This window comes from Apium graveolens, chromosome 11 (assembly GCF_009905375.1).
Source record: "Apium graveolens cultivar Ventura chromosome 11, ASM990537v1, whole genome shotgun sequence".
NCBI classification, from domain to species: Eukaryota; Viridiplantae; Streptophyta; class Magnoliopsida; order Apiales; family Apiaceae; genus Apium; species Apium graveolens.
Window position 1 is genome coordinate 112,675,695 of NC_133657.1, and position 72,089 is coordinate 112,747,783.

The following is a 72,089-nucleotide window of genomic DNA, read 5'->3' on the forward strand; positions in this document are numbered from 1 at the left end:
AGACTATGATCAACGGATGCTTCATTATGAACTTCAACGGATGATGCACTTTATCTTTCAACGGATGCTGCATTGCTTCTTTCAATGGAAGCTGAATTATGACTTTCAACGGATGCAGCATTATGTGCATTATCCAAAGGCAGATTCTGGATTCTTCTTGAGATGCCTTCTTCATCATTCTCATCTTCACTATCATCACAATATATCTCAATGTTGTCAAATTTGAGCCCTTCATGATGTCCCTCATCTGTTAGTCCATCAATCTTTTTATCATCAAACACAATATGCACAGATTCCATGACAATGTTTGTTCTAAGATTGTAGACCCTATAAGATTTTCCAGCAGAATAACCAACAAATATTCCTTCATCAGCCTTTGCATCAAACTTCCCTTTGTGATCAGATTGATTCCTTAAGATGTAACATTTACAACCAAAGACATGCAGAAAGTTTAAAGTTGGTTTTCTTCTCTTGAATAGTTGATAGGGAGTCATGCCTTTTGCCTGATTGATTAGAGAAATATTCTGAGTGTAACATGCACAGTTAACAGCCTCAGCCCAAAAGTAAGTTGGGAGTTTTGACTCTTCAAGCATTGTCCTTGCAGCTTCAATTAGTGATCTATTCTTCCTTTCCACCACACCATTTTGTTGTGGAGTCCTTGGAGCTGAGTACTCATGTATGATCCCATTTTCTTCACAGAACAACTTCATGGTTGAATTCTTGAACTCAGTTCCATTGTCACTCCTAATATTCCTTACTTTGAAATCAGGATGATTGTTGACTTGCTTGATATGATTGATAATGATTTCACTAGCTTCATCCTTTGATCCAAGAAAATAGACCCATGAAAACTTAGAGAAATCATCAACAATCACTAGGCAATATCTTTTCCTTGAAATTGACAATACATTGATTGGTCTAAAAAGATCCATGTGTAGCAGTTGTAATGGTTCATCAATTGCAGATTCAAGCTTCTTACTGAATGATACTTTTTTTTGCTTTCCTTTCTAACAAGCATCACACAGTCCATCCCTTGTGAATTCCACTAGAGGCATTCCTCTAACTAAGTCCTTTTTGACTAGATCATTCATTGTCTTGAAATTCAAATGGGATAGCTTCTTGTGCCATAGCCAACTTTCAACTGCACTTGCTTTGCTGAAAAGACAAGTAATGGATTCTGCATCTGTAGAGTTGAAGTCAGCTAGGTACACATTTCCTTTTCTAACTCCAGTTAGAACCACTTTATTGTCCTTCTTACTTGTGACAATACAGGCTTCAGAATTGAAGGAGACAGTATTCCCTCTGTCACAAAGTTGACTGATGCTCAATAAGTTATGTTTGAGACCATCAACCAATGCAACTTCATCAATGATGACATTTTCTTTTGAAATCAAGCCATATCCCATAGTGAATCCTTTGCTGTCATCTCCAAAGGTTATGCTAGGGCCAGCTCTCTCCTTAAACTTTGTGAGCAGGGTGAAATCTCCTGTCATGTGTCTTGAACAACCACTGTCCAAGTACCATAGATTCCTTCTTTGTCCCTGCACACAACAAAATCAATCAAGTTGATTTTGGTACCCAAGTTTCCTTGGGTCCGGCCTTGTTAGTCTTTTTCCTAGACTTCATTCCTCCTGCATCTTTTGACTTAGGTAACTTTGGGTCAACCTTGGTCTCAGATGTGGTTGGTTGAAGTGTAGGGTTAGTCACAGAATCATTTAACACATTTGATTGAATTTGATAAGGCATAGGTTGTGCAAACATGTTATTCCACATAGGCATATTGTATGGCATTTGAGGCATACTAAATGCAGTAAAATAAGGATTATTAATATATGGCATGTTTGCAAAATGTGCATGGGGATTTTGGTGAGACATAACAGGCATATCATGCAGATGTGACATAGACATGTTAGGCATGGAGGGATTTGAAGGCATGGGAGCATTTTTAACAGATTTGTAATTATCAGATAGGTGATTAACACTTTTACAATGCACACAGCTTTTTCTAGGAGCATACCTATCAGGTGTGTAATTGTTATGTTTATTAATCCCTACCTTCCCATTTCTTTTAGATTTTCTTTTAGTTTCCTTCTTATCCTCAACCAACTTAAGCCTATCTTTCAGCTGATCTAAAGTCATGTGTCCTATATTCACCTTACTGACATCTCTGGATGTGCTAGCTCCTTCTTTGACAAAGTTCTTGAGAGTTGAATCATTCTTTTTATTGAGGTTTTTATTTTTAAAAGAACTTGCCTATTTTAGTTGATGAGCCTTCAACGGATGCTCCTTTTCTTCCTTCAACGGATAACTTTCATCATCCGTTGATTCCACATCTGTTGACAATCCATCAATTAATTCTAACTCCTTTTTGTTTTTCTTCCAGGCATCCTCACATAATGATTCAATTCCCTGAACCTTTACAATCTGAACACTAACATCCCTAGATGTTTTCCAGGCCTTGATTACCTCTTGCTCACTTTCTAACTGTTTAGAAAGAATTTTTACTTTCTTAACAGCTTCTGCTAGTTCACTTTCAACAGTCAAGCATTTAAGTTTTATCTTTTCAAGCTCAATTACCTGATCCTCTAACACAGCATTCCTATCACTTAAAAATACATTATTCTCCTTGATCCTAGTGTTTTCTTTCGCTAGTGATTTAAGGGAAACACGCAAATGATATAATTCATTGGACATATCATTTATGGCTTCATTGCATTCATGTTTAGAAAGCTGAGAGAGATCAGTAGTAATTACCTGGTTGCTTGATAAACTAGTTTCATTTTCATCAGAATTAGCCACCAGGGCTAGGTTGACATATTCCATATCATCATCTTCATTGACCCCATCTGCTGCCCAATCATCTTGAGTGAGAAAAGCTCTTTCCTTTTGTTTGAGTAAATCAAAATACTTCTTTTTGTAATCAACTTGCTCAAATTTCTTTTTATCAGAAGTTGGCTTTCTACACTCACTTGCAAAGTGTCCACTAATGCCACAGTTGTAACATTTGAACTTTAATTTATCCACCATGTTTTTGTTTGGCTTAGTGAACTTTGTATTTTTTCTGAACTTCATCTTTGCAAACCTCCTGGACAGAAAAGCCAGATGTTCATCAACATCATCAGAGTCATCCTGACTGGAATTGTCTTCATCCTCAGCTGCTTGCTCTTTACCCTTGCTTGATTCTGATTTGCTTGTGCCAATTTTGAGACTTTGCATTGTCTTCTCCTCATTCCTGGCTTCCATCTTCTCACTGTCAGCTACAAGAGCAACTGTTCCTCCTTTTCTCTTTCCCTTTTCCAACAGCTCATCCTGCTCCATTTCAAGTTCATAAGTCTTCAGAATTCCATATAATCTTTCAAGTGTGAAGTTCTTATAATCTTGGGAATTTCTTAAAGAGACAGTCATGGGCTTCCATTCCTTTGGCAGAGACCTAAGAAATTTTAAGTTGGAATCCTTGACTTGGTACACTCTACCATACAGCTTCAATCCATTTAACAGTTTCTGAAATCTGTTGAAGGTATCATTTAATGATTCACCTTCTTCAAAGTGAAAATATTCATACTGTTGAATAAGAAGCTGCATCTTGTTCTCTCTGACCTGCTCAGTACCTTCACAGATGATTTGTACAGTATCCCAAACTTCCTTTGCAGTTTGGCTATTGATGACATTGTCAAACATATCTAAGCCATTAAACAAAATGTTCATGGCTCTCTTGTCCTTGCGGATTTCTTCCATGTCTTCAATAGTCCATTTTGCTTTTGGCTTGGGAATGGACTGTCCAACAGCAACTGTTGCAGTAGCAGCTGTGGCTACTTTGTGAGGGATGTGAGGACCATTTTCAATACAGTTGATGTAGCTTTCATCTTGAGAAAGAAGATGTAAATGCATCTTCACTTTCCAGTGATGATAATTATCTTTTTCCAGGACTGGGATCTTTATACCAATATCCTTCCTACTCATGATGGTAGCAGGAGGATTCTTCTGTGCACTCATGATGTTAGCAAAATAGATCTTTAAACTCTTTGTATGTTAAGAGCTTGCTCTGATACCAATTGTTATTCCCAGTGGACTAACAATGAGATTTACAGAAGGGGGGTTGAATGTAAATCTCAAAACTTTTTCAAGTTTTGAGCAGTTTCTAAGGCTAAGTGTTTAAGTGAACAAATGTGTGTGAATTGCTTGAAGCTGATACAGACAGATATATATTCAAACACAAATGTAAAGAACACAACAACTTAAAAACTTTTCTGGTGGATTTGTTGTTCCATCAGAGATGTGTTATTTCAGAAAATCTGTGATTCAAAGAATTAAATCACAGCTGCTTCCTAGTACAAACTAGATGATTTTCTCTCTTGATATTTCTAAACAGCTCAGGAAAATTCTTATTTAATTACTAGCTGCTACTTGGTTTATATATCACCAAGTTTAGTGTCGGTTTTGTGTTTTTCATTTGAGTACACGACACGACACAAAGTATATGACATAAATAAATATTATAATTAAATATTAATATTTATAATAAATATATGTATATTTATAATAGATATATGTATATTTATTTTTAAAATAATTACCTAATTTAATAATATGTATATAAATGTGATCTAAATATATATATATATATAATATTTCGTAAAAACTTTACCTAAAAATCTTATATTTTTACACTTATATTTTATTTTAATTAATATTAATACTCAATTTTACACGAAAAACACGACATAAAACGAAAGTACACGAAAGTACACTAACCTTAAATATATCGATTTTGTATTTGACATTGAAATACACAAAATACTAAACACGAACATATACTACACAAAAGTATATACAACACTAACAGTTATACGTAGGGCTGTCAAACGGATAATTCGGATGTCAAACGGATAATTCGGATACAGATCAACAATTATCGGATTTGAATACGGATAATATCTGATTTATTTCGGATACAGATATTATCCGCTTTTTCTCAAATACGAATGCAGATATTTCAGATGGATATCGGATTTTTTTAATTTTTTTTGATGGCCTACCGTAATGACAATGACTTTAGAACATTTTTTACGATTAAAATTAAATGATAAATTTATATATATGTAAAGTATGTGTACAATCATGTAAAATTTGTATAAATGTATTATTTAATGCATATACGCACACTATAAACTAACAGAATAAATTTTAAATTATATATAATTATATAATTTAAATATCATATATGTATTTGATTTCGAATTCGAATATCGCGGATTTGGATACGAATAATATCCGCTTTATTTTGAATACGAATAATATTCGCTTTTTCTCGTATACAAATACGAATTTTTCATACGGATATCAGATCTTTCGAATTTTTTTGACATCACTGGTTATACGAACGAACTGATATGTCTAGCAGGGTCGAGGGAAAGATAAATTCATACGGTTTACCCACTTCGGAACTTGTCAAAACTTACCCTTCCGTAGTCTGTCTGAAACATCCGTAGCTTTAGACCGAAATAAGAAAGTCCAACCCCCGATTCTCTCCTTCATGTTTCAGCTATCGTAAGCATTAAAGCGATTCTCACATGATCTCTCCTTCCGCAAGCATTAACCAATCAGATGTCTTCTTGAGCTCTTGACTTGACACAATAATAATTACTCAATTCATCTCATACTTTTCTCATTAATCACATTCACATTAATCAAATCTTTACATCCCTCGCCCCTTCATCCCTCAAATCTTTACATCTCGCCCCATGTACATCCCCTCCTTGAGTCCTTCTACTAATAACACTTTTGATTTCATTAATCTCTCTCTCTCTCTCTCTCTTAAATGGAAGAACAACCATTCCTTACTCAACAGCAGCAACAGCAACTCAAACAAACCCTTCTTAATTACAATCAAGATTACACTTTTAACACCACTACTCTCAATACTAATCAAGATCTTGAAAACCCTGCTTCTGTTTCTTCTAATGATCGTAATTCTGATGATCATAATTCAAACTCCACCACAATTCCCCTGTTTTTAAATTCTTCGAATAATCGAAAAGCACTGCATCGTTGTAGAAGTTCCCCTGCAATGACTGTAATGCATGATACCAGGATTAATGTTGCAAAGCCTGTTCCAAGTTCAGCTTCTTTAGTTAAACAAGCTGCCCTTTTGCTTATAGTGTATTTGTTTCTGGGAGTTTTGATTTATGCGTTTAATCGTGATCATTTCTCGGGTATCGAAACTAATCCTTTTATTGATGCTATTTATTTCTGTATAGTTACTATGTGTACTATTGGTTATGGTGATATTGCGCCTTCTTCTGCTGCTGCTAAGATATTTGCTTGTTTATTTGTACTTGTGGGGTTTGGTTTTATTGATATTCTGTTATCCGGGGTTGTGAATTATGTTCTTGATTTGCAAGAAAACATGATTTTAACGGGCATTGAGGAGAATTCGGTAAAGGGGTTTTCGGTTAAGAATTATATTTATGATAAGGCTAAAGGGAGGATGAGAATTAGGTTGAAGGTTGGTTTGGCTATTGGAGTTGTTTTCTTGTGTATTGGATTTGGGAGTGTGGTTTTGTTTTATATGGAGGACTTGAGTGTCATTGATTCGCTTTATTTGTCTGTGATGTCGGTTACTACTGTTGGGTATGGTGATAGAGCTTTTAAGTCTCCACAAGGGAGGTTATTTGCATCGGTTTGGCTTTTGTTCTCGACATTGGCTGTGGCTAGAGCATTTTTGTATTTGGCAGAGGCAAGGATTGATAAGAGGCATAGGAGGATTGCAAAATGGGTTTTGCATAGGGAAATCACGGTTGAGGACCTGGTTGCTGCTGACCTCAATCGCAATGGCTTCATTAGGTATGTTTGCTATCCTTTTGCTTGTGTTCAAGTTGAGGACATGATATTTCTTTCTTCAAGTTACATTCTGTTTTAGTATTGTTACAAACAGCTTCAAGTTACAATCATCATCAGATGTGTTTACTATCTTTATATGTCTCTTTTAGCTAGTGCTCTCCAGTGGTTTTGAAGTAGAGTAAATAATATCTCTTTGTTTAAGTTACAATTTTTGGTGAATTGTTACACACAACTTAAAATTGACGATTAACATTGTATTAGGTGTATTTGGTAACTATGATTAGCATATTCTTGGGTTGAAAAGAACACACTATGGACTTTGAGCATTAATTGCATACCCAGTGTTAGGAGTTGCAGGCTTGCAGCAGTTCAGAGTTTTCTTTTTGATAGTTAAAAGTAAAGATGTTTGATGAACTTGGTCTACAAATTGCCATTACTATCTGCATCAGACTTTCCCAAAATGACATGGGTAGGGAATGAAAGAGCTATTGTAAATTGGATAAGGTTTTAATGCAGACGTCGAAGTTACTAGTTGGGTGGATGAAGAATGATTAATTAGTTCTCTCAATTTATATGATGTTATTTTTAAAGCTGATCAACAAGCATGCTACTTTTGGATTACGCTATATGAGGTGTTTGCTGAATTTTTTTATCGTGAAGAGAAGAACCTCTCTTTTTCATTTTGCCCTTTCATATATCTGTCTACACACAATGTTGATAATAATATTTTATATTAACACCATTTTTTGTCATTTTTCATTGCTATAATGCTAAGACTTTGTATTGTTTGGTTAGCTGTCTAGATCTCCATATTTATATAATGGGAGTTGTTGGCATTTGCTTCGTCCTGTATCTATGACTCTGTGTTTCTTGTTCCTTTTCAATTATTGCAATTATCATTATAGATTGTATTTGTAAATTAAGCATGGTAGATTGAGGCCGAACATGCCTCACACATAACACGGTTCTTCACATGTTCCGCGTTGAACAATTAACTAAAAGATTGTCACGTAACACGGTTCATTAATTTGAGTCTCAAGTCTCGTTTTTTCCCCTGTGCTTCTACTTCAAATTACTCTTGTCAGCTTTAATTTTTGATTTAGGAATATTGTTTCTTTTCGCCACAGCAAATCAGAATATGTTGTGTACAAACTTAAAGAGATGGGAAAGATTGGAGAGAAAGACATATTGCAAATATGCGATCAGTTCAACAAGCTTGATCGCAATAATTCTGGAAAGCTAACACTGCATGATCTGCTGGGGCATAGATTATAGCATTGGAGATTAAATTAGGGACGTACAGCACGGATATGGAGAAGGAATTAAAGAACCTCTTTTGCGAAGGAGGTTGTAAAACTTGTTACAGATAAATCTAGTTAGTTAGAGATGTAGATACTCAAAAAACTGGTATACATTAAATGTTAAAAATGGAGAAAAATGAAAATCACGAGCTTGGCTGTAGCTTTTTATATTTTGGAGATTGGTCTCACTTTCATATGAGAAAGAACAGTGAGATCCTTGTCATTTGTAAACAGATTCGTCCCTAAACTGGCACGATTGAAATCTAATGTATATTGATATATAAATTTACAAAATATTTTATTCGGTGTATATCTCACTGCATTTGTTCCTGCTATTTTTCTTTTAACAACTAGAAGCATATCATCTAATATTATTAGGCAACTAAACTATGAAAATGACAATTTGGAGTTGTGGCTTGATGCTACTGTATTATATTAGAATAAACAAGGGTTGAGGAGAAAGTTATAGCATTTAGCAAATTATTCCCTCGTTCGGTTTCTCCACCAAGTTATGAGCTATATTTTTGTCCATGATAATATATATTTATCAAAGCTTTGAGACTTGTTTGTGACATTGGCAGCTCTACACTTTAAATACAATGGTTATTTTGGTCCGGTTTGGTTTCTGACAGCAGCAGCTGCTGGAAGAACCATGGCAAATCCACCTTGCGATGAAGATGTCCTCATGGACCAAAACGGATATAGTGCCCGCTCACCCTGTGACGAAGATTTTCATATGAACATAACCAAATAATACGGAGATAACCATCAACCCTGACATCGGTGCTGGTTGCAGCCTCATCTATCTTGTCAAGCTGTCCAGAGCAAAGCACTACAAACGACACCCAAGTACGCTGAAATTAACACTGCAACGAAGGAAATTGCAGGGATTATCACCACAGCACTAGTATCTCGTTAAGTTGCTCTCCTTGTAACAACGAAGAGAGTGATTGGACTCTTTACAAGTGTTGGAACTCAAAAGTTACGAGACACTGAAGAAAAATTATGCTGAGCCCTAACAGAATTGGTAATCCTTGTTGGTACATCAATTAATTCAACCGATTTGAATATGTAAATTTTGTTTTATATTCCAACAACTGAATGTAAGATGGATTGAAATTACACAAGCTGGATTCATTTCTTAGTAAACAAAACCATAACAAAAAAAATTAAGTCGAATTATCAAATGATTTTTTAGTCTAGATTCTCTAGCAGTTTATTTTCCATCAACTTTTTTTTTCTGGAATGACATTTATCAAATACTAAGATTTCAGCAGTTTCTCAATTACACTCTCAGTTTTTATTTCAGTCCATCAGTTGAAGAGGTATTATTACTTCATTTATTTAGAAATAGTCACACAAAAAAACACATTTATCTAAAAATATTAAGATACTTGATGAATTCTAGGATGTACTTCTGTTGCAAGAAAATATTGCACTAACAAAAAGAGCAAGTAACTGAATTATAAAGTAATTAAACCATTACAAAGTGGGTTAAAAGTTAGAAGCCCAAGTGAATCTACAAGATTTGGAGGAACTAACAAAGTAACAATCAACCATAGTGATTCAATCATCGGAATATTCAACATAATAAGAATATCTGTGTCAAGTGTTGCTGCTTTAGGCATTAAAATTTTCCCCCCTTTGCTCCTAAATTGAATTTCATCCAATCCCAGCTAACCTCTGTTCCCATCTGTTACTTGAGGAACATCCCAGCTACAAAAATTTTGAAGAATTCCGTTTCGGTCATCTGCAAAGTTGTTGGTAGAATTATGCTGTTGTGATATCTGGCATGACAACATAGTTGCAAAATTTACACTTTAGAATGACCATCGTCTCTAAGTTACAACCAAGATAGCTCGGTGGGCTTGACATCCTATAAAGACTTTACTGCTTTTCACAAAAAACTTCTTCATGTCATTCTTTTCTTCCCGGTATTACAGCTCATTCAGTGATTAAACTTGTGCTAAATGAATATCACTCTGGCTTCCACCTCAATTGCCCCTTTTGTTTGAAAGTATATTCATCAAATCTCAATTCCCCTTTATATGCCTTCATTACCTCAAGAACCTCATCTCTATGTGCATTTACGAAGGTCTCAATGAATTTTTTATCAGTCATCACCAATATTGACAATAACATGTAACTCTCACTAGTTCTGTTCTGCGAGACTAAAACTTGCAGGACCGAACACCTTGGGATAACCCTCTTCTCTAAGCTATAGTTAAGAACGGCTGGGTGACTTGACAACCTAAATGGTGTCCCCTGTAATTTATTCAGAAAGAACTCCATTTTTTCAACAATTGTTCTCTCAGTAAAGCCCATGACAAACGGCATCTTCCTGAACATCAAACGGATCTCTTGATCAGAGAAACCAAAGCTTCTAAACAACTCACATTTAGATTCCCAAGCCGAGTTGGGGAGAAAACACAGCACATATATCGCATGACAAAAATACGAAGACTCAAGATCAAAACCCATGTCTTTAAGGTTCAGCGCATGTTTACGCAATTTGTCATGTGGAATACCTAATAGCTTACCGTGACATCTTAAAACTTTTAAAATCTGGGAATGGGGCACACCGAGTGAAAGAAGAAACTGAGTGTTTAACAGAAAATATTTTGGAAGGCTTTGAGTGAGGATATATGGATTGTGTTTAAGGACAGAAATTGTATTTGGGTAAGAGCTCGTGACAGATTTGAGCAGATAAAATGAGGGCTTTAGGTAATTGTCGAGACTTCTAATGAGAATTTTGGGGGTCTTTGTGACAACATCAACAACCTCTGCTTGAGATTGGGAGATAGAAAGCAAAAAATCAAGCTTGGGCTTAATGATATATTCGGGATGAAAGTATACGCGGTTCAGAAGAAATGATTCTGGTAATATTGGACATAGGGAATCCAAAGTTGCGAAAGAGGTTCAAAACTAAATCCGGTATTGGATGAGAGGAATCGAAATTGAGGCATTTAGAAGCACGAACAAGGGCCTTTCCGGACAACCCACATTTGTCTTTGAGAAATGAAATCATGTATTCTGAACAACCCATGTCTGTTTTGGTACTATAGGTATGAAAAAGTGGTGTAATTAAGTTGGGGGAGTTTGATGTTTGTAAATCAGGGTTTGTAAATTAGATTTAAAGATGTAAACAAGCAACTTCATATTCAAATGCAGTTGGATAGCCTATTGGAAAAATGAAACAGAGAGAGAAAGAGTAATAAAAACAGGGGGCTTAGCAGAGATTGAAACTCCTCTGGTTTGATGATAGAGGTGAAAAGCTTGACACTGCTTTCACCGACACTCATGCACTCTACTCCCTCAAATATTTGCTTTAGAACAAATATTTTCAGTTTGCATTTTGCCACCATAGTTGCAAACAATTACGAATTAAATTATAAATAAAGTTAATTTATTTAATAAATCAAATATTTTACTCCCTCTGTCCCTCCCATTTATTTACACTTTCTTTTTTTGGATGTCCCTTTCAATTGTTTACATTTCAAAACTTTCAAAAAATGGTAAGATTTTTATAATTTTTAAAATAACTGCATCCACTATTTTTCTTCACTATACCCACTTTATACATATAATATTAATCGGTCTCACTACTTTACTCACTTTTTTAACTTTCCTCCACTATTTTATCATTTTTCTTAAATTCCGCGCCCCACCCAAATGTAAACATTTGGGAGGGACGGAGGGAGGACTTCGTATTTTGTTATGAAATATATTATTACTAAATTGCATGATTTTAGATTTTACTAAATAAACGCATTTTTCAATTGCGCATGGGCCCATGACACACATTCCAAATATGCATGTCCTTACTTATTTTTTTAAAATATTTACTAAAAATATACATTACAGAAATGCATATTTCATTTTAAATTTATCTTTTTTACTTTCTCAATCTTTGTTTATTGAAATAAAAAAAAGAATGCGCATGTGTGATATTTATATCGCGTGATGCACATTCTAAGAATGCGTATGTATCTCTGGACACATGTATCAGGTCGGTATTTAGGTTATCAGTTTTGAATCTGAACATTTTTTTGTCAGTGGTTAGTTAGGCTAACACAAAAAAATATTTTTACTCAAAAAATATTCTAAATATTATTACTATCTTTTACTACCGGACGTCGAGACCTCTTTAATAAATTAACTAGTTACTTAATTCGTCCCATAATTTTTGATTCTTTTGATTTTTAATAATTGAATTTGTCAAATGTTAACCAAAAATTTCATATATTAAATGATTAAAAATATCATTAAAATCCTACAAAAAGAAAAAAATAATTATAAAAATTATACAACTAAAAAAATATATTATAAAGTTATAAATGAATTACATAAAATTCTGAAATTCTGCCAAAATTAGGGGATGGATATGGATAGAGTAATTAAAAGGCCCCCCAAAGGACGAGATATTCTAATATTCCATCGGGTTTGGAATCGGGTTGACCCACTCTGTAGCAAACTCCCAAAATCATATTCCTACCCAATTACCATTTCTAATTTACTATCCTCTCCCCTTCACACCCAAATTTTAATTAGGGTTTTACAGACCCCCCCCCCTATTTATTTGATTCAGATCAACCATAGCTGTGCACATTCAAATATCGATTCTATTTGAGGTCAGTTATTCATCAATTTTCTTGTAATTTATACCTTACTCATTCTTTTCTCCATTTTTTTTTATTAATTGTATTATACTCATGGTTATACAAAAATCTATTACAAATATGATAAAGATCTTATCTTTTTGTCTTTTAGGAGAACCCCATTTGTTAATATATGGTGAAATTGTTTGTTTGATGGTTTAGTTAGGTTTTTTAAATTGTTTGGTGGTGTTTTTGTTAGGGTTTAATTGTAATGTGGATACAATGAAGAAGGGAAAGCAAATTCTTGTTTGTCAGTCTGGCGGGGAGCTTTTGACCTCGGGTGATGGTTCGTTGTCGTACAAGGGCGGTGATGCTCATGCTATTGGTGTCGATAGTGAGATGTCTTTCGATGAATTGAAGTATGAGATTGCGGATATGTGGCAATACAATGCTTGTTATATTGTGATCAAGTATTTTCTTCCCGACAATAAAAAGCAACTTATTACGATCTCTAGTGATAAGGATGTACAACGAATGCTTGATTTTTATGAGGGGTGTTCAACTGTGGATGTTTTTGTTTTTACTGGAGATGATATCGTCGATGATGTGATGGATATGCCTGTCGATAGGTATTTAAGCTGTCTTTAACGAGTTATTTGCAATTTATCATGTGTAGAAACTATTTGTTGTGTATGACTATGTAGTGTACAAGTTTATGCTTATGGTGTCAGATGAATATGCCAATGCATAGCAAGTTAAGTCCGAGAGTACGTGTGTGTGTGTGTCTGTGTGTATGTGTGTGTTCTGTGTGAATTAACCAAAACAAATGTGGTTTGTGATCGACTCCTACTCTCTTGCAGATCCAACCCAATAACAATGCTTGAGCCTGTTACCCCCGTTGATCCTGGTAGCTCTTGTGAACTTGTCATTGCACTTGGTGAAGAAACTTTTATGGATCCAGAGCCTTTAATGGCTGATGATTCTAAAACTGTGAAGCTGCTAGAGCATGGGCAGTCCAAACATCTAAAATTATGGGAAAACTGCATCACTGGTGTTGAACAAAAATTTAATAGTGTAAATGATCTCCGTGATGCTTTACGCAAATACGCTATAGCACGTGGTTTTACATGCAAGTACAAATGCAATGACTGTAGGCGGGTTAGTGCTAAGTGTAAAGCTGAGGGCTGTCCTTGGAGAGTTTTTGCTTCGAGATTGGGTACCACAAAGATGTTTATAGTTCGGAAGTTTAATGATACCCATACTTGTGGAGCTGGTACCAGCAGAGGTGGTCGACCTCATGCCTCTAAGAAGTTGCTGGTAACCATTATGAAGGATATCTTAAGAGATTCTCCAACCAGCAAGCCAATGGAAATTGCTGAGGAGATCCAACAGCATTTTGGGATCGAACTGCAGTATTCACAGGCATGGCGTGGGATAGAAACTGCCAGGAAAGAGCTTCAGGGTACATTTAAAGATTCATACCATCGTTTGCCTTGGTTGTGTGAGAAGATTACAGAGACAAATCCTGGTAGTGTAGCCACTCTTAATACAAGAGAGGATATGAGCTTTTATCGTCTTTTTATTGCATTTAAAGCTTCGTTGACTGGTTTTCGTAATGGTTGTCGCCCTCTGCTCTTCCTTGATACCAAGACTGTGAAATCAAATTATAATTCTGAGCTTTTGATTGCTACGTCATTGGATGGAAATGATGGTATTTTCCCAGTTGCTTTTGCCATAGTAGATAAAGTCAATGATGATAACTGGAATTGGTTTTTAGAGCAAATGAATACTGCTATTGCAGTGTCCCAACCAATAACATTTGTTGCAGATAGAAAGATGGGGCTAAGATGGTCCCTTTCCCATGTATTTAAGAATTCTTCCCTAGCTTATTGTCTGCATTATCTTACAGAAGATTTGAAGATGGAATTGAAGGGATGTCTGAGTCAGGAAGTTATTCATACAATTCTTGCCTGCTTCTTCGATGCTGCCTACGCAGCTGCACCAGATACATACAGGGCATGTATGGAAAATATTAGAAATATTTCACCGGAGGCATATCAGTGGATCTTGCAAAGTGAGCCTAGATACTGGGCAAATGCCCTTTTTGAGGGTTCACGTTATAACAATCTCACGTGCAACATTACAAAATCGTTCTACGATTGGGTGTCAGACCTTCCTGTATTGCCAATTACAGATATTGTTGATGGCATTAGACGCAGGACGATGGAGCTGATGTATACACGTCGGGTCGATTCAGGTCAGTGGTTGGATAAACTAACTCCAATAGTCGGAAATAAACTACAAGGAGAAACTGCAAAAGCTCAAGAACTTCACGTGATAGAGTCTACCGCCAAGACATTTAAAGTTTCTGATGATCTGGGTGCAATCAGCATTTTAAACCTTGATCTCTGGGACTGTAGTTGTGGAATGTGGCAAGTCACTGGCATTCCATGCTTACATGCTGTTGCAGCAGTTGAATACTGTCATGGCAACATTTTTGACTACTGTTCCAAATACTTTACAACTGAAACTTTCCGGTTAATATATATAGATTCTATAAATCCGCTTCCAATAGCTAACATGCCTGTCCATAAAGATTCTTGTCCTGTATTAGTACACCCGCCCATGGTCCCCCCTCCACCACCAGGTATACCCAAGAGGAGAAGAATCCGATCAAAAGGGGTTGTTAAGAGGCCACTGCATTGTAGCAGGTGCAAGGGAAGTGGACACAATAGAGCAACCTGTCCATCACAGCCTATTTAGTAGTAAACTTCTCTATTTAGGGCAAGTCGTAGAGAGCCTGTGCTTAGATCTCGCAGGTGAATTTAGGTAAGAAATCAGGGTGGATATTTGTGGTTGATTTTCCTTTGTGTTCTGGTTTCTGTTCATAGAGTTTGGTATTTAATGTTTTCGAAAATATATTGTTTCTTTGTAGAAGTTCTGGAACAGTTAGATCTCGCAGGTGAATTTAGGTAAGAAATCAGGGTGGATATTTGTGGTTGATTTTCCATTGTGTTGTGGTTTCTGTTCATAGAGTTTGGTATTTAATGTTTTCGAAAGTATATTGTTTCTTTGTAGAAGTTCTGGAACAGGGGCTTGAATTGACCTGACAAAAAATGGTATACGGCACGTGAACACGGTACGAAACGACATGAATAATTAGTGTTTGGATTCAAAAATTTGGTACACGAACATGAAAATACACGAACATGAAAAAATACGAATATAATTAGTATCGGATTTGGGTTTCCAATATAGGTATACGACATAAAACAAAAATACACGGAATAAATAAATAATTAAATTTTTAAAAATATATAATATACATATATATACTAAATATCAAACATGACTTTACCTATTCTAAATAACATATATATAATTATATGATTTGAGAGAGCAGTGTTCTAGATAATAACAAAAGTCTTGCATATTTGCAAGTTTTGTCTTGTTCTTGTAACAAGTTTTATTTTGTTTGAATACAGTCGGTAAGCTTTGTTGTTTATCAATTATGGCGTCATCACAAGGTAATTTGGAGGAGATGTATGCTAGGTTATCTATAACAGAGGAGGAGGAGGGGGGGATGTTTGTGGGGGAGGGGGAGATTGTTCAGAATAAACAAACATTTGTTTTGGTTGGAAGATTTTTAAGTGATAAGAATATCAATTTCCAGGCGATGCGGAATGTATTGACGGCATTGTGGAGACCTAAGGAAGGGGTGGAAATTCATGATCTGGGAGGGCATAGGTATTCATTTGTCTTTTATCACGAGTTGGATATTCAGAAAGTAATTGATGGTGGACCTTGGACATTCGAGCAGAGCCCATTGTTGTTTCATAAATTAGGAGACAATGAGGACCCTCATCTGGTGCAGTTAAATAGTATGGATATATGGGTCCAGATATATGATGTTCCGATGGGCATGATATCTGAAAGAATTATTCAGGGTATCGGTAACTATGTGGGTAAATGGGTTAAAACAGAACCGATGATGAATGGGGCCTGGAAACTGTACGTGAGAGTTCGAGTTACAATGGATATTACCAAACCTCTGAAGCGTAGAATGAAGCTAACACGGGAGGGAGGTCGCTCGAACTGGATAAATTTTAAATACGAAAGACTGAGCATGTTCTGTTTTGTATGTGGAGTACTGGGACATTCTGAAAGAGAATGTGGAGTGGTGTATGCAAATTCTGGGAAGGTAATTGAAAAAGCTTATGGAGTGTGGTTACGTGCACCAAGTAAAAATGTTAAGAATTACAATATGGGGGCCAAATGGTTGAGGAATAGTCAGGTTGGAGATCAACAATGGAGTTCTGGTAATCAGAGTGGAGGAGGAGACCCAACCTCCGGTGGGCCGGAGGTAGAAGCGCAATTCATGGAGACAGACGGGGTTGTTACCGAGGTTCCAGGAAGAGAAAGTATTCTGACAGTTAAACAGCGTAATCAAGGGGATCCGGTTAGTCAACAAATTGATGGATCTTCGGGATTGAGTGGTAAGGGCGAGACTAATTTTCAAAATGAGATTGTGGTGATTGACCCGAAAAGAAGGAGAGTAGTAAATGAGAAGGATACTGAGAATAACGAAAATAATGTGGAGTTGTTAGATACGTTTGTTGGGCCAAAAAACGATTTAGAGGCGGGTTCTGGTCTCCAGGCCCGCCTAGAGCAATGAGTGTCTTAGCTTGGAATTGTCGTGGGCTGGGTAAACCACGAACAATTCGTTTCATAAAGGAAATTACCCAACAAAAAAAATCTAATATTATTTTCTTTTCAGAGACTTTAGCTATGGATAATAAAATAAAAAGTTTGTGTAGACAAATAAATTTTGCTGAGTATTGCTGTGTTGATGTTCAAGGTCACAGTGGGGGATTGGCTCTATTATGGAGGTTTGAAGGTGGATGTAAAGTGCTGGAGCGGAATAGACATTTTATAGACTTCGAAGTTGAAAATGCTCAAGTAGGGAGATGGCGCTACACAGGTTTCTATGGATGTCCTGAGCATGAAAGAAGACGAGAATCTTGGGGTTTACTAAGATATTTGGCAGATAAATCGAATCTCCCTTGGTGTATACTTGGAGATTTCAATGACATGATGTATGTGGATGAGAAGATAGGGGGAAGGGAGCATCCGCGTAGTATTCTAGAGGGATTTAAGTCCACAGTTCATGAATGTGGCCTTCGTGATTTAGGTTCTGTTGGATCTAAGTTCACTTGGGAGAAGTCTAGAGGGTGTTATAACTGGATTCAGGAGCGGCTGGACAGGTGTTTGGCCAATCAGAATTGGCAACAATTATTTCCTACAGCGGAGGTTCAAGTAATAGAAGTGGCCACATCGGATCATCTTCCGTTATACTTGCATTTAAATAAATGTGTGTATGTGCCAAAACAGAAGAGGTTTCGCTTTGAAAATGTGTGGTTAAAAGAGCATGAATGCAGGAATGTGGTTCGTAATGGGTGGGAGATGGGTACTGATTTAGATATTATGGGTAAAATTCGTCTGTGTGGAATCAAGTTGCAGGAATGGGGGGGTGGAGTAAGTAACGAGTATAAGATTAAATTGCAGAGCTGTAGAACGTTGTTACGGAAGCTGAGGTCAAGGAGAGATGTTCAGGGAATTCATAGGTATAATGCGACTAGATGGGAGTACTTAAAGTTGTTAGACCAGCAAGAAATATACTGGAAACAAAGGTCGAAGCAATTCTGGTTGCAGGAAGGAGATAAAAATACCCGTTTCTTTCATAATTACGCATCAAACAGAAGGAAGAATAATAGAGTGGACAGGCTTAAAGACGCTAGTGGGGATTGGAAAGAAACACCAGATGAAATCCGCAAAGTTATTGAGGAGTATTTCGGCCAGTTGTTTACAGCCTCAAATTTGGAAGGTAAGTTATCAGAATGGGAGTCCGTAAAGCAAGTATCGGAGGTGGATAATGAAAATCTGATTGCAGAAGTAACGCGGGAGGAGGTTAAACATGCGGTATTTAGTATGCATCCAGATAAATCCTCAGGGCCCGACGGGCTGAATCCTGCTTTTTTCCAAAATTTCTGGAATATTGTGGAAGGAGATGTCGTTAAATTCTGTCGTAACTTTGTGAACACAGGGGTACTACCGGAGGGAATTAATATTTCATTGGTGTGCTTGATTCCTAAGGTTAAGGATCCTAAATCAATGGGGGATCTTCGACCAATATCTTTGTGTAATGTGCTCATTAGAATCCTATCAAAGGTTATGACGAATAGGTTGAAGACCTGCTTGGAGACTATTATTTCTGATAAACAAAGCGCATTCATTGAAGGTCGCTCATTGACGGATAATGCGTTAATAGCTTTCGAAGTTAACCATTATATGAGGCGACGTACGCAAGGTAGCACGGGGCTTGCAGGCTTGAAATTAGATGTTTCTAAAGCTTATGATCGATTGGAATGGGCGTTCATCAGAAGTATGATGGAGAGGTTTGGGTTTCATCAGACTTGGATTAATCGAATTATGGCGTTTATTTCCTCAGTTGCATATTGTTTTCTGCATAATGGAGAGCAGTTTGGGTATGTCGTTCCGAGTCGTGGAGTAAGGCAAGGAGATCCAATATCTCCTTACATATATATTATGTGTGTAGAGGGTTTGAGTTCAATCATAAGGAGGAACGAAGAAGCTGGGTTACTTCATGGATGTCGTATTGCCACAGGAGCACCAGTGATATCACACTTATTGTTTGCAGACGATTGTTATTTGTTTTTCAAAGCGAATAAGGTGGAGGCAAATGTTATGAAGCGTATTCTAGATAGATATGCTGACATATCAGGGCAGATCATTAATTATAACAAGTCTGCAGTTACGTTCTCACCAAATACAAGGAGGGAGGATCGTACTGAGGTGTGTTTGCAACTTGGAGTGCAGGAGCAGGACAAACCTGGAAAGTACTTGGGTATGCCAATGTTCATAGGCAGAAAGAAAAGCTCAGTTTTTGCTTTTCTAGTAGACCGGGTAGAGAGTAAGTTACAGACATGGAATGCGCAGAACATATCAAAGGCTGGTAAGGTTACGCTCATCAAGACTACTGCTCAGTCCATTCCTAACTTCTGGATGAATCTATTGTTTATTCCTCAGGATGTGTGTGAGACAATAGAGCGAAAGATGAATGCTTATTGGTGGGGTGGTGGTCGAAATCAAAAAGGAATTAGATGGATGTCATGGGATCGTTTGTGTGATGTTAGGGAGGGGGGGGGGCCTGGGATTTAAAAAGTTAAGAGATTTTAATATCTCAATGCTGGCAAAGCAGGCTTGGAGATTGCTAAATGGAGTTAATCCGTTAGTAACTAATCTTATGAAGGCTCGGTATTACGCTGATACTAATTTCTTAGAGGCCACTTTGGGGAGTAATCCAAGTTTTATGTGGAGAAGTATATTGGCAGCACATGAAGTGGTGAAGCAGGGTGGCAGAAGGAGAATCGGAGATGGTAAAGCCACAAAGGTGTGGAAAGTACCTTGGCTGCCATGTCAAGACAATGGGCTGGTCACAAGCGAGTCATTTGCAGAGTTAGAGGAGGTGACAGTGAATGATTTAATGCAAGAGAACTCAAGGGCTTGGGATGAGGATATTTTGAGAGATTTGTTTAATGATAGAGATAGGCACTTGATCCAGAAAATTCAATTATCTAGGTACATCACAGCTGATTCATGGTACTGGATGCTAGATAGTGATGGTGTTTTCTCAGTAAGGAGTTGTTACAGGAAGCTGCGAGGAGAAATTGAGTATGTGGATCGAGGTTTCTGAAAAAAGCTGTGGAATCTTAAGTTACCAGGTAAAATTTTAAACTTTCTGTGGAGGGCATGTCGAAATGTGCTACCTACAGCAGAAGCTTTGGTAGTGAAGCATGTTAATGTTCAACAGGAGTGTTCATGGTGTCATGTGCATAATGAAGATGCGATACATATTCTGTTCAATTGTCGTTTTGCAAAGGAGCTATGGCAAAGTGTGGGCTTTCTGGAGTCCATTCCAAGTAGTGAAGGACGGACGGTTATGCAGGTTTTGAAACAGGTATTTAGCACGAGTAATTTGGAGAAGTGTGCAAGAGTGGCGTTGTTTTGCTGGAGTTTATGGTTTCGTCGTAATGCCTGGGTATGGGATAGGAGAAATATGTCGGTTTTTGGAGTTAAGGCTATGGCGACTAACTTAATGCAGGACTGGCAACGAGCACAGGCTGCGAAGAGTAGTGGCACAGTAAGCATGCATCAGCGAAAGTGGTGTAAACCACCACCAGGGTGGATTAAAATTAATGTAGACGCTGCTTGTCGAGGGGATTCTGAATTTATTGGGACAGGTTGTATTGTTCGTGATGAAAATGGCCATTTTTTGAGAGCTAGAACTGGTAGAGTTCGAGGGTGTATGCAGGCTAGAGAGGCGGAGGCTGTGAGCTTCAAAGAGGCATTAACGTGGACTAAGAGTTGGAGGACATATAGGTGCATATTTGAGATGGATGCAAAGACAGTTGTGGATGCAATTCATGGAACACAGAAATACTCAAATTTTCATACTATTATTTTGGAATGTACTGAATTACTTAAACACTTTGAGGAAGTGTTAGTGTGTTTTTATCATAGATCTGCGAATAGAGTAGCTCATGTGTTAGCACAGGCTGCCTATTCTATGCCAGATTTTATGGAGTGGTACAATGCTGCTCCGGAATTTATTTGTAACCTTATTGCTGAAGAAAGTTAATATATGCAAGTTCGATTGTTTCAAAAAAAAAACATATATATAATTATAAATACTAAAATATATTTTATTGTTCCTTAACTAAGTGAGTGATTATTTTACAATTTAATTATCTATTGCATTTTGATTATCTATTGCATTTTGATTATCTATTGCATTTTGTAACAATTAATATTTTTCGTATATAATCCGTGTATTTTAGTTACTAAAGTGGGTAAACACGAATATATTAGTTTCAGGGTAGTGTACCAAATTAAATTGGTACACGAGTGAAAATCCGGGCCGGGTTTAAGATTTGGTATACGAAAATACGAAAATACACGGAACGTTTGTGCTGCCAGGTTTAGGCTTGAATACAGCTTCCTTTGTTTTTCCCTGGTATTTTCTCTATGCTTTAATTCAAAGAAAAAAAATAATCTCAATCGTTTGGAACCTTGAAATGTATTTAAGCTAGATCTGTCCTTCTCCAATTCCAGGCTAATATGGCAGACTTGCCTTCTGCCTCTAACTTTGAGGAAGAAAATTATCTCCGTTTCTCCCTGTTTAAAGCTGTTCAAGAAGAAGAAATTTTAGTCAAGCAGAAGTCTCGTATTGACTGGTTAGGAAAGGGAGATAACAACAATAAATTATTCTTTAACTCCTGCAAAGCTAGATGGAATATCAACAAATTATTGGCCCTGGAAGATGACTCAGGCTGCATTCATAGCTCCCATGATAAAGTCTCCAATATTGCAGTTAATTACTATGAGAATCTCTTGGGCTCAGAACATGAGGTGGCTGCTTTCCCTGACAACCTCCAGTTACCTACTCTTTCAGAGTCGCAAAGGTCATTTCTAGTGACCCCCTTCAAGCCTGAGGACGTCCTAAAAACCCTGAAAAGTATGAGTAAAAACAAATGTGCTGGTCCGGATGGTTTCTCTGTAGAATTCTTTTTATCTGCTTGGAGCATTATTGGTAATGATGTCATCAAAGGTATCATTTATTACTTTGATAGTTTAGAATTGCCTAGAATTGTAAATGCTACTGCGCTAGCATTAATTCCAAAGCATATCTCTCGGCTGCTATCTACTGTATTTGGAAAGAAAGGAACTCCAGGATTCATTCTGCTGCCCACGCTCTCAACTCTAATAAGTGCGCAAGACTTGTCTCAACATGATTCGGGAAAAATTGACTGGTTCTCTAGACATGTACCTATGGAAAAATTGGCTTCCGTTTAGTTGCTTTCAGTAAGTCTCTAGGTTTATTCTGTTCTTGAACTGCTAGGCCTGTCTAGTATTTCTTTTTCAAATTTTTCCAGGGCTTCTTCCTTTTTGTTGTCTCCTAGAGTTTTCATAAAATTTTATTTAGCAAAATAAAAAAGAAGCTACATGGTGAATGTTGATGCATCCTGATGCCAAGAAATCTTACAGTTCTCTTTGTAAAATCCCATGAATAATGTGTACACTGAGATAAAGAAATTAAATAAAACATCGAGAAAATTCTATTTTACACCCCTTAAATTTGGCAAAAAATTAATTTTATATTTTGCCAAATTTTGTCAATTTTTTAGTTTAAATTCTTGTCTTCAACAATATATTTAATCTATTCTTGAAGAGAATATATGAGATTTAGTGTAGAAAACAACAATGAGGGCTAAATAATTAGGGAAAAATGGTGTATATTGAATCGAATTTCAAAGTAGGGTAATTTCCGAAAATAGAGCTAAATTTAAAGGATGTAAAGTGTAATTATGTCAAACATTATTGCTTTAGACTACTAGAAAACATTCCATAAAACAATTTATGTAAAAGGAATTTGACAAAATATAACTTCTTTTACGTACTTGTAAAATATTTGTACGAATCAAATTAGAAATGAAGGGAAATATTTGTAAAATATTTGTACGAAGGAGAAAAAGTACGTAATAATAATTTATGTAAAAGTACGACTAACAAGTACGCCTAATATTTGACAAAATTTGTACTAAAGTGAAATTATTATTTTTTTAAAAAGTTAATCGACTAACAAGAAAAATCAAATTAGAAACGACGGGAAATATATATATATATATATATATATATATGAATACATAGTGTACATGGAGAGAGAAATGGATTAAATTTTGTATTCTAATATTCGTTTGTATTTGAGTAATATATATATAGGTAGGACTCCATGAAAAACCATTTTATATAGAAAATTGTGGAGAAGCATTATTTTAAAAATATATAATTTATTTCATTTTTCATCGTATATAGTTACAAATTTTTATTACCAAGTTAAAAATCGAAGTTACCCGATATTTTATTTAAAAAATCATTGAAAATTAATGAAAACGTTTGAATTGGTTTTATTGTAAAATCACACTAGAATCACATTTATTAAAAATTATTCGACTGTAAAATCAAATTTAAAATACATTATTTTTTAAATTTTAATTTTTAATTTTTTTATTATATTCAAATATAATTATTATTCTAGGTTAGCATCGAGTTATAATTTTTTAAAATAAAATTTTACAATTTGTGATGAGATTTTATAATAGAATCAATAGTTTTTCACGATCTCCATATAAGATGGTTCTCCGTGAAATAAAGACCCGTATATATATTTAATTCTTTTGAACCATATGACATATTTAGTTTTTATTCAAAAATAAAACAATACAAAAGATTTGGGATACAAATATAAAAATTATTATGTTTCGCAACCAACATTAAAACAATCTAATGTTCTAAAGTGAACCTAAATTAACAAATATTTGTGTAAATACATGTTAGACCAAATATGTAAAGTGATACACTCCCCGTCCATTTCAATTGTATACGGATTTTTTCAATTTTCGATACGTATTTTAAGTTAAATAGAAAATACACTTTCATATTTCATTTTTAAAATTCTTTTTTTTAAATAAAATTTCAACTATCAAATTTTTATTCAGAAGAAAAAATAAATTAAAATAACTTATACAAGTATGATCTAAAAAAATATTAAAATATGTGCCGGCTCACTGTCACCATCATATACTTCCTGGGATGGAGGGAGCAGTAATTTTTGAAAGTTAAATTTTTGCCTCGGTGGGTGAATTACGGGGGCAGATTTGCACTCCCCGTGATATTCTACTTTTAAAAACTATCACTTGCAGTTGGGGTTTTAGTTGAGATTCACTTTGTGTTCGTGTTTATAAACCACTTGATTTTGATTTAAGTTAAAAAAAGAATCGAATATTTAAGTGTAAAGGAATGAAATTGTTAATAATAGGTATTTAGGATCAGCTTCGAGTTTAACAGGTCGTATTGAGTCACTTTTGGATTTTTTTTATTTACTCAATAAATTGGATTACGAATCTAGAAAAATTCAAATACGGGCTCCCAATATTCTCATAATTTATTAGAGGCACAAAAGATAAATTAATGCCCCAAATACGGGCTCCCATAATCTACTATACACTCTTCTATCCATAAATAAATTTTCGATAAATGCTCCTAAGAATACAAAAATCTCGATAAATGACTAACCAAAAAAGATTAAGAAAAAAATTGGTTCATAATACATGAGCCCCATCAATAAGAATCAGAATTTTAGGGGGTGTTTGGTATGAGATATTAAACAAAGGGAAAGAAAAAGAATTGAGCTCATTCCCTTTGTTGATATTTATTCAGTAAAAACAATCATTCCCTTATCTTTTTTAGCGGTAGATTTACCCCAAATTCCTCAAACTCCATTATTCACCTCTCACTATGTAATTGCAATTATAATTTAAATTTTGGATCCAAAAAATAGATCAGTATGCAAAATTAATTTTAAAATTAAATTTGATTTATAATTTAGTTTTCAGAAATTAAAAATAATTTTTATATAAATTTATATGTAAATTTATTAAAAAATTAACGGCACTATTAAATAATTAAATATATTTGTTTATTATAATACTACTATATTATACTGTTATAATATAAATATATTTGACTATATCGAGATTGCTTAATATTAAAAAATCAAAAATAAATGTAATTGTATAAGTTTTCATTCCATTTCCTAACGCTGTGTTCCAGAAATATTTTTTGGAGAGAAAATAAAAAAGAAATGTAAAGAATACATTTATTCAGCTTGTTCTCGAACAACTTTTATGAAAGAAAGGAAAAGAAAGCTGCAGATTTGGGAAGAAGTTTTCTTTATTTTTGTCTCCAAAATCTTCTTCCCACTATTCGAAAGAATAGGAGAGAAAGTAAAATTGGTTATTTTGTATTCTTTTCTTTTCTACCCTAAATTCGGGAACACAGCGTAAATCTGAACCAAAAACGTAAAACAATTCTATTACTTTTTTTTTTTCAATTTCATTTAGTTTCCCGAACATAAACCAAACGCCCCCTAAATCTATCCGATAATATTTAAATCAACAATTTAATTGTGAAATGGAAACCCATTTCCTTATAATGGGTAAATCATCATAATCCTTAAAATTCCATTTCATTCTTCCATTCGCGTACAATCCATGATCATTTCCGCCGTTCATCCAAGCACCCCCAAGTCCCAAGGTATATTTCTAAACTTGATAATTATAAATTTACGCAATCCATGTGCATTTATTCACTGAGCTTCAACTAAAACGCACTCCTCTCAAAATATAGAAATGCAAAATGGAAACACATGGCATTAAAAACCAATTCTTTCTAACTAAATTTATGAGTTTAGTACATTTTTATTGATGGAGATGTTATAAATACAGAGGAATCCATCAATATTTATGATTAGAGGACCAATCAAAATAATGTGAGTTAGTGCTTATTGTGTGTCCATTAGAAAACCTGTTAAAAACTTGGTGCAAGATCATAGAACTTAAGCACATAGCAAGATCATCATTCAAAGACATGTCATGTGCCTACATCCAGAATATACAGTTTTAATACCCCAGAAGTGGGGGGAGGAGGGGTTTCAAAAGTGTACAGTAGATTGCGATGCAGCAAACAAGAAAAAAGAAAAAGAAAATTACTTCAACATGAGACGCACTATCTAAATTGCATGGCGTAATGCACTATGCATTGGAAACTAGTTCAGGTCAAGATTTAAGTGAGTTGTTCGGAGGCCTGACCAACGGTATGTTATACTGCAAAGGGACAGTTTTTCCCAATCTGACCTATAAAATGATACAACGTATACCCTGTAGAGAGAGAATAAGCATGACATGATTAGTATAGAACGTCTTTAACAGCTTCCTTCCCATGCTTATGACACTTTCTTCTTTGAAGGCCCATGCCCAAAAGGACTATTTAAGCAAAACTACTCCAGTTACCATTATACTTTCTGCCATATGTAAACTAATAGACCAATTAACTTCTATAAGTAGGACTTCCCTGTATATAATATGAGGGTTGGTTTTCTTTTTTAAAATAACTGCATATCCCATTTTCGAGTGAAACGGCAACGGTTGACTAATTAAGTAGAAGCATCAGCACTCAAATCACTTTAAATTTCTGCTATGTTGAAAACAATCGGCTGCCATCCTGACTGAGAATGTATCATTATCCATCTCTTTCCGGTTATTATCAGATTCAAGATCTGGAGAACCTCCCCCAAAACATAATTTTTTAAGCATGTACTTTTTAGGATTAAAGCTGCTTCATACCTGCCATGCATAACGGTAACATAGAATTACACAATACAATATTTACATTTCAAGCTGTAGAAGCCAAAAAGATGGTAACAAATACCTGCATTTAGAAGCCATTATAGCTGAACAGCCAGCAGAGGAAGTTAGAAACTTTTTAATTTCATCCCATGTTCCTTCAGAATACTTACTTGGATTACCACCAAGAGGATTTATGCAATTCCATACTTTTTCATTTCTACCAACATATAGTTCCACTGCACCTATGCTTTTCTTCATAATCATTTGTTGTTCAAGTGCAATACCCAAGGCCCTATCAACATCTGTATTCTGGAATCTTGGATTCCCGTAACGAATACAGTCTTTTATGTTTGCTTCGGTAGGAATTAGCTTGTCAATCTTCAAGGAATCCAATGCAATTAAGATAACCCTAACAAGGCCTTGAATAAAATCAGGAGGTTGATGAAATTGAACACCATCCACGCTACTGGTCAAATTGTTTTTGAAAGAGGACATTGTTGGAACTTCAAAAACATGAGGATTCCTATAGTTAAACATATTAGAAGAAATTGGCTGACTTGCGTGCAAATTTCCTGCCCCATTGGGTCGTGAATAAGGCATAGCTAAATCTCGTGTCTGCAAAGGTTTAGACAACTCCAAAGATTTAGGTATCAAGTTGCCTCCACAGTTATTATAAAAAACTGGGGGATTTGAAGCATTGTTACTTTCTGAAATAGTCAACTTGCCTATATCAAGCACATTCTTAGCTGGCGAATAAGAAAACATAGAAGTATCAGGTTTCTTTGCCCCGGGACAAAAGTTCGGAACATAAAATTTATCAGCTGCAAGACTGGTCTGTGGTTGAGTGCATTGACTAGATTGTTTTTTTATAATACTTGTTTTGACAAGGTTATCTGACTGGTCAGAATTACTCAATTTTATATTAGCTGAAGAGCTACTGACGACAGGGTTGGAAGGCTCGCTTGCTCCAAAAAATTCGTGAGGAGCTTTTTTAAACTGTTTTACAGGTGCACTTTCTATCGTAACCTTGTTTTTCGGAATCCAAACTGGAATACTTGAAGTTTTTGTCGTCGGCTGGATCGGGCCTTTAAAAACAAACTTTGATTTGTTGTTAGCATCACCTTTTTCAGGCTTTGAACTCACAGGTTGGACTTCTTGGTGAGAATATTGAATTGAGCTCTGAAATACTGCAGGGTTCGATTTCGTGTCAGCAGTTACAAAGTTCGGCCCTTTAAGAACAAACTTTGGATTATTGTTAGCATCGCCATTTTCAGGCTTTGAACTCACAGGTTGGACTTCTTGGTGAGAATTTTGAACTGAGCTCTGAAATTTTGCAGGGTTCGATTTTTTGTCGGCACTAACAAAGTGAGATATGTCACCACTGTTAAGTGGAAGCCCACCTGAAATAAGGCTTGTCCAGGACCATAAAATTTTGGCTGCTGCAACTAGTGCAGCCGATGCATGTTCAGGTTGTGCTAGAAGGATATTATATCTCCGCATACGTAACTGATGAAGAGCATTTGAAAAGTCTCTATCCCCTGAAATTAGCAAGTAATTTGCAGGGGCGGGATTATCCACCGCCCAAAAGAGCATATCAACCAATATTTTCTTGTCACTAGCATCTTTAATACCTGACCAAATACATACATATATATAGCCATATATCAGATGACTATAGACTAATTAGATGAAATTAGAATCATAAACTAGAATTTAAACACTATACTGGACACATCTTCGTCTGAAAATGTCATGCTATTAATCATTAGTTGGTTAAAAAAGGATCATTCAGTGTAATGAAATAAACTGCGATATGGGTCAAAAGGACATGCTCTTCTTCTTAAGGTTCAGGTTGTTGGAGACTAATATCATCCGTGAGTGAATTAATCAAGGAACACATTAGAAAAGACCCAAAGTAGCTAGAATAGGGTAAATATCCGTAAATTTGTTATTTTATAAACTTCATATGATATCTAGGTCAGTATAATTCAATCTTAAGCCCCAGTCCCTATTGTCAGAGCTACAATTTAGCATTGTGGAATTGTGGACTCAAAGATGTCAAGTTCAACGAAGGACAGAGATTAAGCAGTTCAACAAGAAGAATTGTAAAATTTAATAATTCAAAATGGAGGATTTATAAGGAATAGGGATTTCTAGATGGTCACTGAGGATAATAACCCCAAAGCTTGCCCCTAAAAAGAAACCGACGAAAATATACCTAACTCTCACACTCAGAAAAAGCATCATCATCAGGAGCTAATCGGAAGAAAAAATCACATATCGAAAATAAATATTATCTGAGAGCTCATGAGCTTAAATGTGTTTGTCATGCTGACATTTTTTTTAATGCTTCTCAGGACAAAAAGGCAGAAGTTGAATAGTGATTTCTATAGGCTCTTGAGCTTGTCTTTGGAATAAGTTGGACTTGAACCATAACAAACATATTCTTAAGTTTATCATTAGTGCCAGCTACAGTTAACACCATAATATGAACAAGTGTCTGGATTAGTATTTCCATGTCTATATAGCATATGTACTGTGGTAGTTGTATGAGCATTAGTAAGGGTAATATTGTCCTTTCCTGTTTGTCAAGTTAGTTAGGGTTGAGTCTAGTCTTATAAATACCTGTATGAGTTCTCTCATTATGTGATATATGAAAATGGAATCAGTTTCCCCCAATCTCTCTCTATAACAACTTTCTCTCTCTAGGGTTTCTAGCTTAGAACTCTGATTTCTGTCTCATTTCTGCCTAAATCTATCTGAATCTATGCTATTCTCTCTCTGATCTGTTAATTCTCTTCTACTAGCTGTTGATCTCTTATTTCTGCACTTATAAACCAGAAAAAACCAAAAATATACCTAAAAACACATAAACAATCATGAAGAACCTGACAACAAGCTTTCTGCCATTTTTTTAGAATAGGAACTCGATGAATAGTGATATTTTTTTACAAAACCCTAAATCCCTAGACAGTAGAAACTCTAATACCAATCTTAATGAAGGACAAGAAGGAACTCTAAATTAATCAAATTAACAAAAAGAAATCACTGAAAAATCCTTGGACATAGATAATAAACTAATCATGATTTATGAACACAAAATCTATCATACTTCTCTTCAGTTCATTTTCTTCCTCTGAACCTATCTACTAATACTAAAACAAACACCGCTGACATCAGCAAACTGACACGTGGTGCTCTATAAACTTTTCCCTCCACCTTTCATTAATTACTACCTCAAATAAAATTTATCACCTCTCTCCTGTCATTAATTATTAAACTCCACTTTTTCTCATTCTTCCTACTTTTATAACTTTTTCTTCTTTAACTTTAATAATGACATATTACCAAATTTTAAAAAAACTATATGTATATATAAACATATTTATAAAAAATAAATTTAATAAAACTGTGCATAGCACAGGAACTAACCTAGTATATCACAAATACAAAACCACTAATAATATTTCTAAGAAACTGCAAGTCTTAACGGGTATAATCTGGATTTTGAAGGATTTTTTGGATTTTAAAAGTCCAAGTGTATGTAATTATGATTATGAAATGTTTATGGAAATCCCGTGGTATTAAATAAGGATTTAAAATTATCCTTTAAAATTGGAGGTGTTCAAATACTAATGTATTTTTTAGGTTTTATAAAATGCTGGATATTGAAAATTTTCTTAGTGTTTATACTTTTGAGAATACGCATAAATCTCTTTTTAAAGACTTGTAAGAGCCTATTTAAATCTACGAGACTCAACATCAAGTGGAAAACTCACATGGAAGTAAAATCAAGCAATCAACTTATAATCTTTTAAAAATCTAGACATGTGAAACTAACCTCGGAAATGCACGAAAACCAATACCGCACAATAACACTCACATTGAACAACCCAAAACAAGAACCATTAATGTTTTAACAAATTTCGATGGAATTCATTATGATCTTATAATTTTGCCAATCCAACACAAATTTATGATTTTACACTTTTGACAATCCAGCATTAATTTATTAGACTTTGACAAATTAGCCCAATCCTAGATCTACAAGACTCTACATCGACTCTACATCAGCTCAGACCCGGAAACAATTAATATCAACAACATTAATTTTGATTCCATACATAATTATTAATTCATCGAAAAAACAACTAAATTAAACTAAGGGCGATTTTCCATCAAATATGCCAAACTTTGTCTACAATTAAAATCAACAATTGTTCAAAATCTATTGCCGTTAAAATCTTTCAAAATCCAAATTGAATAGGCCCCGTAAACTAAACCACACAAATTAAAAAAGAACAAGAAGCAGGACGAATACCTGCGGGAACATGATTAAGAGCAATGCCAGTACTACTCAAAGCCTGCTGAATAGCGGGAGGAATCCGATTCGAGTCCCCGTAAGCCGAAATCGAAACAGGACCACAGTAATTCATCTTAACCAAAGCAGAACTAATATTCTGAGCAATCGAATGCGGATCAAAACGCTTAGGCACACTACAATTCTCAATGTCCCACCACACCGATGTTTTCGCCGTCACGTATGGCCCCTCCGCTTTCTCTCCCACAGCCGACGAGTCCATTGATTGTTATTAATATTAAACACTCGTCGTGGGTTGTTGTAGGAGAGTCAAATTAGAAAGGATGGGGACATGTAAGTATAGGCTGGTTCTGGCGGTTTGAGGTTTGGGGTTTTTGTATTTGAAAACATAACATAATAACATACACACACGCCTTGTTAGTTGTTAATAGGGGTTTTGGTTGGGTCTATTTATACAAGGGGCAACTCCGAGTCATGGGCGTTTGTGGGTGTTTTTGTCTTGCATAGGAATCACCTTTGATTGAATTTGTAACAAATTTCATTATTATTAGGGGCTTCATTGATTTGGATTTGATTATGTGTTTATTCCTTAAATTTCATTATTCTATATTTATTAATTTTCAAGATACTGAAATTGATTTTTCATGGTTGCACTCCGATTTTGTTCGAGTTAGATATCAAACTCGAACCAAATTATAAGGTACACTACGCCATAGATGACTATTACGTCATAGATGACCTAACTGAACATTTGAGTAAGGGTGTTAACTTAGATTATGTTGTTATAGATGTGAAATTTTCGCCATATCACAACACTTACACTACGCGGGTTACTAAAGTTATAGGACTCTGTTGCCATAGGTCATCGAGGTGTTAAGTAGAGCTAACATAATATAATGTGTTGTTATAGATTAAGAATAAAAGAAAATTTAAATTTAAATCAAAAATAAAATTTGTTTTTGTAAATATTTGATTTAGATAAATAATTCATGGATTCGTTTTGGAAAGTAATATTATGTCAAATAATTGACTTATGAACATTTTGTAATAACTAAAATAGTTTATTTAAATATAAAATTATTTACTAATTATTTCGATAAATTTAAATAATTTTGATTATAAAATTACTTCTTTAATTATTTATTCTCCACTAATTAAAGTCTCCAATAACTTTATATTTTTATAAACTAATAAGCAGTTTTATTGTAATAATTATAATGTGCAGAATTAAATAGATTAAAAATATTTAAATAAAAAAAAAGAAAATAGTGACAAATTAATTGGGGTAGGCTGAGTGACAAATATATAATTTTGATAAAATAATTCAATAATTTGCTTTTGAATGTAAAAGTATATCAAATAATTGATTTGTTTACATTTTATAACCATTAAAATAGTTTATTTAAATATAAATTAAAAAAATTAATAATTAGCTTAACTAATTTTATAAATTTCGATTAAAATGTCTAAATCTGTAAATTAAAGCATGTAATAGCTTTATATTTTCTGCAAATTATAGATTTATAATTATTATAAAAATTATAATGTTCATAATTGAAAATGATTAGAATATTTGAAAAAAAAATAATGGAAAATTAAATGGGTCGGGCTAGTTACATTTAGATTGGGTTTGGATGGCCAAATTTTCAGCAGAGCGGAAAATGAATTTTTCTGATAAAAACGAAAGGGGGAATTGTTTAGGATCAATTATATTTTCCCTCTCTTCCTCTTCCTCTCTCTCCCCTCTCTATCAGTCACACATTCGAGCGCCGCATATCAGGTTTTTGTTGATGCGCCGCATAAACTAATATAATCATCGACGTTGGGGCCAAGACGGAGCCGCTTCAAAGTGGGGCGAGTATCCGGGTCAGGACCCGGTGATTGAAAATCATCGTCGTTGTCAAATTTGGGGGAAATGTTAACCGGGTCTGTAGGGGGCTGCACAATAACTGGATTGGGTGTTGGATCGTTGAATTGGGTGAGAAAGTGTGTGAGTCTCTGAATGATGCTAGGAGATTTGCTTTGTTTCACTCTGATCTGTTGTTTCCCATCTCGTAAGAGCCCGTTATCGATTTGTTTTAATTATTCTGAATTCTTTGAATTGATTAGTAAAGTAGGGGGTTTTGATTAGATTTTGTTGATGTTTGTAAGGATAAAGTTATGCTTGTGCAAGTGAAGGCTATGAAGAATCCGAGAAGTGCTTTGTGCAAGACTGCTATAGTGGCTGCATCAGATATCTATAAATCTTACGGTGATAAGTTGCTTGATGACGCCTTTTCTGATGCACTTGATCAAATGGTATATACCCATTTATATCCGTAAACTATGAATAAGATTTACAATTTTTTGTTGTCTATTGCTGTTAATTCGATGTGTAGTTTGAAGGTTAATTGGTAAACTATGATTTGAATTTACGATTTTTGTTGGCTATTGTTGTTAATTCGATGGGTAGTTTGAAGGTTAATTGGTTTTTTAATTAATTGGTTTTCCATTAAATATCGATAATCTGTATAATCTGAAAGTGAAAGTAATTCATGTTCTGAATTATGTGTGTCAGTGAAATGTTTCTATTCTATTACTAACATTCCTGGTGTTATTTTTTTTTGCATTACACAGAGGAATCTTGCCAGCAGTCGATTTGTTTAGTTATAGTACTCTGGTTGGGGTAAGTTATTCTATAGCCTGAACAAGTGAACGTTCTATATGTGCAGATCATACTAATTATATGAATTCTTAATAAGGGACTATATAAAATATGGGGGCAAAAGCCAAAGAAAGTGCATTTTTTTTTCAGAATTATATGTTGCTTGCAAAAGTGTAACAGGTATTGTATCATTTGTTGAACAAAACATTTCATTAATCATGCTTATATATATATTTACTGACCAAATTAATGTATTCTATTTTCTTTGGCTAGGCAGACCATAAGAGGACAGGTAGTAAAAGTTAAATTCGATCATTCTGTAGCTAGTGATACACTACCTTGGGATTGCTTAGACTGTACATAGAAGCCTAATTTGCTCAAGTGATCTTGGTAAAATATGCTAAATTCCTAAATGGACACATCTGAGCTTGAACTGGATCACAATAGAAATTTATGTATGATGAATTAGACAAGAAACTAAGGAAAGGTTATCTTCAATGTTAATTTGTTATATTTTCTCTTTTACAGCTGCATTAATATATTTGTCAATGTGAAGGCACCGATTTGATACTTATGGCATGCTTATATATACATGTGAAGGCACCGATGTTACCTTTGTGTTTTTAACTCAAGTGCTTTTGCTAGTTTTTTTTCAAACTCCTAGCGATCCCAAAATGAGGTGTATTTAGTTTCTGTCCCTGGACAATCATAATCTTCTGATTTAAACACTGTAGAGTAGTGACGGTGATGACACTTATGCTTGGGCTTTCAAAGCTCTGTTTACTAGAGTCAATATATTATATGCAATTGTTTTAGTCACTAATATTATGACTGTTAATTTGGACGAGTTAACATCTTTCTTTGGTATTTGTGTACAACCATGGAGGTAAGCTCGTCTGCTTTCACCAGCCATATAATTGCATTAAAAATAGTATAGTATTTTATGATATTAGCTTATTGGTTTTACATTACTTATTATATGCTTCAGAGTGGAAAAAAAGCATGGTAGCTATTATATATTTTTTATGATCCTCTTAACAAAAAGATTTTCTAAGGTTACATTTTTCTTATTATTTCTGTTGTTAAATTCATATTAGTTGGAAATTGACCTCTGTAACTTCTTTTTATCATGTGTATAAGTATGTTGTGTCTCCAGGGAGCACTTATTTGTGGTGGATTAGATTCCACCAATAAAGTCAGGTGTGTAGATTGACATTACAAAATATTACTTCAATCTGTGTTTGCAATGCACCAAATAAAAAAATTCAGGTTGCATAAAAAAATAAAGTCATGTTGCATAAAGCGCCGAGAACCTTGGAATTACTATGCTTATTTTTTATATATATTTAAGAGAGAGTTCATTCTTAAATTGTAGAAATTACTATGCTTATTTGCATTTATTCTTATTTTGTTTAATCTGATCCTATCTTTAAATTTTAACATTACCCAGGCTAAGGCAGAGTCAAAGAGTCAAAGGTATTGAGATATGATGCTTGCAGATTCCGATGCAAAGATGATCAATGATTTTAACGCTGCCGATAACCTTAACAGAAACGGAAACATAGATGTGACATTCTTCGACTTAGATGCCATCCTAGATATTATGCTTACAAGCCTTGCTAAAATTATAGAATGTAAATTTTAAAAAATTATTATGTGGGCCCCACATGTGGGTCCTACCATTCTGAAAGAAATGCATAGATCTTTTGCAAAACAAAATGTATGTTACTATAGAGTCCAAAAGATGTTGCTATTGAGATCTATAGTAACAAAATATGTTATGTTGCAACATAGTAGTTGGTATGTTGCTATAGATACCTATACTAACTAGTTACGGGTCAACATAACTTTGATGTTGCCTTAGCCCTTTTTGGGCTTTAAGCAATTTTCGGGTCTATAGCAACACAGTTTGGGTGTTGCTTAAAGCAATCTATGGCGTAGTGGTAGTTGTTCTTGAAAAATTTATACAAACCCGTAATTCATCACCTAATTAAACCAAATAATTCGGTTCGGTTTTGATTGGTCCGGATTAACGAATTTTGACAGTTCGCGTCATAGTTTGATTAATAAATTTTTTCTTATTCAATTATTTCTTCTTTAAATGAAGATAATTAATTTCGATTCCGCAAATTTTTTAAGTGGTTAAACCGAAACCGTGAATGACATCTCAATTTCGATTCATGTTGACTAAAGACCATATTACTTTTCTGGGATGTTGCGGTTTAACCTGAATCATGATCACCCTCTACATATATCATATATTTATATATAGGGAGTTACTCAAATGAGAACCCACACTATTGTAAGAACTGAAATCTAATCTCAGCCATACATTTTTATCCCTAAATTAAATCACCACCATATATTTTAACCTTTTAATTTTTAATTCTCATTTATCCTCTCCTCTCACAACCCACACCGGCCTTCTCTAAAGCCGTCATCAACCCAACCTTTGAAGTCGCCGACACCTACCAAATCCACTCTCTCTCTCTCTCTCTCTATATATATATATATATATATATATCAACCGGAAATGGAATGACGCCATTTATATAGTCAGTATGTAGAGATCATCAGAAACTCCTTAAATTCATACTCTATTCCTCCGTCGTTACATCAACGAGCGTCGTAACTCCTCCTTTAGTGCAATCAATTTGTATTTTGTTGAAGAATCAACTCAAACCCCCGCACTTCTTCTCGACATTCGTCGCTAACAAAATTTCTGATCAGATTTGAGGATACTTGGTGATTTAGTGTAACACCCTCCAAACCCGGGGTATAAATCTGGGGGTTACTAGCTAATTTCCAAACCTGTAAAACTTGTATAACAATTAAGCAAAGATATATCTATGTTATATATATTTGAGATGTTATGTCTAATATGATTTGTGTTTAGTTTTCAGAACTTAACAACAGGACAAATCAGGACTTACTGAAATCAGGACTTAATGGAAGTCAGAACTTAATATCAGAACTTAAGGTCATATCAAAATTTAAGTGCGGGAAGACTTTCAGTTAAGGAAGGAAACTGATTTACATGAGAAGATCGAGACTAAAACAAATAAAGATATGCATGGAAAGAGTTAGAAGACTGGAAGACTTGTAGAAGATATCTGATTGATATATTTTAGGAGACAGAATTGTATTCCATATCAAATTAGAAGTTATCTTGTAACTGTGTACTATATAAACACAGACTTAGGGTTTACACTATAGGTGTTATCATTATCGAGAAGATTATACATTGTAACCTAGAAGCTCTTAGTGATATTTGTTCATCACTGAGACTCTGAGATAGAACACAGTTCTTATTGTAACAGAGTTTATTTAATATACTTGATCTTTGTTACATACTTATGTTAAATCGATTTGATTGTATAAACACTGTATTCAACCCCCTTCTACAGTGTTGTGTGACCTAACAAGTGGTATCAGAGCTTATCTGTTAACACACATACAGTAAAGATCCAAACAATCATGTCTGAAGAAACATAAACTCCAACTAAGCCCACCAAAACTCAAGAAACTCAAAACACCCAAACCCACAGTCGATATGAGACTATTAGGGTTCCTATACTGAGACCTTCTGAGTATCCCATATGGAAAGTGAAGATGACTATGTTTCCGGAAACTACAGATCCATAATACCTTGACAGAATTAATGAAGGACCACATAAGCCAACCAAGCTCTCTGTTGTAGTTGTTGATCAACCAACAAAGACCATACCAAAGGAGAAAAATGAGTATACAGCTGATGACATATCATCTATTGCCAAAGATGTAATGGTAAGGCATTCGCTGCACAGTGCCATTGATAATGTCATGTCAAACAGGGTAATTCATTGCAAGACTACAAAGGAGATATGGGATGCTTTGGAGACAAGATGCCTGGGAACTGATGCAATCAAGAAAAACAGGAGGACTATACTCACTCAAGAGTATGAGAACTTTGACTCAAAAGCTGATGAGTCATTAATTGATTTGTATGACAGGTTTGTCAAATTATTGAATGATCTGTCACTAGTGGACAAGGAATATAATCTTGAAGATTCAAATCTAAAATTCCTTTTAGCTCATCCTGAAAATTGGAATTTGAAATCTACTACCATAAGAGACAACTATGACCTTACTGAAACTACTCTTAATGAAATTTATGGTATGCTCAAGACTTATGAACTTGAGATGGATCAAAGGAGCAAGAGGCATGGAAGAAAGTCAAGGACAGTTGCTCTTAAAGCTGATGAGGAATCTCCTAAAGTTGTTGCCCCAAAGAGGGGCAAAGGAAAGGCTCTCATCATAAAGTCTGATTCAGAGTCATTATATTCTGATGATGATGATTCAGAAACTGAAAGTTTACCTGAAATGGATGCTGATGAAGAGATGATGAAATTATATGCTCTTATGGTGAATGGTATCACAAAGATAGCCTACAGGAAATTCAGAAAAGGCAAGAAGTTTTCCAGAAAAGTGGAAGTTCTGATTAGAAAGGATTCAGAAAGTCTGAAGGTAAAGGAAAGTCTGACAGAGGAGACAACTCAAATGTCAAATGCTACAATTGTGGTGAAAGAGGCCACATATCTCCTGACTGCAAGAAAGGAAAAAGTGACAAAGGCAAGGCACTTGTCACAAAGAAGAAAAGATGGACAAACACTTCAGATTCCGAACATGAGGTGAACTATGCCTTGATGGCACATGCTGATAGCTGTCCTGAAACTGATGAATTAAAGGTACCTCAAATAACTTATGCTTTTCATACTGATGATATTACTGAGTTGAGATTATATCTTAAAACCATGTTCATTAGTTATAGAGATCAGACTTTAACATGTGAAAGATTAACATCTGAAAATCTTGCTTTTAAAAAGAGAAATGACTATTTAGAAAAGGAGTTAGTTTTTCTTCATCAAACTAAGAAAGAAAGAGATGATGCTCTGTATGTTAGAGATGAAGTGCTAAAATTGAATGAATCTCTAAAAACTGATTTAGAAAAGGAAAGAGAGATTATCATAACTTGGACTAACTCTGGTAGAACAACTCAGAATTTACTAAGTAGTAGAAACTGGAAAGAGGGCTTAGGTTATAGAGATGATAAAAGTGAGAAAGGAACTGAACAAATTGAGCTAATTATTGTTAAACAGACTGCTAAGCCAAAGGTAAATCCTGTTACATTTGTAGCAAAAACTATAAAGTCTGATTTTGAAAAGATGAAAGAATCTAGGACAGAAGTAAAAGAAAAGTCAACTTTTGAAAAATTAGAACAAGATAAACCAGCTGAAGTAAACACAGGCTTAATGAAAAAGAAGCAGCTTAAGCATAAGCTGAAAGAGATTAGGAATGTCAACAAGGTAAAGGAAGCTAGGAAAAATAGGAATGCAAAGGAAGGTGTAAATAAAAGCAATAATTATATGCCTGTTTCTAATGCTCCTAGAAAGACATGTTATAACTGTGAAAACTCTAACCATCTTGCTTCTTTTTGCAGGAAAAATAAAGATATAAACTCTTTACCTCCTAAATCAGGAGTTAAGAGTCAGTCTGTTAGGTTTAAGCCACAAAGTCCTTGTTTTCATTGTGGTAGCTAATGGCATTCCATTTATACTTGTAAGAAATAACATAGTTTGTACTATGATTATTATCAAATAAAACCTTCTTTGAAGAAAGTTAGTATTATTCCTTCTAGTGTAAAGTCTGATGCAAAGTCTGATATAAATTCTGATAAACAGCATGTTAGCATAAACTCTGAAATTAAATCCACTGCAAATGCTAACAAACTTAAAAAGGCCAAAGGATCCAAGCAAGTATGGGTCCTTAAAACTAACCAATAGTGGTCTTTGTGATTGCAGGGCAACAGGAAAAACATCCTAGTTCTGGACAGTGGATGTTCAGGACATATGACTGGAAATAAAGCCTTGCTATCAGACTTAGTGGAGAAAGCTGGCCCAGGAGTTTCTTATGGAGATGGCAATATGGGAAAAACTCTGGGATATGGCAATATCAATCTTGGGAATGTCGTCATTGAAACAGTAGCTCTTGTCTCATGACTTAAACACAATCTGTTAAGTGTAAGTCAAATCTGTGACAGAGGTTATTATGTGGATTTCTTTGAAGAACACTGTGAAGTTGTAAGCAATTCTACAGGCAAAGTGGTTCTGAAAGGTTACAGGCATGGTAACATTTATGAAGCCAGACTTTCAACAAGTACTGATGGTTCTGCAATCTGTCTGTTGAGTAGAGCATCAATTGAAGAAAGCTGGAATTGGCACAAAAGACTCTCTCATTTAAATTTCAACAACATAAATGTGCTAGTAAAGAAAGATCTTGTGAGAGGACTACCAAAATCAGTATTTGCTCCCGATGGCCTTTGTGATTCATGGCAAAAGGCAAAACAAAGAAAATCTTCATTCAAGAGCAAAACTGAATCTTCAATTCTTGAGCCTTATCACCTACTGTATGTTGATCTATTTGGTCGAGTCAATGTCATGTCTATTGCAAAGAAGAAATATGCTATAATTATAGTGGATGAGTTCACAAGGTACACTTGGGTGTATTTCTTGCACAAGAAGAATGAAACTGCATCTACTTTAACTGATCATGTCAGACAACTGGATAAATTGGTCAAAGATTCTGTTAAAATAATAAGAAGTGATAATGACACTGAGTTCAAGAATTCAATCATAGAAGAGTTCTGCAAAGAACATGGAATCAAACAGGAATTTTTTGCACCTGGAACTCCACAACAAAATGGAGTTATAGAAAGAAAGAACATGACTCTCATTGAAGCTGCACGAAATATGCTTGATGAAGCAAAGCTACCAACCTACTTTTGGGCTGAAGCTGTGCAGACTGCTTATTTTACATAGAATGCAACACTCATAAACAAGCATGGAAAAACACCATATGAGATGGTGAAGAGAAAGAAGCCAAATCTGAAATACTTTCATGTATTTTGTTGCAAGTGTTTTGTTCTCAAGACTCATCCTGAACAGCTGTCAAAATTTGATTTAAAAGCTGATGAAGGATTTTTTATCGGATATCCACTTTCCACAAAAGCCTTCAGAGTCTACAATTTAAGAACAAGGGTTGTCATGGAATCTATCAATGTATCTTTTGATGATAAGAAGATTACTGGACTTGAAGATTTCAATGATCATGATCAGCTGAGATTTGAAATTGAAGATTTAAATTCTGATTCTGTAAATTCTAATGACTTAAACTTTGATCCCGTAAGTTCTGACGGGTTAAGTTCTTATGTCATTGAAACTGTGGTAACTACTGAAAGGGAAAATGCACCTGTCTAGGGGGAGCAAGCTGAAGATCCTACCATAACTCAAGACTCTCAAGAAGCATTAGAACCTGTCACTGGCTCTTCAAGTTCTGATGAGCCAAGTTCTGATAATTTTGGAAACTCTGATACTTCAAATCCTGAAGGATCCAACTCAAATTCTGAAGTCTCAGAGAGCATAACTACAGGGGGAGCATCAGAAAATGATGATGGAGATATAATGGATCATGGGGGAGGATCCAGTTATAGAAACCAACTTCCATCTGCAAGGAAGTGGATCAAATCACATACACCTGACTTAATAATTGGAGATCCTGAAGCAGGTGTCAGAACTAGAACTGCAACATCAAATTAATGTCTATATCATTCTTTTCTATCTCAGACTGAACCAAAGAAAGTGGAGAAAGCTCTTCAAGATGCTGATTTGGTGCAAGCAATGTAGGAAGAGTTGAATGAATTTGAAAGAAATAAAGTCTGGACCCTAGTGCCAAGACCAGAGAACAGATCCATTGTTGGCATAAAATGGGTGTTCAAAAAACAAAACTGACAGTGATGGTATAATTACAAGGAACAAAGCAAGGCTGGTTGCTAAAGGCTACTCTCAACAGGAGGGTATTGATTATGATGAAACATTTGCACCAGTTGTTAGATTGGAAACCATAAGAATCTTTTTGGCTTATGCTGCTCACAAAAAGTTTAAAGTCTTTCAAATGGCTGTGAAAAGTGCTTTTCTCAATGGAGAATTGGAAGAAGAGGTATATGTTGAACAACCTCCAGGATTTGAAGATCAAAAATTTCCAAATCATGTCTACAGATTAGACAAAGCACTTTATGGCCTTAAGCAAGCTCCAAGAGCACGATATGAGACTTTAGCTGAATTCCTTCTGGAAAGTGGATTTCACAGAGGTACAATTGATAAAATACTGTTCTACCTCAACCATGGAAAGGACTTGAAAGGAATATGTCCTAAGTCCAATCATGTATTAGGATTTAGGAATAACTTCCTGTGTAATCTGTTTTGATTTCATTGATATTAATAAAAGACTTGTTTTGTTTTTATTACGGGCTCTATCTATTTAAGTGTTTAAATAAGATATACCATAGTTTAGAGTAAAACTTTTTATGGATTATGATGAGATCATAATAGTGAGACCTAAAAGATGATAACTCTAAACTTAAATAGTTCCTGATCATAGGATTACTAACTGGTAATTAATAATCCGCAAAGATCGATACATACTATGCTTGCTTCATTATAAAGGATGTCTGTTCTCATGGACATTTGTGTGGTGACACTATAGCTAGTATGTAGGTGCTTATTATAGAATAAGTTCACTGAACATGACTCGCACAGCTGAACAACTGATGGAGTTCACTCACGTGTCAGCAGTTGTTCACATAGTGATAGTTGTACAAGTATCCTTAGACTTGAGGTCATCATAGTCATCTTGTGTACACTGAACTATGCTTTGGTTTAGTTCTTAGTCTCCAGGGATAATTATTAGGGCTCTACTGGGTATAGGAATTTGTACACGAAGATAGTGTATGATCAATAAAGGATCTACCCCTTCCAGTGAAGGAAGCGAATGTTCAAGGCTGATCCACTTATGCTAGTTCAGGAATCTCTGTCCAGAGTGAATGAAATTAGAAAGGAGTTTCTAATTTGCATAGAACTAAGCATAGTAAATGGTAAGCAAGTGATTAAATTAGATAGGCTTGACACGAGATCCATGCCTTGTATTTAATCGGGACATTGTAGGGTAGAAGGAGTTTATTGTACGGTAACTATTCACTGAATAGGTTCTTGGTATTCTAAGCAGTGAATTCATATTATCCGGATAGTCACGATATGCTGAGAAGTATCCCTCACGATGTAGAATAAATGTGATTAATTAATTAATCATATTTAATAAATTAGAGAATTTATATAAATAATGATAAAATAGTTTTATTATTATTTATTTCTACTACCGGCTTAATATTGAACCTACAGGGTCACACCATAAAAAGAGAATGATTTAATGGTGGAGGAATTAATTAATAATGGCTGATAATTATTTATTTATGAAATAAATAATTAATTGGTAAATTTAATAATTGATTAAATGAGATTTAATTGATTATAAATTAATTAAGAAAAGTTCTTAATATTATTAATTATGAATTTAATTTTTGGAAATTAAATCAAGAGAGAGAATTATTTCTAAAGTGTTTAGAAAAAGGATTAATAATTAAAAGGTGTTTTAATTATTAATGAGAATAATAAATGGGTTAACAATAATAATATTTTATGGGAAAATTTCAGCTGAAAATTTTGCCTATAAATATACTATTATAAACCCTATTTTTATTCTAACCCAAAACCCCACAATTTTATAAAACCTAATTTTCTCCACCTCCTCCTCCTCCTTAACGTCGTTTTCTTGGTGGATACCGGTGGAGTGCTTCACGTTTGAGGAGCAGCTGCTAAGGATCTCCGATCGTTGCTTTTGGATCGCATTTTAAAGGTTAGTAATCGATCCATATGTTTTTACCACGATTTATATGCTTTTATTTGGATTTTGTATGTGTAAAAGTGTTTTTTCATGCCTCCACTGCGATTAAAATCCAACAATGGTATCAGAGCCTAGGTTGTATGCATATAGATCTGTGGTAAAAATTTCAGAATTTTATGTGCTTGTATGAATTAATTATGATTTTTATAAGTTATATCATGGATTAATTTTTTCTGATGAGAAATCGTTTCTCAGAATAATTTTGAATGTTGATCTGGGTTCTACAAGTGTTGTAGATCATCTGGGTATTTTTTTCATAATTTTAGGGTGTATAGATTTTTTATTATGAATTTTTGAAGTTGTTGCAATTAAATTCGTAATTAAATAATCACATATATATATAAATTGTAAGTATGTATATATATATATATTTGCTGTTGCCTCTGTGATGTCTGACTGTTGGCACGGGAAGCAAAGCAAGGAACAGAGTACAGGTCAGGCGGCACGCTGATCGAGAAGGACTGTCAGGCGGCGGCTGCTGGAAGAGAAGGGAAAGGGGTGTCGCGCATTCCGGGAATGCGTTACACCCTGTGGCGCATTCACGGAATGCGTTACACCTTTTAATGGCTTAAAAGGGTTGTAACGCATCACCGGAATGCGTTACAGGGCTTGTAACGCGTTCCTGTAATGCGTTACAGCCCGTCTGTTATTTTTAAATTTGATTTCTGGGAGTTTCGTAACTCCGTTTTAGGCGTGCAATATATCGTTGGATTCGTTTTTCCGAGACGGATCTAATGGAGTGATCAAATTTTAGTTATATAAAAGTTTTGAACTGTTTATATTTCCATGAAGTGTTTTAAAGCTGTTTTTGACTGTTATAATTGCTTTTAAATGCTTCATGTGATACATAGAGTTGTATAATGCTTAGACTAATATGCTAGATGATGTAACATGTCTACCTTGATGTTTATTCATGTTTATATATGTGATATATGCTTAGTTTATCATGCGATGATAGATTTAGGTGAACTGAAATGAACATAAGGCGTTTGTTAGACAACCTAGTATAGTGAAATTGTTTCATAACCTTAATAATAATATTATGAATACAATCATGAGATTCTTGTGTTTATGAAACACGTAATTGAATATAAATTTTCAATATTGAGAGAAAGGATGATTCTATCAACAACAGATTTCTATCTGTAAGAAAGGGTTATTAAGTGACGCCTCTTGACAATGCTCCACCCGATCTGGGAATCATCTGATTATTGATTATTGATTTGAAATATTTGATTTAAAAGGAAGAATATCTTTATAATATAATTATGATTGTAACGTAATATAATCCCTCTAAAATTAAATAATATCAAGTAGTAATTGGCCAATGATACAACGGGCTTGTGTCGGTCATAACCTTCCAACATGATAGAAAGTAGTTCTTATTTTTGAATCATTGTCGGTTCGTGCTACAGCCGAGGGCTTTGATTTCGAAATAAGAAATACTTGTCTATTACATAGAGATGTGTACATTGAATAAGAATCTAAAGGTCGGTACGTGCCACAGCCGTGGGCCTTTGGGGACTGAATCAATTGTACGAAATGTTGGGTTAGACTTGACTTAGAATATTGAGTTTATCGTGCCACAGCCGTGACTCAATTATTCAAGAGGCTAAAGTTTGATTAGGGAATAACATAAGATATAATTGACAAGAGTTTTCTGCCTATTGAACATTACATGGCGGTTCGTGCTACAGCCGGGGTTGTGTAATGGAATGTAGGATCCCTATTCCCACTAGCATTATGAATGCTTAATTTTTCACGTAGGGGGTTGAATAAATTAGATAAACTAGTGGGAGCCACTTATGAATAAAGACCCAATTCATATAGTGTTTTAAAATGAAATCGAATATTTGCTAAGTGTTGTTATGTGTTTATCATTTACAGATTTATAATATACATTATGTCTTCTGCACTATCACTCAGGAGCATACTAGATGCTCACAAGTTGACTGGTCCTAATTATGCTGACTGGCTTCGAAACTTGAGAATTGTTCTCAGGATTGAGAAGCTGGAATACGTGATTGACTCACCTAAGCCTACTGAACCTGCTAGCGATGCGCATAATGATGAACATGTTGTGTATCGTAAGTGGATAGATGATGCAAATGTTGCTCAATGCATCATGCTAGCTTCCATGAACATTGAGCTACAGAAGCAACATGAGCATATGGATGCTCACACTATCCTCATGCATCTACAAGAGTTGTATGATATGGCGGGGAGGACAGCTCGATATGAGATATCGAAGGAGTTGTTCGGTTGTAGGATGTCTGAGGGATCATCTGTGAATGACCATGTACTTAAGATGATCAATTTGATTGAACGTCTTGGACAACTTGGTTTTGCCATGGATGGGGAGCTGAGCCAAGACCTGGTCTTGCAATCGCTTCCGAGTTCGTTCTCGCAGTTTGTTGTGAACTTTCACATGAATAAGTTGGATGTCAGCCTGCCTGAACTCCACAACATGTTGAAGACTGCGGAATCGAATTTCCCCCCTAAGAAGAGTTCTGTTCTTCTAATTGGTGAAGGTTCTAATCCTAAGAAAAGGAAGAGGAACTCTTCCAAGAAGAAGAAAGTAGGTGAAGAAAAGCCGGTTCCACCAAAAGCTGAAGACCCCAAGAGCAAAGTTGTTTGCTTTCACTGTAACAAGGTGGGGCACTGGAAGAGGAACTGCAAGGTTTACCTTGCAGAATTGAAAAAGATGAAGGGTAGTGAGACTACCGCTTCTGATTCAGGTATGTTCATGATAGAAGTGAATATGTCATTAAGCCAAATTTCTACTTGGGTATTAGATACCGTCTATGGTTCTGACATCTGCAATTCATTGCAGGGACTAAGGAGAAGTAGGACTCTTGAGGAAGAGGAGGTGATTCTACTGATGGGAAATGGAGCAAGAGTTGCTGCTAAAGATGTAGAATCATTTCATTTACATATGCCTACGAGCAAAACTATTGTTTTTAAAATAATTGTTATTTTGTTCCCTCGATTGTGAGAAATATTATTCCCATGGTAGACTTGGCTGGATTTTCATTTATTATTGAGAATAATGAATGTTCTATTCTTAGAGATAATATTCTTTATTGAAGTGGTACTTTAAATAATGGTCTGTATGAATGTGACATAATTTACTTCAGATTGAACAAACTAATAAAAGAAAACAAGATGATGAAAATCTGACCTATTTATGGCACTATAGGCTAGGTCATATTAATGAAAATAGACTTCGGACATTGCATAAGGAAGGGTTACTAGACCCCTTTGATTTTGAATCATATCCTACATGCGAGTCTTGTCTATTGGGTAAAATGACCAAATCTCCATTTAGTGGACATGGAGAGAGGGCTACAGATTTGCTAGGATTGGTACACACAGATGTATGTGGACCAATGTCTACGCAAGCCATGGAAGGATTTTCATACTTCATTACTTTCATGGATAATAGATCTAGATTCAGATATGTGTTTGTTGAAACACAAGTCTGAAGCCTTTGAAAAGTTCAAAGAGTATAAGTATGAAGTGGAGAAACAAACCAAATATAGTATTATAATTCTTCGATTAGATCGAGGTGGTGAATACTTGAATGGAGAGTTTCTGGATTATCTCAAAGTAAATGGTATAGTCTCCCAGTGGACGCCTCCAGATTGGTATCTGAAAGGAGAAATCGAACTTTGTTAGACATAGTTCGGTCCATGATGAGCTATGCAAATCTTCCAGTATTCCTATGGGGTTATGTATTGGAAACCTCAGCATATTTACTGAATAAGGTGACTTCCAAATCTGTTCCTCAAACTCCGTATGAGATATGGAAAGAAAGGAAACCGAGTCTTAAACATGTTAAGATTTGGGGATGTCCAGCTCATGTCAAATAAGTTGACCCAGATAAGCCGGAATATCGATCCGTAAAATGTAGTTTTGTGGGATATCCTAAAGAGACTTTAGGGTATTACTTTTACACCGATCATCGGGTATTTGTCTCCAGATATGCTACCTTCTTGGAAAAGGAGTTTATCCTTGAAGGAAACAGTGGGAGCAAAATTGAACTTAATAAAGTTCAAGAAGCACAAACTCTACGGATCATGTGGAAACACCTGTTCTGACTGAACAATCTTCTGTGGAACAGCCCATTCGTAGGTCAGGGAGAGTGTCTCGCCAACCTGAGAGGTAATATGGCCTTGTCATTGAGAATGACAATGAGTTGTCGATCATTGATGATGACGACCCTGTGACCTATAATGAGGCTATGAGTAGTGTTGACTCAGAGAAATGTCATAGTGCCATAAAATCCGGAATGAAATCTATGTATATGGGATACAAAAGAATGATTAGAGCAGATGGCCAGGTGGAGACCTATAAGGCCAGGCTTGTGGCAAAAGGATTCAAACAAAGGCAATGGATTGACTTTGATGAAACTTTTTACCTGTAGCCCTGTTAAAATCAGTTCGGATTTTGCTTGCGATTGCTGCTTACTACGACTATGAAATCTGACAAATGGCCAGATGGTTTTCTTTCCAAGGGAAATGAAAACCTAGTTTGTAAGCTGCTGCGAACCCTATGTGGTTTAAAGCAAGCTTCTCGAAAGATGGAACATTCATTTTGATGAGACAATCAAAGAGTTTGATTTTATCAAAAACGTAGATGAACCATGCGTCTACAAAAGGGTCAGTGGGAGCGCGATAACATTTCTTGTATTGTATTGAAATAGAGTTGACACACATAACAACATAGCAGACCCACTCACAAAGCGACTTTCTGAAAGTCACTTTGATTGTCATAAAGACAAGATGGGTATTAGATACCAGAGTGATTGGCTTTAGTACAAGTGGGAGATTGAAAGGAATATATCCTAAGTCCAATCATGTATTAGGATTTAGGAATAACTTCCTGTGTAATTTGTTTTGATTTCATTGATATTAATAAAAGACTTATTTTGTTTTTATTACGGGCTCTATCTATTTAAGTGTTTAAATAAGATATACCATAGTTTAGAGTAAAGCTTTTTATGGATTATGATGAGATCATAATAGTGAGACCTAAAAGATGATAACTCTAAACTTAAATAGTTCCTGATCATAAGATTACTAACTGGTAATTAATAATCCGCAAAGATCGGTACATACTATTCTTGCTTCATTATGAAGGATGTCTGTTCTCATAGACATTTGTGTGGTGACACTATAGCTAGTATGTAGGTGCTTATTATAGAATAAGTTCACTGAACATGACTCGCACAGCTGAACAACTGATGGAGTTCACTCACGTGTCAGCAGTTGTTCACATAGTGATAGTTGTACAAGTATCCTTAGACTTGAGGTCATCATAGTCATCTTGTGTACACTGAACTATGCTTTGGTTTAGTTCTTAGTCTCCAGGGACAATTATTAGGGCTCTACTGGGTATAGGAATTTGTACACGAAGATAGTGTATGATTAATAAAGGATCTACCCCTTCCAGTGAAGGAAGCGAATGTTCAAGGCTGATCCACTTATGCTAGTTCAAAAATCTCTGGCCAGAGTGAATGAAATTAGAAAGGAGTTTCTAATTTGCATAGAACTAAGCATAGTAAATGGTAAGCAAGTGATTAAATTAGATAGGCTTGACACGAGATCCATGCCTTGTATTTAATCGGGACATTGTAGGGTAGAAGGAGTTTATTGTACGGTAACTATTCACTGAATAGGTTCTTGGTATTCTAAGCAGTGAATTCATATTATCCGGATAGTCACGATATGCTGAGAAGTATCCCTCACGATGTAGAATAAATGTGATTAATTAATTAATCATATTTAATAAATTAGAGAATTTATATAAATAATGATAAAATAGTTTTATTATTATTTATTTCTACTACCGGCTTAATATTGAACCTACAGGGTCACACCATAAAAAGAGAATGATTTAATGGTGGAGGAATTAATTAATAATGGCTGATAATTATTTATTTATGAAATAAATAATTAATTGGTAAATTTAATAATTGATTAAATGAGATTTAATTGATTATAAATTAATTAAGAAAAGTTCTTAATATTATTAATTATGAATTTAATTTTTGGAAATTAAATCAAGAGAGAGAATTATTTCTAAAGTGTTTAGAAAAAGGATTAATAATTAAAAGGTGTTTTAATTATTAATGAGAATAATAAATGGGTTAACAATAATAATATTTTATGGGAAAATTTCAGCTGAAAATTTTGCCTATAAATATACTATTATAAACCCTATTTTTATTCTAACCCAAAACCCCAAAATTTTATAAAACCTAATTCTCTCCACCTCCTCCTCCTCCTCCTTAACGTCGTTTTCTTGGTGGATACCGGTGGAGTGCTTCACGTTTGAGGAGCAGCTGCTAAGGATCTCCGATCGTTGCTTTTGGATCGCATATTAAGGTTAGTAATCGATCCATATGTTTTTACCACGATTTATATGCTTTTATTTGGATTTTGTATGTGTAAAAGTGTTTTTCCATGCCTCCGCTGCGATTAAAATCCAACAGGACTTACTTTTGGTACAGATATATGTTGATGATATCATATTTGGTTCTACAAATGCCAAACTCTGTGAAGGATTTACAAAGCTAATGCAGTCAAGATATCAAATGAGTATGATGGGAGAACTTTGCTATTTTCTGGGACTTCAAGTCAAGAAAAATGAAGAAGGTACTTTTATCTGTCAATCCAAGTACACCAAAAATTTACTGAAGAAATTTGGAATGCAAGATTGTTCAACTACATCCACTCCCATGGCCACTGCAACCAAGTTAGATAAAGATACTGGTTCATCAGTAGATATTACTAACTATAGAGGTATGATTGGCTCTTTACTCTATTTAACTGCAAGTAGACCTGATATCATGTATGCTACCTGTCTTTATGCAAGATTTCAGGCTGATCCAAGAGAACCTCATCTTATAGCTGTGAAAAGAAATTTCAAGTACCTCAAGGGTACAGCTGATCTAGGATTGTGGTATCCTAGAGAATCAGACTTTAAGCTAATAGGTTACTCAGATGCAGATTTTGCAGGATGCAAAATAGAGAGGAAAAGCACTAGTGGAAGCTACCAATTTCTTGGAGGTAGATTGGTTTCTTGGTTTAGCAAGAAACAGAAATCAATTTCTACATCAACTGCAGAAGCAGAATATATTGCTGCAGGAAGTTGTTGTGCACAGATTCTTTGGATGAAGAATCAGTTATTGGACTATGGGTTAAAATTTTCTAAAATACCTATTTACTGTGATAATCAAAGTGCTATTGCTATGACAGGTAATCCAGTTCAACACTCAATGACAAAGCACATCAGCATTAGGTACCATTTCATAAGGGAACATGTGATAGAAGGTGCAGTGGAATTACATTTTGTTCCAACAGATCAACAACTAGCAGATATCTTCACAAAACCACTATATGAAGCTACTTTTACAAGACTGGTAAATGAACTTAGCATGGTTTCAAGTTCTTTCTCTAAATCTGCTTAGTTTTTTTCTCATGCATCAAACTTTATGATCAGTGTTTACAGATTATATTAACTTCATGTAATCTGTGCTTAAATTATAATACATTAAATGTTGATTGTGATCTAATGTGGATCTATATACTCTGATAGTGTTTTGAATGATCTGTGACTATTCAATCCAATGAGGATAACTGTGCTAGACGCTGACCTAATAGTCTTTAACATCCTAGAAATTCCATGTTTGAATTAGTTGTTTATGTGGAAATTCATGAACACAAGCAAATTCTGATTTTGAGCTTAGTCAAATTTACTTTGTGTATCTTATTACTAAGTCACAAACTAGATTCTTGCTTCTTATCTGTCAAATTCTGATGTCAGTAAATCTTAAGGATGAACCACATGCTTGATAAGCCTCACTTATCTGAAGAAAAGAAAAGAAAAGAAAATTGAAGTCAGGTACTCCTTTGAGATCTAGAGTAAAAATGTGAAAGGGAAGACCCAAGTGCATTGCTGGTATTAAGTTATATGCATTAGAAAAGCAAATAAATTTTTCTTGGTCACTTTTCACATTCCTAGATTACTGGAGAAATACTCTGATAATAGCATAAATTCCGATAGCAGTTGTGACTCATTTACACTGAGAAACCACTTTAAAAAGGAATTTTAAAAGATGCATAAAATGAGCACAAACAGTTGAGGTGGATTCTTGCATAAATTTATTCTATAGTAGACTTCATTATTAATGATAGATTATGTCTTATTTCTAAGATGTACTGAAGTTTATCAGACTTTAATCTTTATCTGATATTTTGCTAAAGCACACAGTTTCACTCCATATGAATGATGAAAATTACTGTGGTGATTAAGTTATTTTAGATAAACAGTCAAGTGTCATATACATAAATTTCGAGGACAAGTTCTGATGATTAAACTCTGAAAAAACAAGTCAGTATTTGTATGAAGAATCACAGAAACAAACATTCACTTTTTGAGTACAGAAGCCATTAACTGACGACTGTTAAAATCTGATAATAGTCAAGTTCTGATATTAAATCCTGATGTAAACTCTGATGCTTATGTGGCATTATTTATTTACTTGACTTATTTGTGGTAAATATAGTAACAGTCATATTTTATCAGAATATAATTAGGCGAGATAAAAACAGTCATAATCATTAAGTAAGTGGGAAGCGTGTTTTCCTTGAAATACTGCATGTGCACATTTATTACTACTTAATACCCGTGCCCACTAATAATGTTTTGACTAATGATATGCTGCCAGGTGTCTAAAGTATGTTCTGCTTCAATCATAACATTTGTCAAAAGGAGAGTATAAATATGGGAGTTAAAAGATTTTATAATGTTTTACCTACTTTTCTTTCTCTAATCTCTCTTATTCTCTCTCTCTAATATTCTCTGAAGCTTTTTCTTACAGGACTTTTATCAAACACCTTATGCACACTCAGTTTTCTCCCTTATTTCTTACAGAAATGGCACCGAAAGACATTATTTTCAATGGAGCTAAGTTTGTTCCTAACAACTACTTAGCTATTCTTAGCAAGGGTGAAGCTCCATCAGAACTTCACTTCATTTAGGACTTCCTTGCTAACTCTGAGATTGGGTATACTTTGACCCAACCAGAAGCAATCTCTGGAACTCAAGTGCTGGAGTTTTGGAGAAGTGGCATGTATGATGATGGTGGTGCTCATGGGTCCCCAAATATTATCTTTTCAACATGGGAGGATGAGCATGTGGTGACTTTGGCCACAGTTCGACAGGCACTCCATCTGCCAGTAAACTGCACATATTCAACAGTTGAGGAGCCAGCTCTTTAACAACTAATGGCCAATCTGGGCTATGAGAAAACTTTGGCAAAGCTGGGACAGTTGAAGAGACCCAACATAAGGAGGGAATGGAGTTTCTTCTTTGACTGCATCACCAGAACTTTTGCAAACAAATGTTCTAATTTTGATGCAATCACAATTCTCAATCAACAAATCGGGTATGCTCTCATTAATCAAACTCATTTTGATTATGCAAGTGCTATTTTAGGATTTATTGGGGATAGGATGACAGAAGATAGAAATACAGTTTATTTTGCTAGATTCCGTCAACTTATTTATAGCTTTTGTAACTCTGATGCACACCAATTAGCAAGTGAGTTAATTGAACCATTTTAGCTTTCTAAGAGAGCCTTTACTGACTTATTATCTACTGATAATAAGAAAACTGTTTTGAGACCCTCCAAATTCCACTATCAGTCAAACAGTTTTTGGTAAATTCTGTTTCAGCCACCTATGCTGCCATATATCCTGATGTCCAACCAACCCAACCCCCATCAGCACCTCCAACAACTACACAACCAACAACCTCTCAACCTCAACCAACTCAACCTACAATCAGAACTTACTTCCAACCATCAACTCAATCCTCACAACAACAACCATCAACACATACCATCAGATCTTCATCTTCCAAGCCTAAGAGGGCAAAGTCTGTTCCTTAACCTCCATAAAAGAGAAGAAAGATGATTCACAGGGATGAATCTGATAGTGAAGAGGAACAAGTATATGTTCATGCATCAGAACCTGTGTCTGTTGAAGCTGAAACTGTGGTTTTTCATAAAGAAATAAAAGCTGAAGGGTCAACCCAATAGATAAATGCTGAAGCTCAAAGTTCTGATACTTTGAAGAGGAAGAGAACTGCTAGTTCTTATGCTTAAGCACCTCCTTCATTATCAAGGAGATTATAGAAAATGAGGGCAAAAAGGCACATGGCTAAGCCTCCATCAGAAGATATTGAAGAAGCTGAGGAAGGGGATCAGGAATCTCTGATCTCACAGCCTATTGTACTTGAAGCTTTGCCATCTCCAATTCAAGCTCAAGACACTGCTCAAAATACTGTGCTCACCCATCCCGTCTCTTCAATAAAAGCAACAGATGATGCTGAAGAACAAGCAACAAGTTCTGAAATAGATATTCACAATCTGAATATTTCTACTGTTCTTTATCTGGAAGCTCCTACAACAGCTCAGACATCTCCAACTCATTCTCCAATCCTAAATGCTGAGATACCATCCACACCAATTCTTGATCAGGAACCTGAAGATCAGAATTTAGATGAGGTAGTTCCAGAATCTCCCATTGCCTCACATCCACTTGTTTTATCAGAGAATGATGAGTCTTCTTCCAGTACTGGAGACAGTGTTTCTGTTGATACTCCAGCTCCCATTCTTGGAAAGGAAGCATTGGTTAAGAAGTTTATTGAGCAAGCTGCACATGTTCCTTGGGAAGACACTCACAGGGGGGGGGTGAGTGGACCAAGAAGTGGAATGAAACTGATTTCATTCCAAGCTCTAAAGTTCTGACAGAGCACATTGCCAAGGCTGATGAGCTGATGACAAGTTCCGATTTCAAGACTCAACTTAAAATCACAGCTTTAACTACCAAAAGCCTTCAAGGTCTACACTCTAAAACTCAAGCAAAGGTTGATAAACTACAAGAATCAGCTAATAAGCTAGATATGCAGATCAAGCTTGACAAGACAAGGATTATCAGACCTACTATTGAGAAAGTTGAAGCAATTGAGAAAGTTCAGGAGAAGCAACAGGCCCAAATCACTGAGGTTCTGCAAAATCAAGCTTCTCAAAAAGCTCAATTGGATAAACTTCAATCTTCAGTTGAACTTCTTCTCTCTCTCCTACTACCTGATGATGCCAAAAGGGGGGAGAAGATAGTTAAGTCCAAATGCTCTAATGATCAAGTACTGAAGAAGAAAGATGAAGAAGCTGATGACCAGGGAAACCCTAGCAAGGGTAGAGGTCAAGTTCAAGGTAAAGAGCACAGCAGCAAGGTTTCTTCAAGCAAACTAATTACCGATGCAAGCAAATCTTTTATTCAAAAGAAGACAAGTTCTGAAGCTGCTAAAACTCAAAATCTGATAGCAAGTGCTGATAATCAAAATCTGATATCAAGTTCTGATGAGCAAAGTCTGATGACAAATCCTGATGCTCTAATACAAGGTGGAAGTCAAGATTCTCAAACGTTTATACAAACTCTGAAGCTCAAGGGAAAGCAGACTATTGTCTACTACAGGGATCCCAAGATTCAGACATTTGATGAGAAAATTGCTAGAAGATTATTTCTAAAACATAATCCTGGAATGGATTTAGAAAATCTCAAGGAGGAAGAAGCTAGATTTAAAGCTAAAAAGATAAATCTAAAGCCAAAAACTTCTGTTGCAAAGAAACCTTCAAGGCCTAAAGTAAAAGGCATTGTGATCAAGAGAAGTCAAATACTAAGGCATCAAAGCCCAAGACTAGATCACGGACTGAGATTGATCCCAAAGACAAAGGGAATGGAAAAGTTGATGAACCAACCAAGCCACCGGAGATGAAAATTCCTCAGATTCTGATGAAACCAGTGTGCAAAATGGTTCAAGTTACTGATGATACTCTTGCTGAAGATGAAGATGTTCAAACTATGAAAAGAAGGAAGATTTCTGAAGAATTAAAGACAACCTCTGACAAGGCTCAAGTTGTTCAGAGTGAAGAACTGCAAGCTACAACAGAAATAACAAGTTCTGATAGAATTATCAAGATATCAACCTCTGACAGAGCTCAAGTTGATTTAGACAAGATGGAAGTAGCTGATAAAAAGAAACTTCTGTGGAAAAATGTCAAACCTCAGATTCAAAGAAAAGCCAATTGCTTTCTACTTTCATGACTATTGGATTAAATGCTAGAGAACCAAGAGACATGGATGGGTAGGTTCTGATGAAGCAAAGATCAAGATAAGAGTTGAAGTTGCTACTAGAGATCCATTTCTATTGAGTGACAGACCTATTGAAGATATTACACAGAAATACCTTGATAAGGTTATCTCTGTTCAAGTGGCACTGGATGCTCATGACAAGCACAATGTCAAGGAAAATCTGATTCTATTTCTTGAAGATGGAAGGACATATCAGATGTCAGAATCAGATGTGCTAAACAAATCATTGAAAGAACTTCAATTCTTTCATTACCTTTTAGAGGTAAAGTCTGATATTACCTGGAGATGGTCAAATTTCATATTGAAGACCATAAGAGATAAAGCTAGAAATTCTGGTTCAAGGGTTACATAATTCATTCCTAATATTGTTGAAGATGATGGAAGTGAAATTCCAATGAAGAAGGATTCTGTTAAGCTTGAAGTGATACTGAAAGAGAAATGTCTATGCTACAATGAAGATTCTTCTCACCCAAGGGTATAAGACTAGATGATGGTTTAGAAAGAAACCATATCTCTGCTTTAAGGACTGCAATCTACCAGATTATAAGTCATAATGAAGAGATGAATCAAGTCAAGACTACAATAGCTCAAGTCCTGAGGATTAAAGAAGAAAAGCTGATATCAAACTTTGTCAAGAATGATTTTGGATTCAGATTGACTCAGTGAGATTGGTAAAAGCTACAGGGACTTAAGTTGTAGTTAGTTATCTAGTTAAACTCTTATTTGCATTTGTACTTAAAATGTTTTTGACATCATCAAATCTATTAACTTGTATATTTTGCATAATTTACAAGTTGGGGGAGATTTTTAGATATATTTGAGATGTCATGTCTAATATGATTTGTGTTTAGTTTTCAGAACTTAACAAGATGACAAATCAGGACTTACTGAAATCAGGACTTAATGGAAGTCAGATTTAATATCAGAACTTAAGGCCATATCAGAATTTAAGTGCGGGAAGACTTTCAGTTAAGGAAGGAAGCTGATTCACAGGAGAAGATCGAGACTAAAACACATAAAGATATGCATGGAAAGAGTTTGAAGACTGGAAGACTTGTAGAAGATATATGATTGATATATTTTAGGAGACAGAATTGTATTTCATATCAATTAGAAGTTATCTTGTAACTGTGTACTATATAAACACAGACTTAGGGTTTACTATAAAGTCTGAGAAATATTATGTAATTATTTCATCAATAAATAATTATTAGTTATTTTTATGTGATTTTTGGTGAATTATTTGATGATTGATATTAATAATTGGGTGTTTATTTCTGATAAAAATTTAGATATTTTAATTTCTAATTATCCAGAATAAAAAATATAGATAATTTTGGTATTTTTCTAGTAATTTTTGGATCATTATATGATTTTATAGGAATTTATAGAATTAATAATGATTATTCTTACTTAATTATAATATTACTTTTTAGAATCAGAAATCGTTCCACTTCAACCGTTTTTGCGTTTTTACCACCCAAAACTCTGAAAACTCCTTCCTAACCTAATCTGATAATTCTGAACACTTTTCGTGTTTTGACTTTTTCGATCCGGGGTACGGTTTGACCTGTACGGGTCCCGGTATGAAATTTTCGGTACGCAAATCATTTTATAACCCGATAAAAATTCGTATCCTCAGAAGGCGAGATATTACTACCTTGTTTTCGTATAAAATGTTTTGTAGGAACTTCCGTTTTGATAATTACCCAAGTTTGGTATTAAAATCGTATCATCTTTTAGTTACTTAGCGGCTAAGTAACCTATTTTCAGATCCGATATGTATATATAATTACCGAATTATTAAATGAATAAAATATGCAATGGTTCTGTTAGCGATGTGTTGCTATATTGTGAATTGTGTTTGATTGGTTAGACGCGAAGATTACTTTTATAATTAATTATCGAGCTATATGCATTTAATTCATTTTAAAGTGATTTTATTGAATATTTATTCTTAAAAATGCTAAAATTGTTTCTAAATTTATTTTTATTATTTTATAATTTTATTTATTATTTTTAGGGGTTTATGAAATTTGTAAATCAATATTTTATTAATTATTCAATTTTAAAAGATTTTCTGATTTCATTAAATCGTAAAATCAGTATTTAATTACAGAATGCTTCAAAAATCGCGAAAATTTTATTTTATCAAGTTTAGAATATTTTGAGAATTTTAAAATTATTTCGGAAATTTTCGGATTAGATCCACCTGCAAGTTTATTCGTTAAACTGTTAATTTCGGGTATGTTGAGTGTTTTAATATATATATATATATATATTTTAAAAAATTTCAAAATGTCTGTATTATTAGTTTCGAAATATTTATAAATATTTACAAACTATTTTGGATATTAATTCGCTCAGTGTTTGCACGCATGTACCGTGAAATTCACAACTCCGTAAAGCAAATCGGGTAATAACGAAAGAGAAATTAGAAAGAGAAAACAAAATAAAACCCTAATCTCCCCCCCATTTTCATTCGGCCGCCCCTCTGTTCATCGACCTCAGTTTCTCTCTTTCCAATCTCGTCTCTCTTCTCTCCTGTTTTCTCTTAATTCCACCTCCTCCCGTCCCCGTTTCTTTCCTCCTGTTCTTTCCCTTTTTCATCGTTTTTCCGGTGCTCTCTTTTCCTGCTATTCTGTTTCCGGTCCTAGTCGGAAGACCCGAGATTTGACGTTGGACTAGGAATGATCTAGTGATTAGACGTTGAGATCAATGAAGTTCCAATCGAAGAACCTGAGTATCGGGATCCTATCCAGAATGGAATAATAGTTTGACAATAAAGCTGAACGATCAAGTCGAACCAAAATCAACCAGTAATAGCGGTTAAAGCTTATTGAGGCAAGTATTCCCGAACTTTATTTTAAATATTGTAAGTATTCCTGAACTATCCTTTAAAATACTGCAAATATTTATTCGTTCCTATTCTAAGTTCAGAATAGTTAAATGTTTCACATTTCGCTGCAATTACTCATATTATGCATGTTCTTTTTATTCTTGTTCCTATAATTCGATTGCTCTCTTGAGGAAATACCCATTCTTTCGGGTTATTTGCGAATCTTGAATTGGGATATTTTGAATTCGAAATTATTTGACATCAAAACACTCTACGGGCTGGATAGTGATATTTTGGGGATTGAGTTTTACTTAATCTTGAGGACCGGGTTATGACTGGTGCCTTGAGATGGGCCGTAGTGCCTGGGTACCTGACTGGATCTATATATGGAAATATAGATCTGCACTGTATCCAGACTGATCAGCAGGATATAGATGCGAACTAGTGTCCAGTCTAATTTGTTGTTGATCGCCATTAACGACATTCTCTCTCGAAAGGTTTTATGATTCCAAAACCGGACAAAACCTTGATTCAGGAGATGAATCCGGGGATCGCTTGTCGCTTTTAGATTTATAATCGAAGGCTGGTGACAACCAACGTTTACTCGCTCAACTCACTCAAATAAATAGAATTGTTTAATTTTTTTTTAAGATTTTGTCCGGAAGTTTTTCTTTTGGTAGTAATACGTGAAACTCAAATTATATACTTGCTGCGCATTTTTGGCTCACTCTTGTTTTGTAAATTCTTATTTCTTCCAGAAACAGATAAGGAATACCCGAGATTTGACGTTGGACTAGGAATGATCTAGTGATTAGACGTTGAGATCAATGAAGTTCCAATCGAAGAACCTGAGTATCGGGATCGTATCCAGAATGGAATAGTAGTTTGACGATAAAGATGAACGATTAAGTCGAACCAAAATCAACCAGTAATAGCGGTTAAAGCTAATTGAGGCAAGTATTCCCGAACTTTCTTTTAAATACTGCAAGTATTCCTGAACTTTCCTTTAAAATACTGCAAATATTTATTCGTTCCTATTCTAAGTTCAGAATAGTTAAATGTTTTACATTTCGCTGCAATTACTCATATTATGCATGTTCTTTTTATTCTTGTTCCTATAATTCGATTGCTCTCTTGAGCAAATACCCATTCTTTCGGGTTATTTGCGAACCCTGAATTGGGATGTTTTGAATTCAAAATGATTTGACATCAAAACACTCTACGGACTGGATAGTGATATTTTGGGGATTGAGTTTTACTTAATCCTGAGGACCGGGTTATGACTGGTGCCTTGATATGGGCAGTAGTGCCTGGGTACCTGACTGGATCTATATATGGAAATATAGATTTTCACTGTATCCTGACTGATCAGCAGGATATAGATGCGAACTAGTGTCCAGTCTAATTTGTTGCTGATCGCCATTAACGACATTCTCTTTCGAAAGGTTTTATGATTCCAAAACCGGACAAAACCCTGATTCAGGAGATGAATCTGGGGATCGCTTGTCGCTTTTAGATTTATAATCGAAGGCTGGTGACAGCCAACGTTTACTCGCTCAACTCACTCAAATAAATAGAATTGTTTAAAAAAATTTTAAGATTTTTTCCGGAAGTTTTTCTTTTGGTAGTAATGCTTCAAACTCAAATTATATACTTGCTGGGCATTTTTGGCTCACTCTTACTTTGTAAATTCTTATTTCTGCTAGAAACCGATAAGGATAAAAGTGAATAGCTTTGATTGACAGCCGAAGTTAGAAAAAAAATCACCGCTGCGAGAGGTCGAAGATGTTAGAGGAATATGACAGGAGAATTAGTACAAAGGTATTCCCATTTGTATTTTAGTTGTTGTAAGTTGTAGAAGATTAGATTCTTGTTTCATACCATAACCTGTAAACGATCCGGATTCAAGGGGTTAATTGATTATTCTTTAATTTTATGTAAAGATTGTTTCATGACACCAAATCTTGACCCCGGATTTGGGTTGTTACAAGTTGGCATCAGAGCTACAGGTTATTGGTCACTGAAATAAGAATAGGTGAGCGTAAGATAGGAATGATAGGTCATATAGGATAGGAAAGACCCTAGGCATACTCAGGTTAACTTGAGTTGAGTGCGAATTAGGGTTAGCAGATCTGGTACGGAATGGGTAAGCCATGATTGTTGAGGGAAGTGTAAGGCGAATATCGCAACACTGTAGGTATAGTGAGTTCTCAGATCCTACAATAAAGAGGAATCGATGGATCGACAGAGACTGGGTATGTTACCCTACGTTTCATGTGGTTTTGAAGAATATGCGATCGATTCTTGTGAGAATTTGTGTAAGAGAAGCTACGATTTAACTTAGAATTAGGTAGTAGGACGAGCTTCACGCCGGAGGCAACCAGTTGATGGAAGCCGATGAAGAACCAACATTGCACGTTTTGAAGGCACCACCGTTGCGAGAAGAATCTTATCACTTATCGGGAGCTGCGCCAGGAATGATATCTACCTTAATGGTATAGGTAAGACTAGCAAGAAGGTGCGCCCTTATCTACAGACGGAACATCGAATCACATGTGTGGTTATGAGCATAACATCAAAGACGACGACAAGAATGTCAGAGACAGTATTAAATGTCAGTGTTGTGGAAGAATTGTGAATAAAATGATATACGACGGTAAATGAAGTTTCGGCGACTAATAAGTGCGAGCAGAATCCAAGGAAAAGTGGAAGAGGTACCAAGGTGGAGAGACCCTTATATGGGCATTCTTTTAATTAGACATTTCATTGGTAAATCAGGAAAATAACAAGTAACTTATATAGTAATGACGACCAAATATTTGATTTCCAAAAATTTTAAAATGAGATTTCGGAAGAAATTTTCTTAATCAACTTTCAGAAGATTTTTGGCATGAAATGAGTTTTATAAATTGGTTGTCGAATTACTATTTATGTTCTTGTTATTATAAACAGAAAATGACCTAAAAAGAAAAATGGAATTAGACTCAGTGTTGTTAATTCGAAGGGCCAAGTAGACCCACTAGCAGGAAGAAGGTTTAAAGTTTTCTGTGAAAAATGAAAGTAAACGTTGTTTAATAAATCAATAATTGAATCAATATATTAAAATATTATTTACTCAATTTACAAAATTATTAAAATTTAACGAGATTCATGATTCGAACGGACAGAGGACGATTGAAGGAAATGGAAGACTCTTCCATAAGAGTGGCGAAAAATAATAATATCCTGATCGTCGAAGTGGAGGCATTGCGCGATCAGTGGTTATTTTATGCTGCGTAAATGGAATCCGAAGCAGTGGTTATAAATTTCGCAAGGACGTAATTATGATCAAATCATTGAAGTATTTAATGTGTTGGCATTTATCGACGGTATTCCGAAATCGTAATGTGTCCGAAGCTGTGAATCTTCCATTTGAATACTTCCCAAGGGCATACGTAAATGAAGCATGGACGGTGACCAACGGTGATCTACAATGTTATTCTTTTACAAATACGATAGCATATGTTCTTCTTGATTCTTGAATATGTATGAGCTTCTTCTGTTGATAAATTATATGAGGTGAAAACAAAAGAAAAATTCCTGTATTTCTTCTAAATTATTTTTCTTCTCAAATTCTTGATTCCTGATTGAGACAACAGTGTTGTGAGGTGACGCTTTATCGAAATGATGAAGAGTCGGGTGGGACGCCACCTAGTCATGTGTTGTATGCCATATAGTATGAAAGACTGGCCATCTTGAGTACGAATATGGTTGTCTCATTCACATCTAAATCTTCGCTCATTCTTCTTCCTTCAATTTATTGACTTACAGATTCTTCCAACTGTTTGTTGCATTGTTATTCCTTATCCTTCTTTTCATTCAAAATCCTATTCACACACTCTCCTCTTGCGTAGAGTCTGTTCTCTGACAGTTTCAAAAGAAATGAAATAGTGTGATACGTGAAATTATACAACGAACATAGATACGACTGCAAATCGATAAATGGTGGACATCTGCGAGCAAGAAAAAATGGATGCACTAACAAATATGGACATCGCGAAGATATCAAGTCAGACAGTTGTTTTTGCTACAGGGATCTCATCAGTACGGTAGATTACGTTAACGCGATGCACTTCGAATTGGAAGATTTCGATGAGAAATGAATCGTTAGTGAACCGTAATAATTAGATCAATTACAAAATAAGGATGTAAAGTTGTGTGCGTCAGACGGAGCCAACGAGTATCGAGACGACGATCAAAGATCAAGGAAATTCTGAACAATGACTCAGACATGTATTTACTACGTGAAACATCCCTTCGTCGTGGGAAGATATTTGTCGTGATGATTCAAGATGGAAGAAATCTTAAATGTAATCGAACTTTGAACATGCTCTTCAAGAAATTGTGAAGTTCTCTAGCTTGCGTAAATAAGTGATGGTGAATTCAATGCTCATACCCGGGTCAGTGACGAAAGTTTGATGAGGAACCATAAGTGGAGATGAAGCAATGGTGACTCGACTGTGAAACCTTTTAAGAAATAACGATATAACGATTAAGTTTCTACCGGATTGCGACGATAGTAATGAAAACCGTGCGTGGTTATTAAAAGATAAACAGATTAGTTAATGAAATTAAATGTGTATCGTCCAAGATAGATGATTGTTGTGATTGGTGAAAGGATGCAGCATAATTCTTAAAAGTAACTATACACAATTGGTAATGACAAGAAATAAGTTAAAATAATCACGAAATAAAATCCTTGAAAAACAACGAGATAAATTCATTAATGATAATTCGTAATATTCTGAAAGAATTGAGAAATGCATGGTTATATTAATCATTGTGGGTTTTAGACCCAATCCCAATTAAAAAGATATGTGTTATGCCAGTCAGATGCTGATCAAAGGTGAATTATGGGAATTGATGATTTTGGTTGATGGAAGTGGGTGGATATGATTGTGGATGATTTGGTTGATTGATGATGTCGGCTTGAGTCCGACTGGTAGTCAATGGTGTAGGGGAAGTGCTGCCCAAATTTTCAGAAATGTCCTACGTTCAAGAATAAAAAAGTATATTATCATTTTCATCGGTACTCTAAATGATTGCGATCTCGGTTCTTGAGAAAGAATGTTATGATCAAACCGACTTTATGTAATTGGTCTTTGATTCCAGTTAGCTAGTCTTCACTTGGTTTAATTGATCAATTAAAAGAGTTAATTGATTAATTTTACCAACTAATGGTTAGTAAATGGAGGTCGATTCCAATTAGATTAAGTCAAACTCTAACATGATTTTCAGATCCTAAATCAAGGCAATTAGCAATTTGGAGGAAGTGATGGCATTAGCAGAAATTGAAAGTTTAGTAAAATTAGCGTGATGTTACCGCAGACATGTGCAAGATTTTACCTAGACGAATACACCCCTTGCAATAGACAAAAGGAATGGGAAGTTATTGGTTCATGCTAGTTAGAAGAATATTTTTTTTCAAGAACTAAAGATTCAAGATAAAGCAAAGAGATTTTATCATCTGTAATCACGTTCCAAGAAGGACTTGGGTGTATACCCATTTCGAATGACGAGTACATGGAAGCTACTGTAAATTAGTGGAGAGAACATTTGCAAGAACTGAAAATCCAAGATAGAGTAAAGAAATATTACCTTCTATAATAATACTCCATGAAGAACGTAAATGTACATCTTTATCGAATTTTGATTGAATAAAAGTTGCTGTGAAGTACTGGGAAACTCCCAAATACAATTATCCGTTGTAAGATAGAGATGGACGAAGTCTGCATGTGAACTCAGGGAAAAGAGATGTTGACCAATGAGGAAAAGTCAAATACATGATCCGTGATGCGTTAAGCAAGGATACGAAAATAGCTACCGATGAAATTCGATAATTCTGTTAGTAAGAATTTAAATATTATAAATAAAAGTCTTCATTCCAGTGTGAACTCCAGAAATGACCTATCCAATAGTAAACAAATTAATATTACTAAGAAAAAGAAATTCGTTATGTTTAAAATAGATAATGAATAATGAGAATGAAGAACTAATGAAGAAAAGAAGTGAAATCAAAAGAATGATAAAGAAATTTTATAAAATGATCCAGGATATAAGCAAGTTGGGAATGTCGGTTGTGCTAGAACTGTTAGGATAATGAGGTGAAACGACGATAGTTGGAGATAGGAATTCGTTCCAAAAATGCGTGTAAACAGGAATGATTAAACAAAGGTATTAATGGCAAACTGCTAGAGAAGAACGTTACAATGAATATCATGTTAGAATTCTTTAAAATTAAAGTGAAGTTTCGGATGTTCGAACGAATGCTTTACCAAGATTATCTCAGGGAATGAGGTAGGAATTTCTCGTCGGATTCTGCATAGAGTCAAGCTGGTGTCACAAGCCCTATATCGTATAACTCAATAGGGATGAAATAATGAGTGGAGGAAAACTTCAGAAATGTGAAATGAAAGAATAATGAAATAAAGAGTATTTTGTGCTGTGCACAAAAGTGGTCATGGAAAAAAGAGAATAGAGGTATGAAGTTACATGTCGATTATCAGAAATTGTAAGTTTGAAGATTAAGTGAACACAATGTACCAGGAGTATTTGGATAGTGTGATTATATTTATTGATAACATCCTCGCTAATTCAAGGACTAAGGAAGATCAAGTTGAACGCCTGAAGATATGACTGCGTAGAGTTGAAAAATTGCAACTGCATTCTCAACTTCAAAGGTATGAATTCTGGTTATGACAGATTATGAGCTACAGAAGTATGGTTAATTACCAACCAAGCAAGATCCATTTAGGAATATGTGTTTCAAATAGAAAGAAAAGAGTGAATACCATTAAGATTGTTGGGAAATGGTTAAAAGAATTGAAAAAGTTGGAAATTGAAGAATAGGTTTGGATCCGTCTTCTGGGTTATGCTGATACTTACTTTGTTGTTGAATATCAAAGGTGGTATTAATACAGATGATTGATGTTGACTTCAGTATGGGACATTGTGAGCATCAAAGTTCGTATTGATATCTAATTTGATATGACAACAAAATGAGTATTAGTACCAAGAAACCGGGTTTTGAATAAAGTTCTAATTCATTCCGTTCCAAATTGATATATTTCCTTTTAGATGGTAACAGATTCTCGCCCAATGAATATACTTGAGGGTAATTCAAAAGAAATTGAAGTATACCACAAAGTGGTGAGTTAAATGCAATTGTCGAGATTTTCCTTTACTTTTAGTTTTTGAATAAATGTAGAACATTCCGAAGTATCAGGCGTCATGAGCTCAGGATATCGGGCGCAGACGGATAGAAAATGCAAGAGACCGATTAAGGATTCTCGAATACGATTGGAAACGATCATAGGTCAGGCTAATCGAACAGAAGGAGACATGAAAAGTAGAATAGAACAGCCAGTGAAAATAGAAAGTTCATGAACACGAACTATTAGAATTAGCGAGAAAAGGAGATTAGTATGAATTAAGTTAGCCCTTTGAGACAATGAGATAGATAGAACGATTGTGAATGAGTTGGTCTTGTTGTCACAGGTATAACGAATCTATAAGACATTCATGTATGTATGACTATGAAAATTCATTTAGCTTCAAATGTATGAAGTAGAGATTGAGATAGGGGTTGCATGAGCAACTGATAGAGTTGATGACGGTAAAAGGCCGTTAAGTTGTGATTAAGGTGATGAGAACTGAGAAATTATAAGAAAGATACTTGACAAACATCATGGTCTGTTCCTTAGCATGATTCTGAGGATAAAATCCTTTTAAGGGGGGAATGATGTAATGTCTGAGAAATATTATGTAATTATTTCATCAATAAATAATTATTAGGTGATTTTTATGTGATTTTTGGTGAATTATTTGATGATTGATATTAATAATTGGGTGTTTATTTCTGATAAAAATTTAGATATTTTAATTTCTAATTATCCTGAATAAAATATAGATAATTTTGGTATTTTCAGGTAATTTTTTGATCATTATATGATTTTATAAGAATCTATAGAATTAATAATGATTATTCTTACTTAATTATAATATTACTTTTTAGAATCAGAAATCGTTCCACTTCAACCGTTTTTGCATTTTTACCACCCGAAACTCTTCCGAAAACTCCTTCCTAACCCAATCTGATAATTCTAAACACTTTTCGTGTTTTGATTTTTTCGATCCGGGGTACGATTTGACCTGTACGGGTCCCGGTGTGAAATTTTCGATACGTAAATTATTTTATAGCCCGATAAAAATTCGTATCCTCAGAAGGTGAGATATTACTACCTTGTTTTCGTATAAAATGTTTTGTAGGAAGTTCCGTTTTGATAAAAGTATAGGTGTTTGTATCATCTTTTATTTACTTAGTGGCTAAGTAACCTATTTTCAGATCCGATATGTGACGGCCTCAACCCCGGGGTCAGGAGTTGACGTCATCGACAACAACCAAAAGAATAACGATTCAATAATAGGATATAACTATGACCCCTTTTTCCAAGATCTTTGCCAGGTTTAGGTATGATTTATGTTACATCTATTACAACACCAACTTACTACAAACTATCCTGACATAACTAACCTAACGCAGCAACTCAACAGACCATCTGTGGTCCAGCACAACTGCCTCAGAGGAGCCTGACCCGAAAGGAACTGAAACTCTGGCCTGACTATCACGCTAGAATCTTCTAGGCATCTGCAATTCATATATAAAACATTCTGCAAGGGTGAGCAATCAATTGCTCAACAGTACCGCAATATGAATAACAAGTAAAAATGATTCAAAGTAAAGCAGTTATAGGAACAGAATTCATAACTCGCTTAGAAAACAAGTAAACATTTTTAAACTGGATACCAAAACTAGCATGCTCTGTAAAACAATAACATCAGTTGTGTGCTGTGTACAAATACCAGAGTTTAATCCTAGCATGCCATTTTCATTTCCAAATCCAATGTATAACTCACTTGTTCAGTTACGAGAATCACAAAGCCAAATCAGATACTTAAGGATATGTGAAGACAGTTGATCAGGCTATCAACACTGGACGGCTCTCACTGCCATCCTATATACCTGTTCCGGAACTCAGAGACTAGCTAGGACTCTGACCTGCTGGACTAATCGGTTATATAGTGCGCGCAACCGAATTAGCCTCTTACGCCACCTCAATAGGCCTACTCTGGCCCCAATGTATCCCATATCTGACCGTTTTATCCAGTTTTCAAAGCACTTGTACCTATCTCATTTTCAAAATCATTTATTTAACCAACACACATATAAAATCCATTCCGCAAATCATTCCATTCGAGATAGGTACCTTTCGAAGTTACTTTTCCCCAAAACAATTTAAAAACAGTAATTTATAACTACAGGGGATACGTAACTTAAAACGTTTCTGTTCCATTACGAGAATAAAATATTTAGCTATTCATATGCACTGAACCATAAAAGAATGGTCAGGGGTACTTGCCTTGCAGAGTGTTACGACTATCACTGACTGATTTTGATATACTTGAACGTTCGGCTCTCATGGAAAAATGACTGTCTCACTAGAAGACATCCCTGCTTTGCAGCAAACTATCTCAAGATAGTATCCTCAGGGTTCTTCGCTTGGGAACCTTGAGGCACTTACCGACTGATCACTAGATTATCTTTGTTCGATATCAATTTCTGAGTCCTTCGACTAGAACCTATAGAGCCGAAATACCCTACGTTAGACATCTAGGTATGCTTGACATATCCTCAATAACACATCTACCCATTCGATATCAATTCCCGACTCGTAATATACATAGCCTTATAGTACATGCAACAGCTAGGGTCCACATACCCAAAACGTGGTTTGGCATTTACTTTTGTAAAATACATATAAGCATCGTTTCAGTAAATCAGGGTCATCGAATATTTTGCAAAATATTTCATCACAACACGTAATTATGATTCATACAATATTTATAATTAGATAGTTATGCGTTCGATTAGAATTCCCGATAATACACAGGATACGTTCCCGCAATTTTCGAAATTCATTTTCTCGAAAATTGGACAGCATCTCCTCTGTTTATCGAACTACCCGTCGAAACACAACGACGTCAAACCAACAACAATCACAATCCAACAATCCAACAAATCACACAATCCAAATTTCACAATTTTCCAATCACCGCTTTAACCCAACTAATCCTTGTCATTATATATATTTTATATTTTTAATTCATATTTTATTTATTTATTTTAAAATATTAGGACTCAGAATAAATCATCACAGTCCACCGTCCGCTCGTAATGAGTCATCGCGGTACGGCGGCAAAATTCTCGGGGTACCCGGTAATTCGGATTCCAACCGAAAATTTCACCGATTAATTTTTAACTTTCGGAATATAATTCGAATAATTACGGGAATTTATTCGAAATATTATACCAAATAGTTCGAGTAAATACTTTACGTATCTACTTCGAATTTTCAGAAATTAATCGAATAAATCACCAAAAATAACACTCGAATTTCATCACTGCAATTCATCAGAGAATCAGAGAAAAAATCTACCATCACAAATAACACACGCACATGCGTGCATCAGTAGCACAGGAAACCCAACAAGAACAAAAAGGAAATGAAGCAGCACGATAACATGTAGCAGAGTAACAGGCGGCACATGCCACCCCTCCTCTCGGAAAAATCCGAGAGGCGGCAGCATCACAACCACAATACCACCCTGAATATTATATACACACATAGAACACACGTACAACCTTATAAACGATAAACTTTGCAAACACGCGCCACCACCGTACTTCCTTGCCGGAAAATGGAGGAAGGGCGGCGGCATAACACAGAACAAAAGGACTCAAGGAACAATAAAGCCGAATCAATAATTACCCGAAGCAGAAACGGCCAGAGGAAATGAATTTCCGGCAAACCGAACCTACCAAGGAATCAAAGAAACAGGGGTACACAAGAGGGAGAGAGAGACACAGAGTCTGTGTTATATTTATTTATTTTTATTAATCTTATCAAATAGTAACCAATCCCAGTAGTACACAAAGCCTATAAATTTCTGTAAGCTTAACACGTGTCCGTATTCTTCCTGAAAGCCTTTTATTTAATCCACGTTTCGATATCTACGAACCGAGATGAACGTAAAATGTTTCCCGAAAATCATGAAAATAGTCTTAAAATGCTAGAAATATCCCGAAGTAATTGAATACGTAATTTTCATAATTTTAAAACAATTCCTGAAATACAGTTTATACCCGCTTTTTAACAATTAAACGAATCAATGCGCGAGTGAAATTAATCCCAAAAATTTCCAAAATAATTTTAAAATTCTCGGAATATTCCAAACTTATATAAATATGAGTTTCATAATTTTTTAAAGAATTCAGGAATTAAATACAGATTTTACGAATAAATACAATCAGAAAATCACTCAGGGCTAAATAATTAATGAAATATTGATTTCTAAATTTTATAAAATCCCATAATTAATTATTGTAATTATAAAACCATGAATTTTTTTTAGAGACATTCCAAATATTTATGCAAATAAATTTACACTAAATTCACTTTTAAAACTGAAAACGATTCAATACAACTCAATAATTAATTACACAAACGACCCTATGCATCATAAATCACACATAAACAATAATAGAGCAACACATAGCAGTCAAAAGCAATACAAATATTTATTTAATTAAATATTTAATAATAACACCTTTAAAATAATATAAAAGTATACGAGTCGTTACACGATATGTAAATATAATTACCGAATTATTAAATGAATAAAATATGCAATGGTTCTTTTAGCGATGTGTTGCTATATTGTGAATTGTGTTTGATTGGTTAAACGCGAAGATTACTTTTATAATTAATTATTGAGCTGTATGCATTTAATTTATTTTAAAGTGATTTTAATGAATATTTATTCTTAAAAATGCTAAAATTGTTTCTAAAATTATTTTTATTGTTTTATAATTTTATTTATTATTTTTAGGGGTTTATGAAATTTGGAAATGAATATTTTATTAATTATTCAATTTTAAAAGATTTTCTGATTTCATTAAATCGTAAAATCAGTATTTAATTCCAGAATGCTTCAAAAATCGCGAAAATTTTATTTTATCAAGTTTAGAATATTTTGAGAAGTTTAAAATTTATTCAGAAATTTTCGGATTAGATCCACCTGCAAGTTTAAACTGTTAATTTCGGGTATGTTGAGTGTTTAAAATATATATATATATATATATTTAAAAAAATTTCAAAACTTGTGTATTATTAATTTCAAAATATTTATAAATATTTAGAAACTATTTTGGATATTAATTCGCTGAGTGTTTGCACGCATGTACCGTGAAATTCACAACTCCGTAACAGCAAATCGGGTAATAACGAAAGAGGAATAAGAAAGAGAAAACAAAATAAAACCCTAATCTCCCCCCCATTTTCATTCGGCCGCTCCTCTGTTCATCGACCTCAGTCTCTCTCTTTCCAATCTCGTCTCTCTTCTCTCCTGTTTTCTCTTAATTCCACCTCCTCCCGTCCCCGTTTCTTTCCTCCTGTTGTTTCCCTTTTTCATCATTTTTCCGGTGCTCTCTTTTCCTGCTATTCTGTTTTCGGTCCTAGTCGGAAGACCCGAGATTTGACGTTGGACTAGGAATGATCTAGTGATTAGACGTTGAGATCAATGAAGTTCCAATCGAAGAACCTGAGTATCGGGATCATATCCAGAATGGAATAGTAGTTTGACGATAAAGCCGAATGATCAAGTCGAACCAAAATCAACCAGTAATAGCGGTTAAAGCTTATTGAGGCAAGAATTCCCGAACTTTCTTTTAAATACTACAAGTATTCCTGAACTTTCCTTTGAAATACTGCAAATATTTATCCGTTCCTATTCTAAGTTCAGAATAGTTAAATGTTTTACATTTCACTGCAATTACTCATATTATGCATGTTCTTTTTATTCTTGTTCCTATAATTCGATTGCTCTCTTGAGCAAATACCCATTCTTTCGGGTTATTTGCGAACCCTGAATTGGGATATTTTGAATTCAAAATGATTTGACATCAAAACACTCTACGGGCTGGATAGTGATATTTTGGGGATTGAGTTTTACTTAATCCTGAGGACCGGGTTATGACTGGTGCCTCGAGATGGGCCATAGTGCCTG

General features: G+C 34.9%; 3 protein-coding genes, 1 long non-coding RNA gene and 1 pseudogene across 6 annotated transcripts; 3 read left to right on the forward strand and 2 right to left on the reverse strand.

Annotated features, from left to right (window-relative positions):
- The first annotated feature begins 5,446 nt into the window (after positions 1–5,446).
- Positions 5,447–9,289, forward strand: LOC141697987 (two-pore potassium channel 5-like). 3 transcript variants are annotated; one of them, XM_074502578.1, is made up of 2 exons: positions 5,447–6,843; positions 8,723–9,289. In XM_074502578.1, exons 1-2 carry the CDS (start codon positions 5,819–5,821, stop codon positions 8,733–8,735), a joined length of 1,038 nt encoding a protein of 345 aa, XP_074358679.1. In that variant the 5' UTR covers positions 5,447–5,818; the 3' UTR covers positions 8,736–9,289. The 3 variants fall into 3 exon arrangements, with proteins under 3 accessions (XP_074358679.1, XP_074358680.1, XP_074358678.1); XM_074502579.1 differs by lacking the exon at positions 8,723–9,289 and adding an exon at positions 7,102–7,959; XM_074502577.1 differs by lacking the exon at positions 8,723–9,289 and adding an exon at positions 7,968–8,451 and having other exon boundaries at positions 5,451–6,843.
- A 284-nt stretch (positions 9,290–9,573) lies between these two features.
- LOC141696751 (uncharacterized) lies at positions 9,574–11,482 on the reverse strand (annotated as a pseudogene).
- Positions 11,483–12,575: 1,093 nt separating this feature from the next.
- LOC141697517 (uncharacterized) lies at positions 12,576–15,819 on the forward strand. Its single transcript, XM_074501923.1, has 3 exons — positions 12,576–12,772; positions 12,999–13,368; positions 13,600–15,819. Exons 2-3 carry the CDS (start codon positions 13,022–13,024, stop codon positions 15,500–15,502), a joined length of 2,250 nt encoding a protein of 749 aa, XP_074358024.1. The 5' UTR covers positions 12,576–12,772; positions 12,999–13,021; the 3' UTR covers positions 15,503–15,819.
- Positions 15,820–26,321: 10,502 nt separating this feature from the next.
- On the reverse strand, positions 26,322–31,825 carry LOC141697843 (uncharacterized). Its single transcript, XM_074502399.1, has 3 exons — positions 31,385–31,825; positions 27,146–28,694; positions 26,322–27,060 (listed from the first exon to the last, which is right to left on the reverse strand). Exons 1-3 carry the CDS (start codon positions 31,644–31,646, stop codon positions 26,901–26,903), a joined length of 1,971 nt encoding a protein of 656 aa, XP_074358500.1. The 5' UTR covers positions 31,647–31,825; the 3' UTR covers positions 26,322–26,900.
- Positions 31,826–33,033: 1,208 nt separating this feature from the next.
- LOC141697447 (uncharacterized) lies at positions 33,034–35,981 on the forward strand. Its single transcript, XR_012564723.1, has 4 exons — positions 33,034–33,438; positions 33,536–33,682; positions 34,001–34,049; positions 35,479–35,981. It is a non-coding gene; the product is annotated as an uncharacterized LOC141697447 (long non-coding RNA).
- Positions 35,982–72,089: the final 36,108 nt, after the last annotated feature.

What these genes read in the sequence shown, in the direction of transcription:
- LOC141697987 (XM_074502577.1), top strand. Translation starts at nt 5,819, where the DNA reads ATGGAAGAACAACCATTCCTTACTCAACAGCAGCAACAGCAACTCAAA. An exon ending in AATCGCAATGGCTTCATTAG is followed by an intron (nt 6,844 to 7,967) that starts GTATGTTTGCTA and finishes TTTTCGCCACAG; the next exon opens with CAAATCAGAATATGTTGTGT.
- LOC141697517 (XM_074501923.1), top strand. Translation starts at nt 13,022, where the DNA reads ATGAAGAAGGGAAAGCAAATTCTTGTTTGTCAGTCTGGCGGGGAGCTT. An exon ending in ATGGATATGCCTGTCGATAG is followed by an intron (nt 13,369 to 13,599) that starts GTATTTAAGCTG and finishes ACTCTCTTGCAG; the next exon opens with ATCCAACCCAATAACAATGC.
- LOC141697843 (XM_074502399.1), bottom strand. Translation starts at nt 31,646, where the DNA reads ATGGACTCGTCGGCTGTGGGAGAGAAAGCGGAGGGGCCATACGTGACG. An exon ending in TCTTAATCATGTTCCCGCAG is followed by an intron (nt 28,695 to 31,384) that starts GTATTCGTCCTG and finishes GTATTTGGTCAG; the next exon opens with GTATTAAAGATGCTAGTGAC. An exon ending in ATAATGGCTTCTAAATGCAG is followed by an intron (nt 27,061 to 27,145) that starts GTATTTGTTACC and finishes TATGCATGGCAG; the next exon opens with GTATGAAGCAGCTTTAATCC.